At 52.4% G+C, this 68,339-nt stretch overlaps 3 protein-coding genes and 1 long non-coding RNA gene across 17 annotated transcripts in view; 3 read left to right on the forward strand and 1 right to left on the reverse strand.

Annotated features, from left to right (window-relative positions):
• The window catches only part of TOM1L2 (target of myb1 like 2 membrane trafficking protein), a 22,704-nt gene extending 13,013 nt beyond the window's left edge, over positions 1-9,691 (forward strand). For 2 of the 13 annotated variants that reach the window (XM_087912817.1, XM_087912819.1), the window contains exons 12-16: positions 328-403; positions 1,698-1,763; positions 4,650-4,709; positions 6,140-6,176; positions 7,111-9,691. In XM_087912817.1, the coding sequence (XP_087768943.1) occupies positions 328-403; positions 1,698-1,763; positions 4,650-4,709; positions 6,140-6,176; positions 7,111-7,262 (391 nt within the window). In that variant the 3' untranslated portion in view covers positions 7,263-9,691. Of the gene's footprint in view, positions 1-327; positions 404-1,697; positions 1,764-4,649; positions 4,710-5,956; positions 6,076-6,139; positions 6,177-7,110 lie in introns of all 13 variants that reach the window. The other 11 variants (XM_026704405.2, XM_087912822.1, XM_087912823.1 and 8 more) reach the window with 9 other exon arrangements.
• Positions 9,692-15,875: 6,184 nt separating this feature from the next.
• SREBF1 (sterol regulatory element binding transcription factor 1) lies at positions 15,876-34,617 on the forward strand. Of its 2 annotated transcripts, none has more exons than XR_015739570.1 (19): positions 15,876-16,242; positions 22,138-22,521; positions 23,109-23,260; positions 23,339-23,452; positions 23,913-24,128; positions 24,581-24,695; positions 25,250-25,440; positions 25,690-25,894; positions 26,808-26,992; positions 27,449-27,710; positions 28,017-28,183; positions 28,585-28,753; positions 28,960-29,068; positions 29,549-29,652; positions 30,681-30,813; positions 31,201-31,383; positions 32,302-32,487; positions 32,862-32,973; positions 33,156-34,617. XR_015739570.1 is itself a non-coding variant. In XM_087912835.1 (19 exons), the coding sequence occupies exons 1-19, from the start codon at positions 16,143-16,145 to the stop codon at positions 33,377-33,379; spliced, it is 3,276 nt and encodes a 1,091-aa protein (XP_087768961.1). In that variant the 5' UTR covers positions 15,877-16,142; the 3' UTR covers positions 33,380-34,617. The 2 variants fall into 2 exon arrangements, 1 of the variants encoding a protein (XP_087768961.1); XM_087912835.1 differs by having other exon boundaries at positions 15,877-16,242; positions 31,201-31,348.
• Positions 34,618-38,687: 4,070 nt separating this feature from the next.
• Positions 38,688-53,260, reverse strand: RAI1 (retinoic acid induced 1). The gene is made up of 4 exons (XM_026704401.2): positions 47,516-53,260; positions 44,442-44,535; positions 42,424-42,473; positions 38,688-39,736 (listed from the first exon to the last, which is right to left on the reverse strand). Exons 1-4 carry the CDS (start codon positions 53,258-53,260, stop codon positions 39,722-39,724), a joined length of 5,904 nt encoding a protein of 1,967 aa, XP_026560186.1. The 3' UTR covers positions 38,688-39,721.
• On the forward strand, positions 52,466-53,426 carry LOC148124665 (uncharacterized). Its single transcript, XR_015739571.1, has 2 exons — positions 52,466-52,860; positions 53,151-53,426. It is a non-coding gene; the product is annotated as an uncharacterized LOC148124665 (long non-coding RNA).
• Positions 53,427-68,339: the final 14,913 nt, after the last annotated feature.

Consider the following 68,339-nt stretch of genomic DNA (forward strand, 5'->3'; position numbering starts at 1 on the left):
ATTTGGAGGAGGGGGAAGATTTCGGTCTAATCAGCTCCCTCTGCCTTAATTGGATTGGCCTGGTGGGCTTCTGGGAGGCGTGAAATCCCCAGGTTTAGGAGGTAGCGGAGGGCGACTTTTTACGTGTGTATTTATTCAGCTCCCCATAATCCAGTCTGCCCCCACGGGCGGAAGAGTTAAGTGTGGTGGCATCCGGCTGCGCTGGTTGTTTTGCTTTCTTTTCTGCCAATAAAATCAGCCGGCTTTGGGTCTCTCTTTCATAGGTTTTCTTTTACTATCGTTGGTTTCTGGTTATCCCAGCAATTCAATTCTTTTCTTTTTGTCCAGCAGGACAAGGGAGGATCCACAAACGGCTAAAGGGGTGGCACCTGCCCCAGATACCCGGAAACCAAAATCAGGAGGGGTAAGTTTGTTCTGCTATATTACCAAAGGTAGGTGTGTGTGTGAGTGTGCGCCAGTGCGTGCCATTCTTAAGCTGAGGACACCAAAGGGCAGCGTGTTTGTTCTCTTGTGTGCAGTCGTCTGTTTTTGGGGAACTTGACTGGAAGTGTGGCAGAGCAAGCTGGGCTCGTCTCCTTGTTTGGTCGTTGGGGCCAGGGTGGCCTCAGCAGTCTAGAAATATTTGAGGACCGGATATTCAATGGGTTGGTGGGAGGACGGCCCAAAGACCCCCCCTTCTCTCTCAGCTTCATCTGTGCTTAAAAGGACCCCTGATTTCGTCTGGAGAGATGCGAGGTGCTACTTTGGGACAGGGGGAGCTTCCCTTTTTTAAATACTTTTTCAGCTGGTCACCCCGTTTCATATTCTGGCCTTTGTAGGATCCAAATATCCACACATCTCTAATTAATTTTATTTCATCAGAATAAAGGGGCCACCTTTGTGCTTCCCCCCCAACGCAGTTCAAAGCAGTGCCCGTGGCTCTTCCTCTGTCCCCATTTTTATCCTCGCTGTTAAAACAAGAAAGTTGCCTTTGCCAATCAACTTTACGGCCAGGATTTGAACCCAGATCACCTCAGTGACCTTTGCTCCCATTTAAGCCCTGGTTCAGACCTCTGAGTTTGGCTGGGGAGAACGGATTGCACAGGTCTGGAGGGCGCCAGGTTGGGGACAAACTGCTTAGTGTGTTGTCAGCTCAAAGGGCCTCCTGGAGCCGGGTCAAAGTACTTGAATGTGTCTCTCTTTCCCCCCTCCCCCCCCCAAAACACACCTTTGCCCGCAGGTGAAGACATCCTTATTTTGCTCTCTAGCTGACTTAAAGGTGTTGGCAACCCTTGTACACCACAGCAATCACTGTCCTTCCAATTCTCAGCCATGATACGCTTCTCCACGGCTAAAACGTTGTCGAAATCGGGCCCGGCTCCATAACTGCCTCCCTTAGCAGCCGACACCCTGGTCGCGGTTGTAGCCCTACCTGCAGCCTTGGCTGGCCAGGACCCCAAGCTTGCTGAAGTCCTTGCAAACACAGATGTGGAACTTTCCTGCCCGCTTAAACGCCCTCTTACCTCCGGAAGTGGGCATGGAGGGGCGTTTCTCCTACCCTCAGGCTGCCGATTCTAGGCAGGGCCGGCCACAGGTGGAACCAGGTGGGGGTGGGGGATGCCCAAAGCTGCTCTCCAGGGCCCCTGCAGCGGGACGAGGGACAGGACGGGGTTCTTGTCTTACCTGCGGTAATGAGGCTTTCTGTTCTCAACACACAGCGGAGAGGTAAAGGTGGGAGTGGCCCCCTGGAGCCCATAGACAGGTGGCTCATCTCCCAAGGAATGGTGAGCACCATCCCCCCTCCCCCCTCCGTGTCGCCCTCACTCCTCCCGGTGTCCCTTTCCACCAGCCTCACCCCTCTTGTTCACCTGTCACTCAACCTCTCCAAACAGTACCAGCGGGGTGGCAGTAAAAGGAGGGGGGGCAGAGCCTCATCTGGGGAGATGGAAGGTGGGGGCTGAATACAGGTAGTCCTTGACTTACAACAGTTGGCTTAGTGACCATTAAAATTCACAGCGGTCCTGGGAAAAGGGACTTGGGACCACTGTTCACAGTTAAGGACCTTTGCAGCGTCTCCATGGTTAGGTGATCGAAATTCAGGCGCCTGGCAATTGGTTCGTGCTTACGACCATTGCAGAGTCCCAGGGTTACGTCTGTTTCTCCCTTCTGCGACCTTCGACGTCAATGGGAAAGCCAGATTCACTTAACCACCAGGTTACTAACTTAGCCGCTGCAGTGATTCACTTAACCACCGAGGCAAGGAAGGTCGTAAAACGGAGCAAAACTCACTTAACAAATCTCTCACTTGACGACCAAAATGTTGGGCTCAATTGTGTCCGTGAGTCGAGGAATACCTGGAGGGGGGGTGGGGGGTGAGGAAACACAGAGGCATAATGTTCGTGCCCTGGGCTTGTTTTCCAGTACTTGGATGGGTCTCTCCACCGGTTCCTTGTTCTGTCGTCGTCTCTTTTTTCTTCTTCTTCTTCATACCTGCAGTATTGCCTTTTTTCCCCTCCCTGGTAAACACAAGTCTTTCCACGTTTGAGGTTTGCAAAAGGTTGAAGGAGGCAGCACCCAAGAGCCACCTAAGCTCAGGTGAAAGATGCTCGATGCCTTCAGGTGTTTTTGGACTTCAGCTCCCGTCCTCCTCTGGGCAGCCCAGGGCCGCCCTAGGTTCATGGGTCTCTCTGCTAAGCTTGGGGAGGAAGAGGAGGAGAAAAACAACGACATGTCCTGCAAGGGCAGAAAACTGAAAATAGCAGAGGTGTCTCTTCTCACCTGGGTGTTTTTCAAGCTGGGCCACTTGGAGGTGTGTGGACTTCAACTCCCGGAATTCCACGCCTCTTCGAGTGGCCCAGCCTGAGAAAAGTGGTTGCAAATGGTTTAGGGGACATTTAGGAGGGTTGGGCCTGCCTGTAAAGAGTCTCCCCCCGCCCCCGCTCTACCCCCAGGGAGAATGGAAGCAGCTCCTGACACCTTTACTTTTTAAATCCCCTGAGTGATTGAACGCCCCCCCTGCCAGAGCAGATCACCTTGCTCCTTCACTTTTTGGGAGGCCCTTAAGAGCCCCCCATTATATTTCTCCCCCTGATTTGAAAAATTCTGTTCACCCTCCTCCGGGGTTCTGAGCACCCACACTGCTAGCTTGTGTTTGTTCAGCCTGGCAAAAAGGTTACTGCCCCCTTTGCGGACCCTTGAATAACACCTGTACAGAACCGGAGAGGCCGGTGTTCCCCGGTGTTCTGTCCTTCACAAGCTCCTCATCCCTGTTTGTTCTTAACACGGACATACTTGACCTCCCCTATCCAACTAATCCCTAACCGTGGTTTCCAGCAGCAGAAGCCGTGAACCGTGTCACTTTATCATAAATAAAATGTAATAATAAAAGGGACCTGCCCAAGTGTGCAAGCAGGCAGGTGAGAAGGAAGGACACACGCCAAGAGTCCCTCGCCAAAGGCTGGGCATTGAAAGGAGCACGTTGGGTCAGAGTTACCGTGAAGCTCCCCCGCTTTTCCAGACAATATGTCTTTCTGCATGTCTCGGTCTTGATCGGTTGGGGCATCGCGTAGCCTAGACTCAGCAGCCCAACGGCCCTGAAGGAGCTTCCTTCCCTTTCGACCGTTGACCAGCGCGTGAAAGCCGGCCCGAGTCGCAGCTGCACCAGCTGTGACTCGGCACCATACCTGAATCGACAAGCCACGGTTATAGTGGTCGCTCCTGTTCCAGGCAGCCCAGGACCGGAGAAAGGGGAAGGTTTGGCAAATGGAAAATAAAAAAACCAGCAATTACAGTATCTGGAATGACAGGTCTGGGTCTAAAGTCGGAGTATAGTTTGATAGTTTGGATGAGCGTTTGGTTTTCTGAGCTTGGGGGAAATCTTATGAGGTGTGATTGCGGGGGGCAGAAGGCATGTGCTGTGTGTGTGTGTGTGTGTGTGTGTGTGTGTCTGTGTGTGCCCAGAAGCACCTTAAAACTTGTGTGGACCAGAATTTGGCCAGCAACCACTTCTTTGTGCCCATGAAAGAGGAACAGGGAGGGAAGAAAGGAATCTGGGAATTCAGAACCGTCCCACTAAATCCCAAATGATTTTCGGATGATCTCCGTGCAGCAGGTCCAAGATCGACCCTTATGCACTGGGCTTCCCCCAGCCTGTTTCTCTCACCCAGCCGCACACTTCGGCACCGTCCCCGAAGCCCTCGCCGGCACTTCCGCCCACCCCCGTTCCCCTCGCAGAGCATCCTTCCGGCTTTCCTGTCAATCAGCAGCTCCGTTGGATGCCTTCCCCTCCCCCCCACTCAACCGCCCCCTCCCATCTCACTCATCATAACCTTCCCTGTGTTGAGTTTTGCTAGCCACATTGCCTCGTTTTCCCACGGCTTTCTTTGTGCGTGTGCTTTTTTCCGTTCGGTTACGATCTCGTGCGATGACGACAATGCACTTTTTTGTTTTTTTAATTTTACGACAGCAATGCATCTTACACAGCCTATATTTGTTGTTTTGTTTTTGTTTTTTTCGTTCCTCCCTCTTCCCCCCTCTTTCGTTCCTCCCTCCCTTTCTCTCTCTCTCTCTCTCTCTCTCTCTCTCTCTTTTTTTCTCCCCTGTCTCATTCTGGGCCCGAATTTCTGGGTGTGTTTTGGTCTCGTTCCCCCCTCTTTGCTGCCCCTGCCTAGATTCCTGTCCCACAGTCCTCTGTCATGGAGGACATTGAGGAGTGGCTGAGTACCGACGTGGTAAGAGACTCTTTGGTTCTTCTGCTGTGGTCCTCGTTTACCTTTTCTCAAATTGGCCTCTGAGGAGCGCAGGGCACCGCCAGGGTAGCAGCCCTCCTTTGGCACACGCTTCTAAAGCACAGCAGGCGGCCCTCAACTTGCAACCGTTCACTGAGTGACCGTTCAAAGTTACGACGGCACTGAAGAAAGTCACTGGGGGCCATTTTTCACACCGCAGCCTCCCCTGGTCACGTGATCCAAATTCAGATGCTTGGCAGCTGGTTCGTGTTTATGACGGTCACAGTGTCCCGTGGTTAAGTGACCCCCTTTCGTGACCTCCTGACAAACCGATGGGGAAAGCCAGATTTGCTTACTTGGGTAGCATCTGGAAGAGACGTGTGCTGAAGGAGAGGGAAGTATTGGCCAACTCCCAGGAACTTGGGTGGTGTATATAAGCAGCATTTCTCAACCTTGGCAACTCTTTAAGAGAAGTGGACTTCAACTCCCAGAATTCCCCAGCCAGCAGGAAAGAAAGTCTTGGCACAGCTGGCTGAGGAATTCTGGGAGTCGAAGTCCACTTCTCTTAAAGAGTTGCCAAGATTAGAAAACACAGGTCTGTAGAAATAAGATTACAAACCACAGAGCAGAAAAATATCTCCCAGGAGGTCTTTCGGCTGAGGGTTGGAACGGGGAGATGTCCTGCCCGCTCCGAAGGACACGGCTGGCTGGATTGGGCCACCGCCTCCTGCGTGGGGTCCGTCCAGGCAGGCCGAGCCTTCGCTCTGGGTTTCGTAAGAAAAGAGCCCTCCCCCCAGGCCTGCCCTTTTGCCCTGAATGAGGGGGATGCCCAGAAGGGTCCATGGGGAGAGGGAGGCCCTTTACGGTGTCCCCTTACTCCAAGTAGGACAGGCAGGGCTTCTAACAGAAGCAGGGTAGGACAGTTGCAGCTCCGGGGGCTTTTCAGGATTCAGCGGTTTGGGGGCGTGATTTAAGAGTAGCCCCTCTTTCCCCTTCGGTTAAAGTTTCTAGGCTGCCTCCTCTCCTTCCAGGCATCTGGTCAGCCGAGCTTTTGGGACTGTGTCCAAACCAGGCAGCTTGGGGGAAGCTGAGCCCCGGATTGGGAAGGTCCGTTGGAGGATGGATCCTCTTTCATTGGCAAAGCCAAGCAGGGCCAACCCCTGTTTTTAACACCCACAAATCTGGGACCCCTGTCCAGCAACCAGATTTTTCTTGCTGTGTGTGTTGTTTGGTTTTTTTTTTAATCCCAGAGTTGGGGCAAATCGGGGCCCAGTTTTTGGTCCCAGCCTCAATTGGCTCCCCCCGCCCCTGCTGGCAAAGTCCTTACACTCTCTGCAGCTCTTCTTAAAGGAGGAAGGGTATAAAAATGGTAAGCTCTCTCTCTCTCTCTCTTTTCTTCCCCACTCCCCCCTTCCTTCTTCCTCCAATTCCAGGAGGGGGATGAGCTGGAAGAAGGCGTGACCAGCGAAGGTACGTAAGCAGCCCAGGGATCGAGGTGCTGCCTTAGTCACTGAAAAGGAGGAACTGCTGGACGATGGGAACCCCCCCCCCCGCCGCCAACATCCAAGAGAGGGGAGCGAATGAAGCCTAGCGGGGTGGAAGATGCATGGCCCTACGTGCCCCCCCCCGTCCCTAGTTCCGCAAAGGGGGTGTGCGGGGAATGTAGGCCAGGAAGAAAGATTTGTTGGAAGTGGTGCCGGGTTTCCCGTTTGAACAGGTGATAGCAGTAGCATTCAGGCTGATATGCCGCTTCACGGGGCTTTTACAGCCCTCTCTAAGCGGTTTACAGAGTCAGCCTCTTGCCCCCCAACAATCTGGCTCCTCATTTTACCCACCTGGGAAGGACGGAAGGCTGAGTCAACCTGGAGCCTGGTGGGATTGGAAGTGCTGGCAGCCGGCAGTCAGCAGACATGGTACTGCACTACTGCACTCTGACCACTGGGCCACCACGGCTTATGGATGGAAGACCTTACGGTCCCTTCCGACTCTTGTTATTCTGCTGCAGCCAGGCCCCTCAGCCATTTCTCCTCCGGACAATCCTGCTTCAGACTCCAAGGCCCAGCCAGGCACCCGTCAGGCCGTCCGCGGCTGAATTTTGACAGGGAAGAGTCAATCACAAAATAGCCTTGGTGCTTTTTTCAAGGGGCAACTGGACTTTCCGGTTTTTCCTGAAAGACGTTTCACTTCTCCTTGGAGAAGCTGCTTCTTCAGAGCTGAAGAAGCTTCTTGGATGAGGAGTGACCCGTTTTTAAGGGGGGGGGGAACCCGCGAGAAAGTCCACTTGCTTCTTGGAAAAAGCACCTTTGAGACAAACCCTGGCCTGGAGGACTGAGAATCCCCCTGGACATTTTGCATTGGGACCGTTTCTCGCTGAGGGGTTTTGTTTTGTTTTCAAACCTTGCAGAATTCGACCGGTTCCTGGAGGAGCGTGCCAAAGCAGCGGAAAGGATCCCCAACCTGCCCTCCCCTCCTCAGGAGGAGCCCGCGCTGCCCCCCGCGAACCTGCCTAGCAAAAGGAAGCCGGACCGGTCCGAGGACGCCCTCTTCGCTCTGTAACGGCCCTTCCCACCCCGCCCCGCCCCCGCCTCTCCCTGCACCGAAGGAGGCGGTGGCAGCCCAGGGCCAAGAGCCGTCTGGCTAGTGATGGGCCCCAGCGCAGGTTGCCCGTTTCTCTCCTCCTCTGGGGGCCTCATCCCCACGTCCTTAACCTTGGGAGGGTCCTGACAGCCATTCTACCACTCAGATAGGGCTGGTTCCTCACTTCACGCCCTCCCACGCCCCTGCCTCCCCGCCCCCCCACAATGGAGGATGCTGAGATCTCCCTCCTCCCCCCCTTTTTTTCTTTTTAAAGTAAGAGATCTGCATGACTACTTGCACAGACTCCGTCCCCACTCACTTTCCGGTCCTACCCCCCCCCCTCCCCTCCCCTTGCTTATTATGCACAATAGCCATGCATTCAATCCCGGCTCGGCTGTAGTTAGGACGACTCCAAAGCTCGGCCCCCTGCGGTCCCTTCCGCTCGGCCCCCTGCAAAAATCAGAGCCGACCTTCCGAAAGCATCACCGCCACTGCTGCCACCACCTCTCTCGGCTCTGCCTCGGGGGGTGTTTGCCATAGTGAAGCTCTTAATAGGAATGAGGTTGGTTTGTGCGAAGGCAGCATTGTTTAGCCAGGATACCGGTTCTGCAGGTTAGGAAGGAGCCCCCCCCCGCTCTCTCTCTCTCTGCGGGTCCCAGAGTGAACCGGCTGCATGTCTTCCCCCGGCCCCTTGACCCCCTCCCCTCTCTAAGTAGGTCAGAAATTCAGTCCCCCCCCCCCGCCGATTTACAAGAACGGTATTGATAAGGGAAAGTCAGCCACAGAAAGGGACGCGATTGCACTTTGCACTGGAAATGTTAACCCTGAGTGGCTGTTACGTCTGGAGGTATGAAACACTCTGTGTATGTGTGTGTGTGTGTGTGTGCGTGCGCGTAAAACCTTATTTGCATTTTAAAGCACTAAATGGACTATATTATTGCGGGGACTCAACTAACACTAACAAAAAAAAGGTGGGAAGGGGCGAGGGGGCAGCCCTGAGGGGACGAGGCGGGGGGGGGCTTCTGCCCTGACTCCAGCATTTCAGCACTGCCTGCCGGGGGCTTCCCCGTTTCCCCTCCCCCCGCCCTGCCCCGTCTCGCTTTCTTCTCCTATCTCTCTCTCGGTAAGTTCTGCAGCCTTTTCTTTCATGCTGCCGTATGTTAACCAGCGAAGAGACCCGGTTCCCTTTAGAAAAAATCACCCCACTTCAGGGAGAGATTGCAGCCTTTTCTCTCCCCCACCTCCCTCCGCGCCCCGGCTTTATTTTAAGAAAAGGGAAAAATCTTTCAGGAGGCCCCAATCCCACATGGCAGCGGCTATCGAAAAATCTTTCAAGAGGGTGCAAAGATAACTGGGTTGCTAGTGAAATGAAGCTGAATTGGGACGCTCTGGCTCGAAGCAAGGCGCATCCTGGCGTCCTTTCTCCCACCCAGGTTAGGCACCCGTCGGCTATGGCTCTGCCTTTACCCCAGGAGAGGACGTTACCCTTCCGTGCTCCCGGGCGGAAAATCTGGTGGGTTGCCACTGGGCAGGGCCACTGCCAGCCTGGGAAAGAGGCTGGATTTTCTTGCCCGTGACGCGACCTTTGTCCCGAGATTTCCCCACTGCCAGCCGTTGCTTGGCACAGAACCTCGACTCCTCGGTGATCCTGATAACCCACCAGGCTCTGCGGGAAAAGCGGCTGTGGGGCTCCAGCTGGATCCCCCCCTTTCCCTCCTTGGCCGGTCAATCTGTAGCCCTTAGAGAGGCTCCAGCCCCTTGGCCTGCCTCCCGGGCATCCCGGCTCCCTCCTTCCCAAACCTTTCGCCCTTGAACCAAGAACCGACCCCAAGAAAGCAGCTTCTCCGGTCTTGGCTCTCCCGTTGGTTTGCCCTTAGTCAGTCTTGTTTCTCCCCCACCGACTGCCTAACTGCTAACTGTCCAGCTGATCTCGTCCCCTTTGCCCCCCGAAACCCGTCTCATAGCCTCGCCACCTGTATATGCAAAGCTACAACTTCTTCTCCAGTTGCCCCGACTTTTAAAAAAAAAACGGATAATATTTATTGACAAACAATGCTCAACGTTTTGTTTTATTCGAGGGAGACCGTCGACGGGCGGAATTTATTGTCTGAAGGGAAATGTAAAAAGTAAACAACATAAGAAACTAAGATACTAGCGATAGTTTTAACAAGACTGAAACCCATTTAAAACTGTCCTGGCTTCTCTCTCTCTCTCTTCTACTCGTGACAATATACCTGAGAGAGAGAGAGAGAGAAAACACCTGGTTGGTTGTTTTTTGTTTTTGCGTAAGGCTGTATTAACCAATGTCACTTAACTCTCCTTTGGGATGTCTCTGTGTCTCTGTACATATTTATATATATATTGTTTCTGCATGTCAAAACCGTCCCAATAAACAAAAAATAGTGCAATCGTAGAGCGCAAATGCCACTGACTCTCCCACCCAGGGTTCCTTGGGCGCAGGCACCGGGAGGAAGCGCCCCCCCCTGACAGGATTCAATACAGGCAGTCCTCGACTTACAACAGTTCATTTACCAACTGTTCAAAGTTATGACGACGCTGAAGAAAAGCGACATATGGCCGTTTGCAGTTAGGACCTTTGCAGCCTCCCCCAGGGTCATGTGACCTAAATTCAGAGGCTTGGCAACGGGTTCATACCTACGACGGGCACAGCGTCTTGGGGTCACGTGGTCCAACCATCTGACAAGCAAAAGTTGGTGGGGGAATCCAGGTTCGCTTAACAACCGTGTCGCTAGCTTAACAACTGCGAAAGGGGATTCCTTTCACAATGGTGGCAAGAAAGGTCGTAAAATGAGGCAAAACACACTTTAACAAAGGCTTCCCTTAACAATAGAAGTTTTGGGCTCAATTGTGGTCGTAAGTCGAGGACTGCCTGTACTTTTCTCTTCCCGCTCTGCATTTTCAGAGTTTTTGCCCCAGTCTTTGCAGGCGAGGGAATCTTGTCGTCGTACTTTCCAGCTCCGTTTTCAACTCATCGCAGCTCTGGGCCGGGTACCACCCCTAGGGTCCACTTGCAGCTTTTGGGGGTGAAGCCAAGGGAAGGTGGGCCTTGTCTCCTCCTCGCCTTCTACCCTCCTGCCTGAAGAAGGAAGCAGGGCCCAGCCGGCCCTTCTGGCTCAGCTTCCCAGGAGACGCCTCGGGGCCTCTGCAAAGGAGAGGAGAACTCGGTTGCCCGTCGCGGGTGCCACCTGTGCTACCCAAATGGCGGAAGGCAACGCCCCACGTTTGGTTTTCTCTTCACACGGGGTGGTGGGGGTGGTTCCCCAACCTTGGCCGCTTTAAGACGAGTGGACTTCTCAGCCTGGGGAATTCTGGGAGTTGAAGTCCACCCATCTTAAAGGTTGAGAGACTGAGATCAGAGAGATGCCGTTGATTTTGCCTGTTGTTTGGAAGAGCGCAACGACAAGGGGCCCGAAGGGAGCAGGTGAAACCTGCCCGCAAAGCCCTCCGGAGGACAAAGCGGGAAAGAGTCAGCACCCTCCAGCACACAGTGCGTGCCTGGCATCCTTTGTGGGTCACACCTTTCTAGTAAAACGCAATGCCAGCTTCTGTTGAGCAGAGGAGCAGGCTGGATTCCCCGGCGGGTGCAGGAAAACGCTGGAAAAGAGCGTGACCGATTCTCAAAGCCCAGCAGATCTTTCTCGCCCTGCCAGAGGCAATAAAGGGACGCAGGCAGGGATAAACGGGGATGGGGTGTTATTACGATCACCACTCCTAGGTCGGGTTGCACTTTCGCCCCACCTCCCAGCACGTTTTTAGCCCAGCATGCAAAGCCGAGATGTCCTGGAGAGCTTTCCCTCCCATTCTTACAGCCCTGGGTTTCTGTGCTGCAGAAAGGTGCACCGGTTGAACTTCTGGGAAATGAGCGGGAGAATCAAGAGACAGGGCTGGCTCGAAGGAAAAGATCAGGAAGACCCTTCCCTTTAAAAAGCAAAAGAAAACCCTCCCCCCAAACCTCTCCGGTGTTGGTAGGGTTGAACTCTGCAAGGACTTTGGTAGCTTTTTAGTAGCGCATTTACAATTATTTCCCAGTGAAACAATTCCCATGCCATGGAAATGTGAAGGCTCCGTTGGACATCGGGCACCTCCCTTCTTGACCGCATCATGAATGAGACCATTCGACAGCATTTTGGTGTGGCACCAGTTGCAGAGAAGATGAGAGAAGGCCAGCTTCGCTGGTATGGACACCGTCCAGTGAGCAACACCTTCCACTGTGGCCAAAACTGCCTACCAATGGCTGGCGACCTCACTGGCGCCCCAAACCGAGATGGCAAGATACCATCAACAAAGATATGCAAGCTGAAGGCCTGAGCCCCGGAGACGCAGCTGACCGTGCAAAGTGGTGTTCCATGACCCGAAAAGCGGGCCCTGCATCTGCAGGAGTACACTAGGAAGAAGATGATTTCCAATTATGCCCAGTCAGTTCGGTTCTTTTGCAGTTCAGCCTCGCTGGAGCAGTGCAGGTCTCGGTGGGCGCAGGTCGGCTAACTCTGGGGTCTTGCAACCCCAGAGTTACCTTGCAAATCCAACCCCAGGATGACCCTTGCAAATCCTGCATTTGGGCAGATGCTCTGCTTGCAAACGTGGGTTCTTCACCCTCCCAGTCCAGCCAGTTATCTCTCCTGGCTGCTGCAGGGTTTGGGGAAAATGGGAGTCGTAGTCCGACTTATCCAACAGATACAAACTCAATGTAAACTGCTCCAAACTCGATTGCAGGAAGACTTCAGCCACAGAGTGTCAACACCTGGAATGCGCTACCTGACTCTGTAGTCACATCCTCTAACCCCCACTCCTTTAACCTCAAACTATCCATTATTGACCTCACCCCATTCCTGAGAGGTCTGTAAGGGGCCTGCATAAGTGCACCATCGTGCCTACCGTCCTTGTCCTATTGGCCCCATTAATTCCTACCTATTTCCTGTATTCTTACTCATGTTTATTCTTAGACCTATTACCTTGTAAGGCTCAGGACAGAGGAACCTTTTGCCCATGCTCAGAGGCTATGTTGCAAACTTTGCACAGGTGCTCCCGTCCCCTCACCACCTCGAGAAATGGGGGGGTCCCGAAACTTGAATCCGATTCTGTTCCTGCTAAGCGGATAACCCGCTTCCCAGTTTCCTCCCTGTGGGCCAAAAAAAATTAGAATGAAATACGCGCGGCCCGTTTAAATATTGGCCCCGCCCTCCAAGGATACGTCACCATCGGTGAGCAGGTCCCAGAGTTCTCCACGTGGAGGAGGGGGGGATCCCCGCCCCCCATGATGTAATCCTCGAGCCTGAGCCGTGACGCGAAATCACTCCACTGCGGAGCCGCGCGCTGATTGGCTGAGCCGGCTGGTACTACGAGGGTGTTTCCCCGCAGCTCAACCAAGCTTCCCCGCGGGGGCAGCTCTGTTTTGGTTCCCGCCGATTGGCTGCTTGGATCAGGGCCCCGCCCAGGCGCGGGTGGGCGAGAATTAACTCTTTCCTCTCTTGACAGGAGCTGTAGGTTTCCCGTCTGAGCCGAGCCAGGGAGGGAACAACCACCCTGCAAGGTGGTCCAATAAAGTTACCTGGGGGTTTTCCCTCCCAAATTGAGGACAAATTCATGGAGACGATTATGAAAGCCTAGCAATGGATGGTGAAATGGAACTATTATTGATTGGTGTGTTTATTATTTATTTATTAAATTTATTTGCCGCCCATCTCATCACAGGAAGTGCATAGCATTTAATTCCTGATATGCCGGACTCAACAGTTTCTTCGTTTATATCCGAAAACTGGGCACTTCTAGCACTGGATAGCTCTGGGCAATCTGCAAACCTAAGCCCCCAAATTGGAAAACCGCATCTTTGCTTAAATATGCCCATCAATCACGATCCGCTCTTAGCAGCAGCGCAGATAGACCTTCTCCAGGGTGATCGGTCCTAAACTAGATTCCAAAGTCATCAAGAAGCAATTACCGGCTGCTCCATTTGATTGATTGACTGATTACGTGCCAATAAGTTGTTTTCGATTCCTAGCTGAGAGAGAGAGAGAGAGAGATGTTCTCCAGGAACATCTGCCCCTAAACTGGTCCTTCAGGTCTCCAACAATGCCTCCATTGTAACTGAGATCTTTTACCTGGCTACTGGTTGACCTCTTCCTTCCACCTTTTCCACCACCCACTTCTCCAGAGAGAGACAAGACTTCCGTTGATGAATGACAACATGACCTTGAGTTATTGTTGATTCTTAGCAACAACACAAGAGTTTTTCCCAGGAGGATCTTCCCCCAACCGTAACCCTTCAGGTCTTCCAATAGTGGATCGTGCAACTATCCGCCTGACTGTGGATTGTCTTCTACTCTTTCCTTCCACCTTCCACCGTCAGAGCCTTCTCCAGAGAACTCTTCACTCCCTATGTCCAGAGTAGGATCATTTGTGGTCATTTTATTCCTCCAAGTGAGTTGATTAATTAGATGGCCCATGGGTTGTTTCCTCAGCTGCCCGTGACCTTCTCAAAAATCTTTTCCAAAATTCAGAGGCATGAATACACTTCCTACGTTGCTCCCTCAAAAGTCAACTTTAGATTCCATAAAGACAAGAACTTATACCTTTATTGTCACTTTAAATGTACACTAATCGGCGCACATTAAAGTGATGTTTTGTTGCATAAGCTCTCAAAGGGGCACCACCTCCAATATACACTACATAAACATGACTAAATAAACACATCAAAAAATAATGCATATACCCACACACACACATATACGACACAAACAACAGTCCAGTTCAGATGTATACATGTACCGGTACATGGTGAGAAAAACGAATCTTAGAGCTATCAAGGCAGTCAACACATCTGGTGGCAGTGAGTTCCACAGGTTTAATATTCAGTTTATTCTGTTTTTGCAAGAGAACCATTTTCCCAAACTTCCTTTGCTAGCAGTGTGTGATGCATTTTTGTAACTTTATTGAGCTGCCTTGAGATGAAATGTTCAAGCCTCCTTTGATTTTAGGGTGCCTTTCTTGGAATGACCCGAGGCAGAGCTGGTCTTGTTTACAGATTCCGTGGCTGCCTTCCCTTGAATCCTTGCATTGGGGTTCTGTGTCACCTGTCCCCACTTTTCTCTTCCTGCTCCCCATCATTTTTACTGCAATATTGTGGCTCTCCCTCTCAGTCTGATAGCCAAAACTTCCATTCATAGATGTTAACGAGTCCCTTCCTCACTTCCTAAACTGGTATAAAAGCTATAATCCGCTTTCTGGAAAATCTCTTCCGATCCGTTGAGGATATTTGCAGCAAAGAAATCACGTGAAGGAATCTATTACACAATTTCTTGTTAGCTCACCCCATTTCCCAAAGAATAGAAACTTATCAAAGAGAGAGCCAACCCAGAACCAAGGAGAAACTTTCTGTCGGTGAGAACAATTGACCCGTGGAACAGCTCGCCTCCAGAAGTTGTGGCTTCTCTATCACTCGAGGTTTTTCAGAAGAAACTGGGCGGTCTTTTATCCGGAATGCTATAGGGTTTCCTGCTTGGGCAGGGGGGTTCGACTAGAAGACCTCCAAGGACCCTTCCAACGGTGTTATTTTGCATTCTGGTGTTGCAATGTCTGTGGCATAACTTCATGTTTGTGGTAGTTCTTAACCCTAGAAGGGTGGAGGTTCGTTCTCTGAGCTTGTGGGTTGGTTTCTGAAGGTTTTGTTTCCAGGCCAATGGGCATCTTCAGCAACATTTAGGGGATGTCATTGTGGGTGTCCTTCTGCTTATGGGGGCTTTGAGTGGTCAGTAGGTTTTGTCAAGGTAACAAAATGATCGGGAACCAACCCACAAGCTCGGAAAACGGACCTCCACACCCTCATCCTACACCCGGGCTACAGATATTCTCCACTATCGCAAATCTTAACCCAATCTTGAACTGGTTCTCTGAACTAACCGGGACAAGAGGTTTGTTTGTTTGTTTTTTAAAAGGGTGGGGCTCCGGTTAGATTCCCTAAGTGTGCAGAATTGCACCAACTGGCTTCCCACACTCAGTTCCCAGGTAAAGAAGACAGTTGATGCCGTTTGCAGAAGTCATGTGCCAAGGCCCTCTTTCTCAATCGTGGCTGCTTGGAGAGGAGGGATTTCGGCTCCCAGAATGCCCCAGCCAGCATGCGCTGCCTGGGAGTTGAAGTCGCCCCCTCCCTTAACCGTGCCCAAGGTTGAGAAACCCGGTGCTGAAGGGGGGCATGCCCCCCTCCTCCTGCCCCCCCCCCGTTTTTTTTCTTGAGTCAGCCTATTCTCCATATTCCTCCCAGCCGTTCCCAGTTGTGCCTCTTCCAGGTGCGTGGCAGGAATCCAACAGGTGCAGTTCTTCCTGCACGGAAATCATCTCTTCTACTGCCAAATCTAACTGGGGCACAATCCCCCCAGCCCCACCTCCCATCACCCCCAGCCACCCAGCCGGGCCAGATTCGAAGCGCAAAAGATGCGCCGCCTTGCCCGCTTCGCAAAGACGCCTGAAGTCTGGGAAAGCCCCGCGGCTCACGTCCTCCCCCCGTCCCCCCCACAAATACCCCTCTGCCAATTGAAAGAAGCGGAGGGGCGGAGCCCCAGTCCAGGCTCCTCCCCTCCCCTGGTCACAGGTCTGAGCTACGGTTCACAACTGACCGCGTCTCCTGCCAGCCGCGGCAAAGAGCCTCGCGCAGCCAGCCGGGGGACCCCACGCCAGACCCCCGTGGGAAGTGGATGGGCTTGCCTGGGCGGCTTTCCCCCTGAGACCGAGGACGGGAGACAGCCCCGAAGGGCGACCCGGGCTCCTCCGACCGGCCCTCGCCTTCCCTCCCCCGACCTCTCCTTCAGCAGGGGGCGAGGGGCGCCGGGGACAGCTCCGGCCGCGATGGATCCCTTCGAAGAGCCCTCGCTGGACGGCTTGGATCTCTCGCTGAGTCTCCAGGAAACCGCCGAGATAGACACGGCCCTCCTGAGCGACATTGACGGTAGGGAGGAGGGGGGAAGAAGGGGCGCGTCGCCCTTTTCTGGGGACCCCGCCGGGGAAAGGCACCCCCTTCTCCGTCCCCGGGAGCGTCGGGCCAGGAGGTTCCTCCGACGGCTCTCCCGCTCCGGCCCCCGAAGCGAGGTCCCCTCCGGGCTGTTTGCAAAAGAGCGCCGGACGCAGCCGAGTGTGTGTCTGTGTGTGTGTGTGTGCGTGCGTGAGCGCCCAAAGTACCCACTCAGCCTTTACCCGGGCTGCTTGCCCGCCCCTGTCCTCCCGCCGGTCCGCGATGCCTTTCAGCGGGGGTGGGGGGCATTCCCAGGTGGCGGAGGAAAGCGGGGCTCCCCATCCGTCGCGCGTGGGAAAGGATGGGCGTGTTTGGCGAGGCAGCACCGGGCGAGAGAAGATGGGAAGCGGCTGCCCCGAAAAATCGGGGAAGAGGGTTTCAACCCCCGTCCCCTTGGGTGGGAGAGACGGTGGCACCCCCGGGAAAGACCCTGCTTGGCCACGGGCAGGCTGGGCACCGTGGGCAGCCTGAGCTTCGCGTGGAGCTGCAGAGGGAATGCCAAGACCCCATGCGCTTCTCCACAGGACCACCCAATCCCTTTGGGTCGCTGTGCCGAGGCGGTGGGGAAGAGAAGGTCCCACGGAACGCCAGACCAGCCGGTGGGATAGAACAGCCCGGAAAAAGCCCCCCCCCCCAGCTGCCCCCCCTCCCCATCCCCCGAAGCTTGGGCTGGGAGCCAGGGCTGGCTTCTCCCCCTCGAGGGCCTGCCCACTTCTTCCTCCTGGGTGTCTGTAGAAGGGCCTGACGTCACGGGTTGGGTTACTGTCGGTCATTGGCGCTGGGAGGAAAAAAGGTTTGGGGTCTTCGGGAAAGCGGGGAGCTGGGCAGGGGGCTTCCCAAGCCTGCACCGATTTGGAAGCGCTGCCAGGCAACCTGGCAAGCACCATTGTTGCATGGTGTTATAATTGGGCATTTACTCCTTGCTGCACGGTTTCTCAACCTTTGGCAATGCGCGTAACCTTTGGCACGCGTAAGCGTACCAACCTGCCTACCGTCCCTGTCCTAATGTTTCTTTTTATTCGCGTCCATTTCATGGATTCATAACCATCTTTATACTTATACCTGTTATCTAATACTTGCTTGACAAATAAAATAAAAAGTCAAATAAAAGGTGGGTGGACTTCAATTCCCAGATTTCCCCAGGCAGCAGCTTCAGGCTGCTTGGTTGAGAAACACTATTAACAGCTCCGCTTATCAAACCACCAAGAAGATGTCCTGCTTTACAAGAGCTAGCAGATAAATCTTTGCCCCAATGAGTTGACGGCCTAAAACCAGACAGGGAAAAAAAAAAAAAGGAATTCAGCTAAACATTGAGGGTAAGGAACCTGGGTTTGAGTCCACCCTCAACTGGAGAAACTGCCTGAGTGGCTTTGGGCCAGGTGCATTCGCCCACCACAGACTACCTGGTAGGATTGTTGTTCTGGAGAAGAAGAAAAAAAACAAGGAGCATGTGCGATATAAACCTCCTGGACGTGAGAGAGAGAGAGGAGGAGGGGAATACACCTAATTTAGAAAGGAGTTGACTCACGTGTGTTTGGGCTTCCTGGTAGCGTAGGTGTCTCCTTTGTCTTGGATCAGAATGTCCATGCCCATCATCCCTGTCCATCCACGTGAGTTGGGCAGGATGGGTTTGGAGAAGGGCTGGGATCGATCGGATTTGGGGAGACATTATAGAAGAAATTTTAGCGAGTTTTTCTCAGCTTCTCTTCAGTTTTCTTTTTCTATAGACCTCTAAAAGGTTGTGGAGCTCTTGCCTCACAATCAGGAGGCCGGGAAATTCGATCCTAGGGAGAGAAGCAGATATTCATCTCTCTGGGCACACTGAGGGTATGGCTACTGAACAAAACTCTGCACTGGCAACAGGAAGGGCATCCGGCCAGTAAACGTTCAGCTCCATTCAGTTGCCCAAGACTCCACCCCGCAAGGGATTATGGGGTCATTAAAAGAGGAGGATGCTACACCTCTAAAAAGGCTCAACACCCCTAAAGTCTTCCTTTGTACACTTTAATGGCCTTTAACTTTTACCCCCCAAGAATTCCTCTGTTGTTCCATTTTAATTTCAAACCTGAGCTAACTCTACATTTTTAAAGCTCAAATGACTAGAGTCCTAAAAAGGATCTAGTAAAGGGACAGATTTAAGGTGCCTTTTTTAAAAAAAAGCATCCGATTGGATTTTTGAAAATTCAGCAGTGACTGCTCTTAACGGGCTGCTGGGTCAGATTATGGGGAGCTGGCTTGTGGTTGAAATGTAGACTGTGCCCCACAGCAGGACCCGTCGCTGAAGACCAGCCAGCGAAGTATCCACCTTGTCCGAGTCTCACCACTTTCCTTTTGGTGGCAAAACTTTCTATTTCGGGGTGATTGTGTTGGCGGTGTCTGAGGTCGGATTTGCTCCTTTTTGGATTATTATTACACATCTTCCTCTACTTCCTGCCTCCCAAGACTTCAGGCAGTTTCCAAAACTTCTTTAAGTTATTCCAAGAAAAATCCCAATATCATATATATATATATATATATATAATGACGTGGAAAAATACCCGAACAAAGCTGAATACCATACATATAAATACCCGCAAAAACTTAACACACACACACACATATATATATATATACACACACATACACACACACACACATACATACATAAAAGCCACATTGTGAGACAGTTAATTATTTGTTTGCTTATTTCTCAGGTATAGGTCTCTTTGCAGTCATAAATAAATTATCTATAGCTCGAAAGAACAAAGCATAAAAATACCAAGAACAGATACGGAAATACATTAGAAACCCAACATTGTAATTCATGGCAGTGTGTCTCCCCCAAAGTCCTTCTGGAAAAGTTTTCAACCTTCTTCTGGGAGACAGGTAACCTCAGGTGTGTTTATCCACACCTTAAATCCATTTGGGTTTTAGGGGACACTTTTGACCCTCTCAACATCACTGGAGATGGTCCCAAATGTGGCACCTCCTTCCTGTCTTTTTCCAGGGATACCTGTCACTCCTCCCCAAAGCTGTGGCCCTCTAGGTGTGTTGAGACTCCCATCCTTCCCAAAATTAGATGGGTCACCTGATCAATTGTGGGAGATGAGTTGGTTGGAGGAGACGCAACTTGGTCTCCAGAATCCAGGAGGAATCTGGTCACCCTTTTCCTGACAAACCGATGCTCTTCAGAGCCACAGGTGCGCTTGTGAGCCCCAGCATGCTTTATTAGCTGCGTGGACTGGCCTTAAATGTGGCTTACAAACACTTGTGCCTTTGAAGATCATTGGTTAGTCAGAAAAAAGGCCGACCAGGTTGGTCTGAAGTTCTGGTAAGTTGAGGTCAGAATCTTCCAGGAGGTTTTGAGGATGTAAGAGGACGGGTGCTGAGTTGGCATGCAACAGTTTACTCCTGCTTTAGACTGTCTTGTGCTCCACACCATGGAGTGATAGCGGGCAATTTGTTAGTTTCCAGCTTTTTCACTGTCCACACCCCTCACCTAATAGTAGCATGACCTCCAGAGATCCCGTTTACCAACAACCACCCTGGAAGGCTTTGAATTCTGCGTCCCTCCAAGCAAAGCCAACTCAGAAGCCAATGGCTTTTGCAAACTTTTATGAAGGAGTTTTGCTGAAAGCATCCACCCCAGACCTTCGCGCAGGACTTTCCTCCCCATAACCCCCAGCCATTGATCAGACCGGCTGCAGAGCATGGAAAGCAGCGTCAAACAGGGCAGGAGGGAAATCACAAACAGGCCCCGGTCAGTTTCTGCCTGCTGGCGATGTTATTAAGAACACAAGGAAAGTTGTAGTTTGTTTTCCCCAACCATCACCCACTCAGTGCCAGATTGACAAGAGGCTCTTTCAGAGCCTCAGTTTCCTCGTACCACCTTTTCATGAGTTCAAAATCAAGGTAGCCTCCGGAACATTTCACCTGGGGTGTCAGCTAAGGTGCAAGGCATGTTTCAAACCCAGAAAAAAGGAACCCGAAAAGAAGCCAGGCTTCCTTCCTCCTTTGCAACCCTCCAGTCCCGAACGGGTTAATCGTGCAATGACCTGGAGTAACCCCCTGCTGCCGCCAGAGGCAGGGAAAGAGTTAACGCCGGATGCACGGCAGTAACCCGGGTGCCACACGCTCCAGCATTGCAGCAGCTCCTCTGGCCCAGCCCTGATTGGCCCAGCCCGATCACCTCATGCTAAATCTGTGATTCACCATGCAACCCTCATTCCAGCAGGCTAGTGGTGGTTGGGGTGGGGGGGTGGGGGGGGTGAGAGGAGGAGGAGGAGGAGGGCCCAGCGAGGAAAGGAAAAAAACCAGCCAAACAAACCCAGATCCTGGAGTTTCCCACAAAGGTGCACAACCAGAGTTTGCAAGCCTTTGTTTTTCCCCAGGACTAAGCAAGGTCCCGGCACCTGCCCTAAGGGACGTCCCTCCGGAAGGCGCCTGGTTTGCCTTCTTGCAATGGGACCTATTCTTTTTTTCCTTCTCCTTGCAAGTTCAGTTCCTTTGGGGGCTCTCAGGTGTGCACCTGCATCCCTGGTGGATCAGCAGGTGTTGGCAGGTGGGGGGAAAAGACCCTCAACCGGCCCTTTCCGGTAATGGTCAGAACGTTCCTGCCGGGTGGAGGAATTGGGGTGCAAAGGGCCACTCGGGGTTGCAGTAGCGATGACTTTGGTACCCGCAACCCTAGCCCAGAGCAACCCGTGTTTTTTTTCTGCCCGCAGGATTCCAAACCGCCATAATTTGAAATGGTAATTGGTCAATTTTTGTTTGTTTGTTTGCTGGAGAGGAAAGAAGACACACTATTTTCTTTTAGCTAGCTTTTATGAATAACGGGGCAAAGGTTTCTCGGTCAGACCCAACAGATGTTTCAAGCGCCAAGAATTTAGAACACAATTGAATGCTCCTTTTAGAAGGACTATAACATGCAGGGAAGCCTGCCCCTCCCTTTCCCGGGCCAGAAAATGAGACAAGAACAGCTGAATTCATTGAATTTAAAGTCAGACTGTCGGAGGCAGCCAAAATAGGAAGTCTGTTTACCCAAAGCGGAGCAGGGCAGCCTTTGCAGGCCCGAGTTGTGATTCTCGGGAGATGGGAGTGACCGGAAGCTGTTAATACCAGGACTTTGGATCCTGGAATTAGAACTCAGGCTTAGTAGCACCAAGATTAGGGTTCCCGACTGGTTTCCATGAAGATGCACAGAGAGTAAGTGGTTCAACCTTCCCAATGGATCTTTGTGGAGTCATCTGAACTGGTCCTCGCCTTTCCCCACCTCCCTGGCTGAAAATAAGGATGTAGGGGACAGTCCTGGCTTGGAGAAGCCACAGCCTAGAAGGACCCATGTTCATTCTCCACGAGGTCCTACCTTTGCAAGCCTCCGTCTTCTGACCCAGATCCTCCTCACTCCTGAATACCTGAGTCGAGCCCTTTTCTGTTTTCCTTCTGGTTGATGAATGAAGGCATTTTACACTCCTTCTGGGTGCCAGTCTAGTTATTTATATTTCGCATTTCTTAACTGCCCATCTCCTGCAGAGAGTTGTGATCCCCATGCAGCTTCTAGGAATTCGATCAGGATTAGAAGGTGGGAATTCCACAAACCCTGGCTCAAATGCATTCATAGTATCAGGCAGTGCTGTTTTTTCCTTTTTTACACACGCTCTCGCTTCTCTTCTGGGAGTTGAAGTCCACAACTGTTAAAGTGGCTAAGTTTGGAGACCCCCGCTCTAAATCCCACACGTTCTTCAGCCCTGCAAGCCTTCCCAAGTCCGCGGCTTCTTTAGCCCTTTGAAATAGTCTTCGGCTGTAATCCTCCAGGGGCCAATCACGATTCTCATTCTTCTCTGGGCTTTGTAGATATGCTCCAATTGATCACCACCGAAGACAACGACTTCTCTGATCTGGTGGACACATCTTTCGGTTCCCAGCTTCCTCCCGATCTGAACCCCCATGGACCCAGTATCTTCAGCAGTTATGGGGGGGCAAAAGCCCCCTCTCCCACTAGCTTGTTCCACCTTCCAACCACATCTCCACCCAGCTTCCAGACCCTGCCCACCGCTTGCCTGAACATGCCTCCATCTCCAGTGGATGTCAAAGAAGAATCCTTGGGCCCAACGCTAAGCCCACCTCAAAGCCAGCTGCCCGCCGGCATGATACCTTCTCCAAATATTGTTCCAGCTGCCCAGATGCCTTTCTCCACCCAGCCCTTGATGGATTTCCAGACCCAAAATAGTATTTCTGGTAAGGAGGGGAAGAGAGCTTGATTTTGTAATATGAGCCTTGTTTGAGCTTCCCAATGGACCTTCTTGGAGTCTTCTGGACTGGTCCTTCCTTTCATCCCTGAGCAAGCAGAGTGAAACTTTGCACTGCCTATGAACACAACAGCACAGTGGTTCCCAAAGACAGGAGGACCACAAGGTTTGGCTGAAAAAAAAAAAAAAGGATGCCCCAGGAGGGATGAGTTGCTGGAGGTGGGTCTGAAAAATCACACCATCCCACTCAAGGTTTTCAGACCATGTCAGGTTGTCCATCTTTCAGGAAAGACTTAGACTCACAGGGGCTTGTGGACGGTGCTTCCAAGGTCTCAGGGTTGGACAGATTGGCCCTGAGAGCTTTGCCTCGATATCTGGAGAGCCTCCAGAAGTGTTGGATCACACCGCCCATCATTCCATTTGCTTGTTGTGTGTCATCGGGGTTCTTGAAGGCACCTCCAAGGCCAGCTCTACCTGTGTGTGCCAGGCTTCTGTGGGTGGGTGGGCGGGCTTGGCCCAGGGGTCTGTCCAGCTGCTGTAGAAGGCATCTCCAATCTTTGGGGGTTTCTTTCCCAGCTCCCCAGCCAGGAGGGACACCCCAGCAGCCCCCACCGGCCTCCACCAAGCCCCAGCAGATGCAGCCTTCTCTGAAACCAACGCCATTCCAGAACATCGCTCCCCAACAGCTTCTGGCTGCCAGCAGCCCCCAGGTGGTCCAGCAAGTGCCGGTGAGTGGGACTCAGGAGATAGGACCACCCTCTTCCCTGGTCCGGGCTTGGTCCTGACTTCACGCCATCTTCCCACAGGTCCTTCTGCAGCCCCACTTCATCAAGGCCGACTCCCTCCTTCTGACCACCGTCTCCGGAGCCAAAACGCCCAACACCAGCTCCGTGGTCACCTCCACAGCCTTGCAGATGCCAGTAAGGTCCTATTTCTCCCAGTCTTGGTTCCCCTGGCTCTTTCGACCCATTTCTACTTAAAAAAAAAAAAATCCTCAAACTTTGGGTTGGGAATTCTCTCTCCCCTCCGCATATCCCAGATGACTTCACCTGATTCCTTGGTAGCCGCTTATTTTGGGGTCCCACAATAGAAGGTGGTGATATTGAGAGGGTGCTGAGGTGGGATGGGGGGGAAAAAAGCAGAATTTTGTCCAGCTGCTCCCATAAAACTTCGCTTCCTCCACTGATAAGAATGAGCCACGATGCATGAAAGCTGATGAATGAAATGGGTTGATGCATACATTATGCTAATAACATGTGGAATGTCCTTCGTCCTTAGCTTTCTCCTCAGCTGGCAGAGACCACATCATTCTTAGTTCAGTCTCTCCTCGTGGGGAAGCCTTCGAGTTCTCTGCAGATCCCCTCTTCCCCTCTCTTGCAGACCCTGGTGAGCGGGGGCACCATCCTGGCGACAGTGCCACTGATGGTGGACACTGACAAGCTGCCCATCAACCGCCTGACCGCTGGGAAGCCTGTGGTCACCCAGAACAAGGGCGAGAAGCGCACCGCTCACAATGCTATTGAGAAACGCTACCGTTCCTCCATCAATGACAAGATATCTGAGCTGAAGGTCCTGGTCGTGGGCACAGAAGCCAAGGTAGCCGCACCTGTTTCCATTGGGTGGGTGTCCTGGGGGAGCAAGAGCACGGAGTCCTTCCTTGGAGAACTCTCTCCTACCTTAGCTGTCAGGGAGTTTTCACCTGCAGAAAGGTAGATGTCTCTTTCTTTGATGTGGGAGGAAAGTCACGGTATATGCTTGGGTGTTTCTGGTTTGGGAAGCCCGTTTTGGCCTCGATTGTGTTTTTGGCCCCCCTGTTGGCTTCTTATCTTGGTTTGTTCTTCATCGTTAATGTAGGAACCGTAGAAAGTACCCGAATCCTTCTCCTGAGGACCGTGATGGGGACTTGAGTTGAGGGGACCCAAGTAGGAGGCGGGGGGTTAGGCCAGGGATATCCCAAACAGCTTGGGGCGAATTCAGTTCACGTAGCAAGAAGATGCTTTGGGCTGGACTCCCATAATCCCGGCCTGTCCCTTTCTCTCCGTTGGCAGCTGAACAAGTCGGCCATCCTACGCAAAGCCATCGACTATATCCGCTACCTGAAGCAGACCAACCAGAAGCTGAAGGGGGAGAACATGGCCCTTAAAATGGCAGCGCAGAAGAACAGTGAGTTTCATGCACGCGCACCGTCCTCCCCCTTTCCCCCTTGTAGGTTTGAGACCCCGGAGATCAGGAGGGAGGGGGGGTCAAGACCAGGCCGGCAGATTAATCGACAAGTTGCTTGGGCTCAAGGTCCCCTTCGGAGACCCAGGTGGAGAGCAGAGATCTTGTGTGGATTTTTACCATCTTCCAAGAAGCCAAGGTCAACATTGTCTAGTGATCAGCAGAAACAGCTGGATCCTGTTGGGAAAAAAAACCCTGATGTTCCTGCCTAAATTCATCTCCTCTCAGACACTTTTTCCTGTCAACTCCCTCCTCGTGGCAGTAAGGACGGATGTTGGCCTGATTTCTGCTGAGAATGAATATAGTTCCTTTAATTTTTGGAATGACCGTTAGCTGAACCCACAGGGTGGTTCTATTAGATGATTGCTGGCCTTGTAGATAATCCAACCGCTTCGGCCTTCCTCAAGAAAACCCAGTTAGTCCCAGAATGTTTAGATATTCCACGATGTGAGAAGCTCATCTTGGTTCTACCATCGCTCCGCGCTCTCCTTCTACAGAATCGCTGAAAGATTTGGTGGCCGTATGTGGCGGAAACATGGAGGATCCGGCAGAGGGAATGAAGATGATGGAAGCTTTGACGCCCCCACCCTCAGATGCCGGTTCCCCTTCGCACAGCAGCCCGCTCTCCTTCGGAGGCGTCAGTGGAACCGATTCGGAGCCAGACAGCCCTTCGTGCGAGGAGGCCAAGGTGAGCAAAGACTCCGGGAGAACCTGGGGCATTGGGTTGGCTTGAAGACCACGGCGAACATCTGCTGATCTGAGTGATCAACAGCCCCGAAAGAGATTCAAGGGGGGGAGGGGTGCTTTATTTTTTTCCTCCAAACGACCCAAGACTGACTAGAGTTTGACCAGGATTTTCACCCAAGTGGTCGTTGGACCTGCCCTCTTTTCAACCCAGAAAGAGGCTCTGGTTCTCCAACTTACCTGTTCTTTGTAGGTGAAACCCGAATATCAGGGCCCTCCATCGGGCAGCCTGGGAATGCTGGACAGGTCCCGCATGGCTCTCTGCACGTTCGTCTTCCTCTGTCTCTCCTTCAATCCGCTTTCTTCCCTGCTTGGCGGAGTCAGCCTCAGAGGTTCTTCCGAGGCTTTGGGCCATGATGGTTCCAGGCGCAGCATCCTGGCCACGGAGGAGTCAGAAAGTGAGTGAAAGGCACCACCTGGGCCAAGCCTGTATGATGGGGACCATTGAGAAGGCTTCATTTTTATGTCCGTCCGTCCGTCCGTCCATCCATCCATCATCTATTATCTGTCTGCCTATCTATCTATCTATCTATCTATCTATCTATCTATCTATCTATCTATCTATCTCTCTATCCATCCATCCATCCATTATCTATCTATCTATCTATCTATCTATCTATCTATCTATCTATCTATCTATCTATCTATCCATCCATCCATCCATCCATCTATCTATCTATCTATCTATCTATCTATCTATCTATCTATCTATCTATCTATCTATCCATCCATTATCTATCTATCCATCCATCCATCCATCCATCCATCATCTATCATCAACATCTATTTCAACATTTCTCAATCTTGACAATTTTAAGGTGGGTGGACTTCAACTCCCAGAATCCCCCAGCCCACACAGGGAGTTGCAGTTGAAGCCCACCCACCTTAAAAGTTGCCCAGGTGGAGAAACACCGATCTCGCTGTCATCTATGTAATCATAACGAATAAAGGCCACCTATATGCCATCCATCTCGCATAGAGTCGATTCTAGGCTGCTCACAACCAACGAAAGCAACAATAAATATTATTTTTAAACTGACATTGATTTAAAAATGGACAAAAGTGAAAAGGAAAGGCACAAAAAAGCACAGGGGGAGAGTGGGTGTGTGTGTGGGTCTTATCTACCTGTATACCAAAGAAAATTGCCTGCAACGTGTAAGGTATGAGGATAAAAAAATGCCAATGGATTCCCGTTGCTTTTCTTAACCTTCCCTGCCTTGGAGGGGCCGTAGCCCGCTCGGCCTTCTCCGGGTGGGAGAGCGGCCCCCTCATTCACTCCCTCCCTCCCTCGGCTCGGCCTTTTGTGTCCAGACGCTGCTCTTCCCTGGTTCCAGTGGCTTCTCCCCACCATGGTCTTCTGGATGATCAACCTGCTGATCGTTGGCGCCGCCTTCGTCCGGCTTTTCATTTATGGCGAGCCCGTCACCCGGCCCCACTCGGAGTCTTCGGTCATCTTCTGGAGACACCGCAAGCAGGCGGACCTGGACTTGGCTCGGGTACGTGACTCCGGCGGAAGGAAACGCAGCGCTGGGTTCAAAATCCAGCAGGGTCGACGCTTTGAATCAAGATAAAGAAATGAACTCAGAGAGTGGAAATAAAGGGACGGGGAGGTTGACCTGCAGAGGTTGAGGAAGGTCTTGAGATATCTGCCGTTACTTAACCCCGTCCTTAACTAAGTGGGTGGGGGGAGGCCTCTTCACCCTACAGGGCAGCCCTCAACTTGCAACCAGAGTTGGGAGAAAGAAAGGCAGGTGTCAGTCACACCCAACTGTACAACACCAAGCCCTGTCTTCTATCAGCTGTAGTGGCTAATGGGATCTGTAGTCCAAGAGACTGGAAGAGAAATGACTAGGAAGAAGCCTCAGAGCCGCCTCCTCCTCGTCCTTGGAGGGTCTGTGTGGAGTCTGGTTCCTGCTCTGAGTTCTTTTACGAAGCCTCCTCTCTTGCTGTAGGGGGATTTTGCACAAGCATCCCAGAACCTGTGGACGGCCCTCAAAGCGCTTAGACGGCCCCTCCCCACCTCCAATCTGGACCTCACCTGCAGCCTCTTGTGGAACTTGATCCGGCACATCCTCCAACGTCTCTGGGTAGGGCGTTGGCTGGCTGGCCGGGCTGGTGGCTTCTTCCGAGATCAGGAGCTGAAGGCTGATGTGCGCAAGAGCGCCTGTGACGCGGCCCTGGTCTACCACCGGCTGCATCAGCTTCACATGACAGGTAAGGCCGAGGACAGGAGGTGCTGGCTTTCTCCACTGACCACACCTTGGTGTCCTCTGAGTGTTCCTTTCTTCTTCTTCTTCTTCTTCTTCTTCTTCTTCTTCTTCTTCTTCTTCTTCTTCTTCTTCTTCTTCTTCTTCTTCTTCTTCTTCTTCTTCTTCTTCTTCTCCTTCTCCTTCTCCTTCTCCTTCTCCTTCTCCTTCTCCTTCTCCTTCTTCTTCTTCTTCTTCTTCTTCTCCTTCTCCTTCTCCTTCTTCTTCTTCTTCCTTCTCCTTCCTCTCCTTCCTCTTCTTCTTTTTCCCCCAGGGAAGCACGTGGCAGGCCACCTGTCCGCTATCAACATGGCGCTGAGCGCAGTCAACCTAGCCGAGTGTGCTGGCGATGCCATCTCAGTGGCCACGCTGGCTGAAGTCTACGTGGCTGCTGCCCTGCGGGTGAAGACCAGCCTCCACCACTGTTGCCACTTCCTAGCGGTCAGTGAATCTGGGTGCTCCCATCACTGGAGGTTTTGAAGAAGAGATTGGGCAGCCGTTTTATAGGGCAGAGGTGTCCAACCTTGGAAGAGGCGTGCACTTCAAAGCCCAAAACTCCCCAGCCAGCCAACATTCACTAGTGTGAAAACCGGTTGTAAGCCACCTTTTCCGGCACCATTGTAACTTCCCAAAATGAATGATTGTAAGTTATAAGTTGAGGGTTGGCTGTTGGGTGTGAGCCCCGGAATTCCCACCCCCCCAATTCCTCCCATCTCTTACACTCCCGAGCCAACCCTTCCGTGCTGTAGGAGAGCCTTGCAAATAGCCACACACCCCACCCCCCACAGACTGACCAGGAGGTTGACCCGCCAGGCTGACGCTGCCTTTCTTGCCCGCTACAGCGATTCTTCCTCAGCAGCGCCCGGCAAGTGCTGCTATCCCACCATGGGACGGTCCCTCCTGCGCTCCAGTGGCTCTGCCACCCCGTGGGACACCGGTTCTTCGTGGACGGTGACTGGGCGGTGAAAAGCTCTCCGCGGGAAAGCATCTACAGCTCCACCAGCCACCCAGGTAGAGCGGGGTACAAGGAGCGGGGAGATGTGGGGGGCTGATCTGGCCCTGCAGGTTTGATAGGAAGCCAAAAGAGGCAGGCTAGGGACGCGGTGGCTCGGTGGCTAAGATGCTGAGCGTGTTGATCAGAAAGGTCGGCAGTTTGGCGGTTGCTAAGTGTATCAGGAGATACCTGAGCTGTCTGACAGGTCTGTTTCTCTCACCAGCAAACCCCCTGGCTCAGGTGACACAACTCTTCCGAGAACATCTGCTGGAGAAAGCTCTTTCTTGCGTCTCCAGGCTGGACAACCCAGCCCCTGCCAGCCACAGCGAGGGGTAAGGATCATACTTCTCCCAATCCTTGGACTCCAGTTGAAGAATCCTTCCCAAGAGAAGGTTGGCCTTCCTGTCCTTCAACGGGGCTCTCTTAGACATTTTCTCCAATCCAGCAATGATGGGGAGAGATTTCAAGATTGAGCTGGTATCTATAATGGTATATATGCCTTTAGTTCAGCTCAGTGGGCTAGAAGAGCAAGGACCACTTCACCCATCCTTCCAGCTCTTTCCATATCTCACCCAACCTTCTGGTGGTTTTGCAGAAGGACTTGCTGACCTAAAGGAACGAGACTCGCGGCAAGGAACCCGTATTCCCTTTTCCACTGAGGAAAGAGTCATTTCCAGAGTGGTTGACCAGGGAAGAAGCGTTCAAAGGAATATTATTGGCAGAAGAAGCCATTTTCCTCCTGGTCCTTAGATTTCTCAGCGTTTCTGAGCTGGTAGCTGAACTCACCTGACTTTTGTCTTGTCTCACTAAAGGGAATTTTCAGATGCTCTGGAGTACCTGCATTTCCTCAACAGCTGTGCGGATACTGTCCCCAACCCGACGCCTTCCATCAGTACCAACATGGACTTGGCCACAGGTGAGCCTTCCCACACCTGGGACCTCTCTGACCAGAAGTGGGGTTTGGAAAGCAATCCAGAGGTGGACTTTGGAGAACTGAAGGAAATGGAATTGGCAAGAGGAAGACTTTGGCATCGTGAGCGTGGAGGAGTTTGCAGCCAGGGATGACTGAGTGATGGTGGACAGCTCAAATGGTCAAAACTAAGGAGCAGAGTTGGCCGGTCAAGGGAGACTTCCATGTCCAAATGTGGCATACCTTGGGAATCTGTGGCTGAGAAGAACAGGGGTTCCTCTGCCAGGAGGCCCCTACAGATACAGGAAACAGCCCCCAAGGAGACTTACACCATAGTGGATTCACCCAACGGTTTGAACATAACCACAATGTACAGAGAAATATTTGCTGGGTGTATAGTTGCTAAATCTGGTGCGGCACATGGCCTAGTGGTGAAGACGCTCTCCTCCCACTTGGAAAGTTGAGCATTCAATCCTAGGTAGTGACAGATGTTTCCCTATCAGGGCACAAAGAGAATATATCTGCTGAAAACTTGGCAAAGGTGTCAGGAAGGGCATCCGGTCAGTAAACTCTCAGCTCCATTCAGTCGCCCTGACTCCACCCCAAATAAAAAGGGATTACAGGGTCGTAAAAAGAAAAAAAATGTTAGAAAACTGGACCACAGGATGTTGGTTTAGAGAAGGACTTTGAACCCAGCCCCAAGTTAGCAGTGTTTGCCAGGGTTTCAGTCGATTTTCCCCACTCAACTTGGAAATGCCATGGGTGGAGCGCTGGATCTTTTCTTTGCAGAGCAAGGGTACCAGGTCCATTTGGACTGACCCAACAAAAGGCCTTTCCGGGTCTTCCTGGGTGCCTGGGAAGGAGGAGGATCTTAGGAAGTCAGTGGCTCAGCAACCGCAAGACAAGGAGAGGATTGGGCTGCTCTTGAGCTGAGGTCAAAGGCAGATGGAGAACCTCACTGGGGGCAAGGAATTGTCCCTCTTGTCTTGGTCTTTTCAGAACCCTGATGCCCCCTTCCCCTCTCTCATCTGTAGGTACTGACCCTGTTTCCCACTGGTGGGCATCTGTGGTTGCCATGGCAATCCATGGACTGCAAGCGGACGAGGAGGCCATGGAACGCCTCTACCCTCTGGTGGAATTCATGCCCCGAGTTCTCCAGGGGTCTGAGTAAGTGCACACTGTTAAAACACCCCCGGGGGCAAGTGGGCAAGGAACAGAGAACTGGGGACCGCGGTACTCATGTACTAATAGAAGAAAGCCAAACGCTTCTTCTTGCTTTCCAGTCGGATCTACATGACTGGGCTTAATTTCTCAGACTTTGCAGAATTATTCTGTGTGGGGTGACAAAAAGGGGAAGAGAGCATTTGACCTTCCTTCTTCTGGCTTCTCTAAAGTAGCACATTTTAGATTTCTGAGCCATCTTCAGAACCTGGATGTGAGAAGCGCACCTCGCAGCTTGGGGGGATTTCCAGACCATTGTATTGTGGCTCCCGGGACAGATGTTTTCACACCTGGATGGGTTTCAAATTCATGTCTTCTTTTGCCCTGCTGCAGGAACCCTCTTCCACGTGCGGCCCTGCACACCTTCAAGGCAGCCCGGGTGCTGGGCAAAGAGGACAGCAGCCTGGGGCAGTGCGACAAAGCTGGCGAATATTTGCGAGACAGCTTGGGTGGGAACGCAACTCCCAGCGCTATCGACAGAGTACGTTGCAAGAAGTTCCAGCGTCAGTGGAACCGGTGGGCTCTCAAGTTCCAGAGGGTCTCTTGAATTGCCAAACTGGAGGGAGGAACTCTGAATGTGGCTGTTGGACTAAACCAGGGATGGGCTTCAACAAGGTGACTTGTGGGCCGATCCATAACCTTTCTCTTGGTCCATCGTCACTGTGAGTGAAGTACCAGAAAGCGGTGAATGGTTCTCATCCATCTGTTCACCAACCTCTGGCTCATCTCTGGCAAGAGCTCCATTGTCCCGGTGAATGACAGTTAGGTTTCTCAGCCGCAAATCCCAACTCTGCAGACACAGGACCTCTTACTTAGGAACGGACCTGCCTGCTATCAACATTCAGACGCAACTTAGGGCTGAGTCCTCCTCTCATTACTCCAGACCAGAAAGAAAGCATTTGTCTCATTAAAGATTTGTTGGCGGCAATATTCAGCCAGCAGTGCCTCAACGGGGAGCAGCGCTCAGGGGCTTAGATTCTGTTCCTGGGCTCCCACTGGGCGATACTCTTGGTGGGAGTGGGAGATCTTGGTTGATACACGAGAACGGCAGGTTCCCGCCTCTCCGATATCTCCCTTGCTTTCTGAGGCTGAAGGAGCTTGGAACGAGGGGAGCCCGTGGCTGGAGGAAGTGGGGGATAAAAGACAGGGGCATACAGGGTGGAGAGCCCCACCTCAGTCAGGAGATGGCGATGTGGAAGACACTGTGGCTGTGTCGGTGGTGCATTGTAGTTGCATTGCATGTGCAGGTGAAGGTGTGCAATGCCCCTCCAGTGCAGCCCTGGGGCAGCACCCATGCAGCGGAAGAGCCTGCTAAAAGATGACAGAAGCGGAAGATGGGTGCACAGAGAGAGACCCAGGTGACTTGGGGGAAGCCACCTCTTTGTGCTCTTCCACAACTTTCCTTTGTGTGTGTGTGTGTGTGTCTCCCTGCAGGCAGTGCAGTTCCTTTTGTGTGACCTGCTCCTGATCACTCGCACCAGGTTCTGGCAACAACAGATGCAGGGGGCTCCCCCGCACAGAGCCCGCTACCAGGCGTCCGCCCTCGAGCTACGGGGCTTTCAGCAGGACCTCAGTACTCTCCGGCGCTTGGCGCAAGCGGACCAGCCTGCCATGCACAGGGTGAATGGCGGCACCCCGGGTGTCCTTCCCTTAAAGGAGGGGAAGCCAACTTGGCCGCTGAACCCCTGAAAAGTCCTCCAGGAGGATGCGGAAGGCGGTAGAAGCTTTATGGAGCTGTGATAAAATATGGGTCAGATTTCTGGGTTGGCAAGAGGGGGGAGGGCAAAGCCACAGGGAAGGGCCCACCTGAAGGGGCTTTCCTTGAGGGTTGCTCCATTGTTGGCCGCCTTCGACCCCAAATTATGGACCAGGTTCAACACTTGGCTTGAGTTGGCTTCTGAGGTTAGGACTGTCCCAGTGGTGGAGGGAAAAGATTTCTGGGAGAGGCGGAAATGCTGTCCCATGAGAGTTAACGTCTCCACCTCTTCCTCCAGGTCTTCCTCCATGAGGCAACTGCCCGACTGATGACCCGAGCCAGCCCCACACGGACCCACCAGTTGCTTGACCGAAGTCTCCGCAGGAGAGGACCATCTACCACCAAAGGAGGTGAGCACCTGGAAACTTCGGGAGGTCTTCTGAGGGGGGGTTCGGTGGGGTCTTGAAAATGCAGCTGATCTTCAAGCCGTTGAACCAATACTTGTGCGTGCCAGAGATGCACAGAGGGAGTCTAAACTCATGTCCTGGGGTGGCCACAAGCTTCCCGTGATGTCCTCTTTCTTCCCTCCCAGCTGGTGAACAAGAGAGCCGCCCCACTGCCCGGGAACAAGCAGAAGCCTTGCAGCTGGCCTGTTCCTACCTCCCCCCTGTGTTGCTTTTGGGACCGGGCCAAAGGGGGGGCATGCTGGCCGAGGCCGCCCGCTCCCTGGAGAAGCTGGGCGACAAGTGGACTTTCCATGAATGCCAGCAGATGATTGTCCGGCTCAGCAGTGGCTCCACCGTCACTTCCAGCTAGAGATTTGGAAGATTCCTAGGAAGGAGGGTGGAGGCCTGGGGTGGCCCCACCAGTTTGGTTTGTGGCAGTGCCGGTGAAAGCGCCGAGGAGGCCTGGCAGAGCAGGGCAGTGGCGACTCTCTTTCACTCTCTCTGCTGAGGCAGCTCTGGTTCCTCAAAAGGATGCTCAGCTCTTTTCTTCTTCTGCGTCTAAAGAGACCTAGACATATGCAAGAGGGGACAACCCGGTGTGGCAGAACTGGGTGGATCTGGCTGACTTCCCGCTCCTCCCAGGAGAAGGGTGTGCACACAACTCTTGCGAGTCTCTTGGGTTTTAGACTCCCCACGATCAGGGTGCGTTTGGCAGGCAGGGTTATCTTTTGGAGACCATCCAGCCCTCCGTTTCTCACATCCCCTGTCCAGCAGATGATGGCTTTGCCCTTACCTCTTTCACGGCCAGCTCTCTTCCTCCCCAGCTACCCCAGCCGCGGCTTGACTTCCTCCCCCACGTCCATCCATATCTTCTGAGAGCCCAGCCCGGTGCGGGCAGCGGGATTTCCATCTTGGCGTTTGCTCATTTCTCCCCATCCCTTGAGGGCACGGGAGTTAATTCACGGTAACTTCTGGTGGTCTCGTGTGGTGACCTTGGATGAGCTTCAGTCATGGTGGACCTACAACCCTTTGTGGCTGAGTAACGTTCTCATCTCTTCACGTATTAATTGTTGCTGTTGGAAAGCAGTTGGCTGAAAAGAGGACAACATTTCCCCTTCCCTTAAGGCGGACTCCGGGGGGAGTGGAAGTCCACTTTTTGTGTTTAAAAAAAAAAATGGCAAAGGACACGCCATGAAAAAGCTTAATAGGATTGTTAGAAAACGTTTCTAGAAGGAAAACGGAAGTCAGACACGGTGAGAGATCTCTCTCGTTCCACCCTTTGGAAAGCCACCTGTCAAAAGCTGCAGCCCCCTTTCTTACTCTAACCTAACCTCCTTCCCCCTTCCATCCCGTACTGCAGTCTGGGGAACCCGACATAGCGGTTGATGGGAACGCCATCCAGAAGGTTAGGATCAGAGTTGGTGGAGCAGCTGGAGGGTTTCCACTGCTGCCCATCGCTTGTGGGGGATGAAGTACTCGCATCGGCGTCCCCCCCCCGCCAACATGCACTCCTGCTCAGCCACGATTCTTTCTTCCAAAAGTTATTTTCATAGTATCAGGGGAGGGTTTTTTGTACAGATGATAAAATAAAACAGCTACTTATTTATATCTCCTTGTCTGGACATTAATTGGAGCAGAAGACAGACAGGATGGTGGGAATCACCTTGGTTGGACTCTAGGCTGATGAATTCTCACCAGCTCTACAAAAGTTGTCCTCCCCTGGATGTGTTGATTGGCAAGGTCTTTAAGGGTTGTGAAGACCATGGGGGGCCACCTCTGGTTTGGCTCATCAGACTTGTAGCCTCCCAGATGTCCAGTCCTGCTTGAGTTGGGCCAATTCTTCTCTTGTCTACTCTAAAATGTACCTACCGAGAAATCCTCTGTGCTCTGGGTTACAGCTATACACATATGGGGCAGTGAAGGTATGGGAGGGAGCGACCTGCTTTCTTCCTACCCTAGTTGAAAGCTTTCTGGGGGCATTTTCCACAGAACCATGACATTTGGGCTTGATTCAGTCCAGGAGGACTCAAGTCTACCGTGATCCCGAATGACGAAGCAACTCTCATATCTGAATTGGGCCAGTGGGGCAGATTCTTTTGGACATTTCAAAGAATTGGTTTCAACATCCAAAGGGGCTTGATGAAAAAAATGGATCGGATAGCACACAGTGGGGCAGGTCTCCAGAGCTCATGGTTTTAATGTGAAGAAGGCAATCTCATTTAATCATATGATCTGAGTGTGGCATGTTCTGTGAAGACAGCAATTGTATTTTGTTAGCGTGAAAACATCTTGAGAGAGCCAAGAGGTGTTATTGGCCAGCAGATATATGTTGAACTGACCTCACACTGGAAAAACACCTCACTCTATTTCAACAGTATAAGGTTGGCCTCACAAGAGTCCATCAAGATGGTGAAGTAGACTTTTCTGTTGAGCAATGAATGCCTTCAGACCGACTACACGGGTCACACGTGGGACTAAGGTGGTTGCATCCTTCAAGCCACAAGATGCTGGTGGAAACGGGTTGCAAACCCTGCCACCTTCTGTGGTGCTTTCTAAAATAAGTCTACATTTATCCACACACAGGACAAACGCACTGCACTGCAGAAACAGTGTCCACAAATGTTGACAGGGTTTGCACAACACGTTCTTTGGCAAGGAGAGGAGGGGTGGAACACTTTGTGGCTCCGGTTGATGTGAAAACCCAATCATTATCTTAGCAAATTATATGGTCCAGGCCATCCCAAGCCCAACTCTATTGGAAACGTCCACCAGTATTGTCCTCAATTGACGTTGAGCGGGCTTCGACCCTACTTCTACCGGCAAAGAATTCTTGAGGAATCTTGCCGTGTGCAGCTTCTGGAAAGGTGTGGTGATCTATTTCCTCTGCTTGGATCTGATCTCCCCACCCCACCCCAAGGAGATGGCTGAAAAATAGGTGATTAGGGAACTCGCCATATGTCCAAAACAATTGCTGAATCTTTATTGGTGTTCTGAATGCAATGACCTGATTTTTTTCTTTGTTTTTTTTTTAACTCTTAAGGAAAATAAACTTCTTTTAGAAACAGCTTGTTACACACAATCTTCAGTGTGAAGCAATATACTAAATAAGAACACTAGTTTTAACATTTACATCTTTCATATATATTATATATATGTATATGTATACATATATATACACTATAGAATGAGGCAATATATATAATACACACATGTTTGCCATTTTACAGTCATTATGTACAAGATTCCATTCAAAGAGAGCCGGAATTGTGGGGATGAGGACGGGGTGGGTGGGGCGGTGGGGGGGGGGTGTCTCTTCCGCCTGCCGTCTGAAGGTGTGCTTCTGAAACGGGCATTCCTCTGCCAGCAAACCTGGAGGGGCACGCCGCGAGGGCGGCGTAGCGGAGACAGTGAGCGACGCGCACAGAATACCGTGTACAGAAAGGTTTACAAGCAGAGGGCAGTGCGAACTGTTGCTCTTTCACAGCGACAACCAAGAAAACCAAGCGGATGAAGGAGGACAGGGAGATTTGGCCCCATCGGACTTGATGCTGCAGAGGTGGGATGGCAGTGGGGGGAGGGGGCTCCCCCTCTTACTGGGTTGTACAACACTGTCATGAGAGCTGGGGAGGATATATACAGGTTATGCAACTCAGGTGTCCTTTGCTTGCTACCTTCCCAGGTTAATCATCAGAGCGAGTCTGATGTAGAGCTGCTCCTTCAAAGTCTTCTAGAAGCCCCCAGGAGCGAGTCCCTTCCCACCCTGACCCAACGTAGAGTTTGGCCTTGCCCAAGATTGATTTATCCATCCAATGTCTACACTGCCCACCTCACCTGAAGGACTAGGGGTGCCTTAAAAAGGACAAAAGGTTGGCTTAATAGCCAACCAGTCAAAACCTTTATAAAGTTGCTCATTTCAGGAACTCTTCAAGACAATTTTCCCTACCTTGGAGGGGATCTTGATGGTCTTTGGATGGTAATGGTTGGATGGTTCTGGATGCTGCCCCCAAGGCTCATAGTAACCAAGGGCACTGTCGGATTGAGGTAATCCCTGTGAAGTCCAGAAGGGCATCAATTAGAGTTGTTTGTTGTCCTGTGTAAGTTCTCCTCCTCCCGTTGGCCTTCAACATCAGCCCCAAAGACAAGCTCTGCCCTACTTAGCAATAATGGGGACAATAATGTCTACAGAAGCTATGCTTCTGTTTTGCTTGGGGTTCTGGCTGGGTTTGCATAATGCCCACAGCTAAATAAGTTGCTTCAAACTGCACAAGTGCCAACAACGGACATGGGTGCATGATGGCTTCTGGTGTTGTTGGAACCCCAAAGAGAGAGCCCTCATAACCGAAACTGGAGTTTCAATACCGGTTTCCACTCCTCCAAACAGAATTCCCTTTAGGTTCACACTGCACAGTAAGCTACATAATGTGGCTTGACGTGTGCTCCGTGACAGGAGTCAAGAAGGAAACGGATGAGTGTGGGTCAAGAGTGCTTCATCTTTTGTGTCATCACAACTTCAACCAAACCCAGGAAGAGATGTCTAGGGTGGTTTGCCCAGGCTACTTAGGGATTCTGGGAGCTGTAGTCATATCAAATTAGGAGAGATCCATTGTAGGAAAGCTTTGATGGGATCCAACAACTCACGAAGGCAGTGAGGGGAGCAGATGGCTGAGGACAAGAACATTCACGGCCTACTAAGGTTCCGGATAACCATAGGCATGTCAGAAGTCAGGAAGCCAGGATTAAACAAACATCACAATTGTTGTATAAGCCCATTGTACCCATTGGGCAGGGGTTGGGTTTTTTTGCCTGAAACCGAAAGTAAATGCCTGTTCCCAACCAGAAATATCATCAATTGTGGTCATGTGACCATAGGAAACTGTAAACAGATAAATGCAGGCCAACTACCAAGTGGCCCAAATATAACCAGGTAACTGGGAAAGGGATGGACATCCGAACTTCAAAACCAAGTCATAAGCAGCTCTGAGGACATTCATTGTAACTTTGAAGGGTCACTATGCAACTGGTTGTAATCTGTAATGCACAAAAACAGGTGAGCTCGCTTCAGCGGCCATCAAGATGCACGGAGCAGCCCAGCTCCTTAGTAAATCCTGCAAATCTCAGAGCACCCAGCGGCTTTTCCTCAAAACATCGCGTGCCAAGCGGCCAAGTGGGAGCGTAATAACCTCCGATTCCGTCCTCCATTTTGACTTGAGGGTGGGCAGTGAAATAATCAGAGATGATTACTCTCGGCCGAGTTTCAATGGAGCGCTTTCTGCTGTTTGTCTCTTCTCAACACAAGGACAGTGTTTCTCAACCTCAGGAACTTCAGGACGTGAGGAGTTCAATTCCCAGAATCCCCTTGCATTTCTCAACGTAGGGAATTTCGATATATGGCGACTTCCAACTTCCAGAATTCAGCGTTTCTCAAGCTTGGGGACTTCCAGGCAGGTGGACTTTAACTTCCAGAATCCTGGGAGTTGAAGCCCACCCGTCTTTTGCAGTTCCCAAGCTTCAGGGTGCTGGTCTAGGGGGGTCCCTGCCTTTCCTGGTTTGAGTGTGGGGCGCAGGGTGGGGTGTGAACCGGACATGGAGGGGGCGAGAGAAAGAAGGCAAATGACATGTTAGGCTGTAGGAGTCGGAGGGAATAAGGACAAAACAAAAACAAAAATGCGAAAACGAACTCAAGTGATGCAACCTTGTTTGCTGCCCCCCAAAAGGTTCGGGGTGCTTCTTTGTACACGTGGATCACATCTATATACAGAAAACACACATACACACGCACACACGCACACGCACACACACCATGAGGTTCGCTGAAGGCAAAAAGTTGATCAGATCAGAAAACAGAGAAGAAAGTGGACCTGGAGGCCTCCTGCAGCCCAGCCTTTGGGCCCAAGAGAAAGAGGAGGGAGCCGGGGACGTCCGAACGCTTCGCTCCTGGCGTCCGAGACCCGAGTCCGTTCTCTTGGCCGGAGACCAAGAGACCCGAGCAAATGTTCTTGGGACGTGCTGACCACCCCCTTGCCTGCCGGTCACCTCCGGCCATCCGATGTCCCTTCCAAAGTGCTCAAGACTCTCCTCCAGACGAGCCGGGTGTGGACAGGTGGGGTCAGTGGCCGAGCCGAGGGAGATGCCAGCTGGATCAGTCTTGGGTGCAGCTCCTGGGTTAGGAAGGGGAGGGAGGAGGAAGAGGAGGAGGAGGAGGAGTTTGTCTTCTCCCCTGAATCGGTTCACGAAACCCCTCCCAAGAGGAATGGAGTAACCGGGGGGGGGAGGATGGGGATTTCTGTGGTGGTTCCTGCACCAATCTGGAATGGAAGAAGTCCGGAGCGGAAGAAGGGGGGCACTGCACCGGCCCGGCCTGCTTCCTGACGGGCGGGAAAGGAAGGTTCCCAGGAGCTGGACATCAGGGGCGTTGGGGGGTCTTGTGCCCGTTGGGGTCAGCTTGCAAGGAAGTTGCCGAGGCCTGAGCGAAGAGGGAGGCGAGGCTGGCCAGGTCCATTCACAGTAGAAGTACTATTGCAAAGGGGAGGGACGGGGGTGGGGGGAGGACAGGGCCCGGGGGGGGGGGCACTGGGCTCCTCCTTGGACCCTTCCGTCCAGAGTTCCTCTTGGTTGCAGCTACTCCAAAGGGGTGTGCCGAAGCAGAGCCCCCTCCTCGCTGGGTCGGGACTCCAGCAGAAGCAGCTGGCACTTCCCTTCTTGGGGGGGTCCATTATAGCAGCTGCGTCTGCAGGAAAAGGGGACCAAAAAGAAGGAAAAGGAAGAGTGAAAACAGGCACCCCGAAAGTTTATTTGGACTATTTTTGCCTTGGCTGTTTCTCTGCAGCCCTGTCGGGACACCAAAGCCTCCCCCCACCCCGAGAAGAAGCTGGGGGTCAACAGCCTCCCCCACCATAAGATTTGGCCACTTCCAGCTGACCCTGGAGGGCATCTGTGCTCCACCCAGCCTGGCTTTGGGAGGGGGGAGCTGCCTTTAGAAGAGCCCCCCATTTCCCTCATCGGGATAAATTCACGTTGGCTGTGAACTCCTCCCCCTGAATCCTCGCAATTCTTGCTGGTGCTTTATGGCCTCTTTCCCTCCTCTGTCTTTCTTTCTTTCTTCCTTCCTTCCTTCCTTCCTTCCTTCCTTCCTTCCTTCCTTCCTTCCTTCCTTCCTTCCTTCCTTTCTTTCTCTTTCTTTTCTCTTTCTTTCTTTCTTTCTTTCTTTCTTTCTTTCTTTCTTTCTCTCTCTCTCTCTCTCTCTCTCCCTCCCTCCCTCCCTCCCTCCCTCCTTCCTTCCTTCCTTCCTTCCTTCCTTCCTTCCTTCCTTCCTTCCTTCCTTCCTTCCTTCCTTCCTTCCTTCCGTTTCAAAAGAAGGGAGGCTGGCGGCTGATGCGACACAAGAGGGCAGCAGCGAAATCTGTCTGAGTCAAGGGAGGCTTTCCCCAGGGTATCTCCTGGTCCTCCCCTCCTCCCTTTGGGCCTCAGATAATTGGAGACCCTTGGGGGTCTACCCCATGCCCCCCCGCTTCTCCTCCCTTGGGACACACAAAGGACTTCTCACGCGCCGCCTGGATTTGCAGCCTGTGAGACGCCAAGGTGCCAGCTAGAAAGAGAAACCAGAGCAGGGGAAAGTTTCTTCTTTTCCTCTTTTCTGGGGCAGAAAAATAAAAATAGACACCCAGGCCAGGAAGGCGATGTTATCTGACGTCTGAAAGGCCCGGAACGGACAAGAATATCCTGCCAGGTCTGGAAGTTTCCTCTGAGAATCGTCTGCTCTCCCCTCTAAACACACGAGGGCTGCCTCTTTTCAAGCGCAGGCTTCAAAATCAGACCTTTTTTGGGGGGTAGGGGGGGTGTCAAAGGCCCTTGGAGACAAAGCTATGAGGGGACTCCAGGGAGAAGGATTGGGGACACCCCACACCCCGCAATTCTCTCTTCCCCGGCCGCTCGAGAAGAGCAAGACAATTCTGTGAACTGGTTTCCTGCAGGAGAGATTGGGAGCCCGGTCGAAGGGACGTGGCGGCATTTGGGGCAAGAGGGGCAACAGTTCTCCAACAGACCCCCAAAGTGCCTCTTCCGGTTCTAATCCTCTGAGAGGCACAATTAGAAACCTGAAGGTCCCGTGGATTTACAGCGCACAACCGTCCACGAGAGCAAAGCACGAGGCAGGGAGGCTGTTTTGGAAGGAGCGCTCCTCAGCTTCGCCTCCACCTTCCTGTCCACGAACATCCTCCCTTGCCTCCTGCACAGACGGCCTCTGACTTACATCCGCCCGTTGAGTGACCGTTGGAAGTCGCAACAGCACTGGAAGGAGGGGCCGGCAGAGGAGTCCTTGGCCGTGATCTAGATGGGGATGCTCTAGAACAGGGCTCCCCAAACTTGGCCACTTTAAGACTGGTGGACTGGAAAAAAACGACAACAACAAAAAAAGACTGGTGGACTTCAACTCCCAGAATTCTCTGGATGTGTCCAGGCCGCATCTTTGAGCATAGCTGGCTGGAGAATTCTGCGAGTCGAAGTCCACCTGTCTTAACCTGGCCAAGATTGGAGACCCTCTAGAACATAAGCCATGGTTTAATGGCGGGTCAGAATTGGCTGGGTTCATCCATCAGAATAAGCCGGGTGATTCCGTCTTCACCGTCTCTATGTTGGGTGGAAGCAAACTTCTCTCTAAGGCCCCAGGGACCCCCCAAGACCAATGGCTCAGCCTTGGATGTGGGGCGGGCCCCATCTTTGAGCATAGCTGGCTGGAGAATTCTGGGAGTCGAAGTCCACCCGTCTTAACGTGGCCAAGTTTGGAGGCCTCTGGTCCAGAATAATCTTTCGGAAGAAATTAATCTACTTTTCTCTCTTGCTGCTGTTGCTCTCCGGGGGTCTCCAGATTCCTGCAGCCCCCAGATCCCCCCGCCTCTCCCTCCCCCTGCCAGGAAAAGGCTAGCAGGAAATACTCAGTGAACTGATTCAATTACATGCCAAGGTCTGGACAGTGAATCTTCAACAAGACCAGACGAGGCCTTTCCAGGACTGTCTCCGGAGCCTTTAATTGGGGGTGGGGGGTGGGGGAGAGAGAAAAGAGAAGGGGCGGGCAGAAGGAATGCCCCTCCCCTCCTGCCTTTCTTGAGCCCACCTTTCTCAGGACCTGGGAAGCGAGAGGAGGGGAGGGGGCTCCAGGAAGAGACAGGGGATGTGGCTGAGAAGCACAGTCATTGGGGGAGGCTGAGCAGAGAAACATGGGGTGGGGGGGGTGGGGGGGCTTATCTACATTTCCTTAATGAATAATAACTAAACCTGGGAAGGTTCAGCTGCACCCCTTGTCGCATCACCATATATTTGCAGACCTTCTGACGGCAGAAGGCGGAGGGAAGAAACGAGCGGAGAAGGGGCTGGGAGAGGAGGGGGTCCGGATCCCCTCCTCGGCTCCTGAGCACCTACCTTGTGTTTAGGGCAGTTGAGCAAGAAGGTCTCCTCAGCTAACAAACAACCTGGTGGAGAGAGAGAGAGAGAGCAGGGAAATGTCAACGGAAGAGGTCCCGGGTTGCCCACGAAGGAGAACGTGGGGGGAATATTTGGGGCTCAGGGCTGAAGTGAGGCGTCCTGGCTGCTCTCGGAGCTTGGTGGCTTTCTTGCGGGCGTTTCATGACCCAACTAGTGAGGGCTAGGAGGGAGCGGGGACCAACCTCTAGCACTGAGGATGATACCCAGTTGGGTCGTGAAAGGTCGGTGAGAAAAAAAACGGGCTCAGAAAGCAGCCAGGAGGCTCCAGAGGCCCTGAGATCCGGCCGTTCCTTTTTCTTTCCTTCATTCAGGAAATCCCCTTTGCCTTTCCTTCCTCTTTCTACCGGAATCTCAGCCAGATTCCTCTCTTTTATCTCCCCAGTTCTCTTGGCCACCTTCCTAAAGAGGAAATGGGCAGCTAACTCTTTGCTTGTTCCAACTGCAGGCGAGAGAGAGAGAGAGAGAGAGAGAGAGAGAGAGAGAGAGAGAGAGAGAGAGAGAGAGAGAGAGAGAGAGAGAGAGGGAGGGAGGGAAGGAGGGAGAGGAGGAGATGGAGGGAGAGAGAGAGAGAGGGAGGGAGGGAGGGAGATGGAGGGAGAGAGAGAGAGAAGGAGGGAGAGAGAGGGGGAGGGAGAGAGAGAGAGAGAGAGAGGGAGGGAGGGAGAGGGAGGGAGATGGAGGGAGAGAGAGAGAGAGAAGGAGGGAGGGGGAGAGGGAGGGAGAGAGAGAGAGGGAGTCATCTACCATTTCAACCCACCGTCTATTGAATAATTCCCCCTTTTTTGGGCTGCCTTGGAAAGGACAGTTCCACACCTGCCCCCTTCGGAGACCCGCATCCCTGAGACTCCAGGCTGGGCCCTTTCGCTGCAGGAATACTGCAGTTGTGCAACTAAATACTTGCAAGCAAGCAAGCAAAAGAGAGAAAAAAAGGGCTCTTTTGCTCCAAGGGAAGCTCCTTCCAAAGGCTCGGCGGCGGCATTGCTCCCGCCTTTTCAAACGGCAACAGGGATGTTCTTCGCAGCAGCCACCAGAAGAGGAAGGAGGCGGACCCGCGGCTTGTCTTTTTCCAGTTTCCTCCTTCTTTGCCCTGTGATGATGCGCGGTGCCTCTCCCTCCCTCCCTCCCTCCCCCCCCTCCCTTTCCGGATTTCAAATAACGGGCTTCAAAATGAGGTGTGTTTCTCACATCCTGTAGCGGAATGGAGAGATAACCTTGACGGAAGGTCTGCAGGAGCCGTCAAGGGAAAATAAGCAGCTCGGTCCCAGGAGGGAGGGAAGGAAGCAGGAGAAAGAAACTCCAAATCCTTCCAGCTTGATTCTCTTTGGAGTAAAGGGGGGGGGGGGTCAAAGGCCAAACCTGGCAGCCTTTCGAGATGCTGCTGTGACACCCCGTAACATGGGAAGAGCATTTCTGGAAGCCTCCTTTCCTCACCGGGTCTACCTCGAAGGCAAGGCTGGCCAGGAGGAAAAACCACGCTGCTAGCTGCCCTCGTTGACTACGGAGATACTCAACCATCCAGCCCATAATTGTCCCAGAGGTGCTTTTCCAAAAGGCAACTGGACTTCCTTGGTTTTTTTCCCCCCCCTTGGAAATGTTTCCCTCCTCATCCAAGGAGCTTCTTCAGTTCTGAGCTGAAAAACCGAGGAAGAACCGAGGAAGCTTCTTGGATGCGGAGCAAAAGGTTTTTAAGGGGGGGGGGGGAAACCCAGGAAAGCCCAGTTGCTTTTTGGAAAAGACCCTTTGGGAGAAGCGCCTTAGCACTGATCAAAACTCACTTGGCTTTTTAGGTGCACACGTGGCAGACATTAAAAAGAACAGGTGGGACTTTGGTGGCCCTGAGACGGCCACCATCTTGATTTTTTCGGGCTCTGCACCCCGAGGACACCCCCTGCCTGAAGAGCAGAGAGCTCCCCAATGATTTGCAATTCTTCGCCTCCCACCTGTGAGACGCTTACCTTCGTCGAGGGCACATGTGTAGTGAAATGTCTGGGTGCACCCCTTGTGACAGCAGCCGATGGTCGCCCCGACTCGTTGACAGCCGGAACACCTCTGCAGTCGGCAGGGAGGGGAAGAAAAGAGAAAGTCCATGAGCCCCAGACGGTGGCACGGAGCTGGACTCTACCCAAAGCAGCTTTCCGACAAGAACCTCCACTCCATCCAGAGTGAGTTTGGGCCAAGGTCACCTCCTGGAGGCTCAACGTCCTTGACGTTTACCTGAACTAATTGGAATTTGTGACGGTTGTCCTTCCCTTGTGCCAGAAAACATAACTTATTGCATCCTCTTATTGCATAATTGAACCCTCATTTTCATATTACTGGAGTCCGTCGCGCTGCTCAAACCATCTAGCGAAGTTGGCTGGAATTGACAGATTTGCAAAGGAATTCTAGCAGATCCCACTTTAGTAAAACTTAGCCCTAACAGGAGTCACTCTTGGGCATGCACAGCTCATTCGTGACACATCTGACGAAATTTACACGTCTGAGAAAGTTTCCTGACTTGGGAACTCACTGAATGTAGGGTCTCTGTTTCGCACCAGTGTTATTTATAAAGGTAAAGAAACACCAGAATTACGTGTAAGCAATGTCGTTTTTCTGGCAGTTCCTTGTACAGCCAAGGGATGAACCAGCTGTTTTAAGCCTTGCTGGGGAATATGTCCTATGGTGGGAGTGAGAGTGAACTTCCAAAGAGACTTTTTATGGCATAAAATTTTGATGCATGCAAGGAAGCAAATGAAAACCTCCCCAGTTTGACACCTGTCCATATTCTGCCTGAAGCCCCCTCACTTCTGGCTCACGTTCCGCAATTCAACTGCACGCACTAATAGTAACTTTTTTCCAACCCACAACCACAACGTGATCTTCTGTACTGCAGACACTTAAAAATAGCGACATTAGGACTTTGGAAAGGGGGTGTCTTGGTTATCAGTACTGGGGGAGTTTGGGATCACCCATGGTTGCAGCTAGCCATGGTTTCAGGCAGGTACTCAACATGGACCTTTGAAGGTGCTCAGATCCTGGACTGAGTTGCTTCCTAAAACTACTCCCGCTTCGCCAGGGTCAGAAAAAAGGGTGGCTACCTTATGGAGGAAGATCTGCCAAGGGCGGCCTTGACCAATTGGCAGATCTTCCTCCACAAGTCTGCCTCAGAGGCCCTGATGAGGTGAGCCCTCTGCCGGGTGGCCCACAAAAACGACCTGAGATTTAGGTCCCTGAATTTGGCCGCTAACACCCACGTGTGTCCCAGCACTGATGGCCTTCAGCAAAATTTCAGGCTTTGTCTCTTTCTTCCTCTTTTGCAGAATGGTGGGGCTTTTTTCCAAGCCCCCCCTTGGCTAAACGAGACGCCAATTTCCTGACCATCTACGTGGAGCAGATGCTGTCCAGTCTCTTAACACGCGTCTTTCCTAATTTCATGAGGACAACACGGCTTGCAGAGACCGCTTCTCAACGATGAGACTCCGCTTTTTTGAAGGATACTTTGGAAACAGGCGAAAGGACGGTGGGTTAGAAAGAAATGTGTCCCAGATGAAGAAGGGGCCGCAAAACCTTTACTTTGGGGAGATGCCCTCTACAAAAAAAAATAAAAAAATAAAAGATGCTACTGTCTGAAAAAACCAGCCAAGCGAAGTCCTGAGAGAGAAGAAGATCTACCGCCTTGTACAGCAGCTGAGAGGGCCCGAAGCAAGCAAGAGAGACCAACACATTATCTACTTCCTTTAGAAGGTCCTGGGTTATTTCCCAAGAGACACACACCCCTGGTGCACAGTGCCCTCTCTGGTTTCTTATATTTCTCAGCCATGCCTTGCACTACCCTGACAGCGTGAGCTCCTCAAATCCCTATTTAGTGGGATCCGCTGGAAAAAAAATGTGGATATTTGGACAGAAAACTCACAAGGGGCAGATCATTCTCGTTGTTACACTTTGGGGGATCCACAGAAAGTTGCACAGCTACCACCAACTCTTGCCTAAAGGAACCTCCATGAGCAGGCATAACATACCCCAGCATGATCCATGACAAAGACCCACAGCCTTCCTGCTCCACTGGTGGGCATGCAAGAGGCACCAAGCGGAAATGGCATTCTAGCCACCATCTGAACCCTTCCAGGAAGCCCCCAGCAACTTGAGAGAGGCAGAGATTGTTCTCCTGAAGGGTCCCATCCTCCCTCCACCCAGGGAGTCACTTTGACAGGAGTTTCTTCCCGAGCTTCCTGGTATGATTATACCCCCTTTAAGGACAGAAGAAGACCTAGTTATATCCAAGTCTTGGGTTGGAGCGGTGTTCGTGGTGTTCTCTGAGCTTGGCTGTTTTCTTGCAGATGTTTCATTACCCAAACCAGGTAACATCATCAGCGTTAGTCAGTGTCGTTTTACCTAGTTTGAGTAATGAAATATCTGCAAGAAAACAACGAAGCTCAGAGAGCAACAAGGACCTTACGGTCCTCCTTCTCCTCTTCCTCTTCTTCCTCCTCCTCCTCCCCACTGCAAACCCCACTCCTTTCTAGCATTGATGGTGTTACCTCGTTGGGTCAAGAAACATCTGCAAGAAAACAAGCTCAGGGCGCACCAGGGAGCCCCCATGAACACCCTGAGCTACAAATATTCTTCTTAATTAGTCTTCGGACCTTAAGTTGGTCTGAAGTTTGCAAACCCAGGACTTGGATACAGCCGTGTTCTTCTTACGTTCTTATAGGGGGTACCTGCTTTCCCAAGCAAGAAGACAAACCTGATAGACCATCGATGGAACAATTACGTGGAGAAATCCTAAACTTTCTAGAGTTGATCCAACGAGAAGCAACCAGGTGGGATCATTAGGATCTGACAGACTTGGCTGGATTCCTTGGCTATTCCCCAAAGGCTGCTGCAGGTACAGATCTGAGTAGCTCCCAATTTTGGCTACCCCACTGCCTTCCTCCCCTCCCACCACAGCCTCTTGCCGTGCAGCTTCCTCGTCTCTGACCAGCACTAGGTGAGCCTGTCATGGTTTCTGTCCCCAGGGACACCCCAATTGCACTCAGGGCATTCCTCTTACCACGTCCGCGGCCATCTTTATTGCCTCCTGCAGTCCATAGAGTTTCCCTGCCACCAGGTACACCCCAGCTGTCCATACAGCACAGGCTTCGTGAACCCAGTGCTCCTGCGTCTCTCCGGCAGGGTCCGGCAGGGGCGATTCAGCCTTGCCGCATTCGTGCCTCCGAAGCTTCTCAAGCGCTGCTACTGACACCCCAGCCGTAGCCTCCTCTCCCTCTGTCCTCTCATCGCAACAGTAACAGCTTTGCAGCTTCCTAAACAGCCCCCTTGAACTCGAACGCAGAGCGCTTTGTCTCGCTGAGTCAGCACCACTGTCCAACCTTGGCGTCTTTCCACCCAGCGTACCAGTTGCGCAATTATTATCTGTTGCTTTGAGCAGCCTTTCTGCCAACGAGGAGGAGGAGGAGGGAGGAGGCCCTTCCCCCAGGGCTTCCACTTTGACCTTCTCTTTCAGTCTCGATTTCTTCTTCGGCAGGCAGTCCTCGGGGTAGTATGGCCCACAGAGGTCCCCCTGGTCTTTGTAGTTGGCCGGCTGGCGGCACAAACAGCAGACCAAGCAGGCAGCATTGAGGGCCTTGGAGACCACCGGCCCGAGGTGCATCATGGATGACAGAGGTAGGATGGCTGGAGGCCGCAGACAAGCGGTCCCCAAAAGCCCAGCTTGGGCAGACAAAGAAGAAAACGAAGAAGTGTGATGCTGCTGCTGCTGCTGATTGTGGAGTTTCGCCTCTTCGGCTGGGCAGTTGATGACCGTGCAGGTGGTGAGGAATTCATCCCACTTCTCCATCCGAATGTACGGCGAGAAGGGTGGTGCCCGGCTGTCTGCCCTCAGCCGCTTACAGGAGACGTACTTGAGCCGGATCTCGGGCTCCGTGGGGCTCAGCAGAGGCGCCTGCTGTTGGTGCCGTTGCCGGGTCTTGTTTTTGCACCGCGAGGGTACGCTTTGGACCTTCCGGCGCTTGTGATGCTTCCTTTGTCTCTTGGTGTAGCCGTTGTAGTTGGCATGGTGGGCTCGCTGCTTCTGGGCCCGGGTTTGCGCCTGGGAGGACTTCCCTTCCACACTCTCGGTGCTTCCCAAGCCTTTGTCTTCTCCTCTGGGCTTCTTCCCTTCCCTTTGTCCTTCATCGCCTTTCCCAGCTGCCGTCGCCACCGCCACCACCCCGGGTTTCTCTTGGGCAGCAAGGAACAAAGCTGGGCTCAGGTGAGGGCACTTCTCCAAGCTATTTTTGGCCACGTGGAAGGAGGCAGCTTTCCCCTTTCTGTTCCTCTTCTTGGGCAGCAGGCAGACGGTGCTCGCAGCCATGCTGTCGCCGCTGAGCTGCAACATCTCGGGAGATGAATAGGCCTCACCCTGGAAGCAGTTGGAGGACAGTTTCTTACTGTTCATTAGTTTTCCTCTGAAGGATCTGTTGTTCGGGTTTCTGCATAATTGCTTGGCTGCTGCAGCGGCGGGCACCTTTTGTGACAAAGCCTGGTTTAATGGCTGAGCTTCCCCCACGGCTGGGGTTCCGCTCGTATTCTTTGAGGCCTGTTCCCGCTCTGGAAGGGAAGGGCTGAGAGGATTACTGTTGGCGGCAGCAGCTGCCGTGGCTGCGGAAACGGGGATGGCGGTGGCCACCGTTCTGCAGGCAAACTTTTTCAGGTTGGGAGAGGTGATCTTCTGCACAATCGCTTCCAGCTTCAATCCCCTTCCTTTCCTCGGGGGCAGCACTTTGGTCTTCATAGCGCCCTGGAAGGAAGCCCGGGAGGTGATTTTGATGCAGACCCCTGGGTTTTCTTTTGCCTGGGGGGACTTGAGCATCACTTCGCAGGAGTTCTTGGGGGACAGTTTCACGTTGGCTCGCCTGGAGGACGGCATCCTCTTAAAAAGGCCCGAAGACACATCTGGCTTCTCTTCCTTCCCGCTGCTGCTGCTGCTGCTGCTGCTGCTGTGATTGTTGCTTCGTAGGATCAGGTTCCGTTTCTTCGCGGGAATCGGGGGCAGGAAAACAGACTTTCTTTTCAGGGCATGGAGTGGCCTCTCGACTATCTTGCCGACCAATTCTGGCCTGGTTTTCATTTGTTTGCCTAGCTTGCTCTCCTTCTCAGAGCTGATCTTGAAGGACCCCGGCAGGTGGTGGTTGGGGAACACCTTCCTGGGCAGTTTGGCAGTTTTGAAGTCCACTTCCACCATGTTTTTCTCTCTCCTTCTCTTGGTGTAGAAGACCTCCTGAGTCCGGGTCCTAGAACGGAGAATCATAGATTGTTGATCTTTCATCTCGGTTTCTACAGGGTCGGCTTCTTTGGCCTTGGGAACAGCAGAATCTTCATTCTGGGTCAAAGTGGAGATCAGGGGAGGAGACAGGTTGCAGGGCTTTGGTGACGTCTTCCCATTGGCCTTCCGAGCTTTGAAGGCCACTCTCTCTTTCAAAACACACATTGACTTCTTGCCCGCCAACTTCTCGTGAGGAGTTGAAGCTTTGGCACCTTCCAGAGGGTCTGGCATTCGCGGCTCGATCATTGCAGTAAAGGAACGGGTACACATCCTGGCTGGCAAACCTTCAGTGGGGAACCTGGGAGTCTGGCCATGGGTGTTCTTACTGGGCATTTCAATCAAGTTGTTGGGAGCTGGGCATGTATTGGCCACCAGGCCAGCTGCTTGAATGCCCGAACATGGATTTGACATGGACTGAATAGATTCTTCTCCACCCGACAGCCGACACTGCAGCTTCTTGCTCCGAAGACTTTTACCTCTGGAGGTTGGTTCTGATGTTATGGTCAGCTTATCTGGTAGGACTTGTTTCTTCAACAGAAAGGTAGTTGGTGTCTCTGTCTTCTCTTGAGGGACACTGTCACCAGCTGCTGACTCTTCCTTGGACTTCAAGTGATGCAGAGAAGTTTCAAACCAGCTTTTCACTTTCGTGTCTGTGCCAACTGCTGGTCCTAAAAGGAGAACGGATGGATCAGACAAATGAGAAGGAGGAGCGGTGTTCTCCTTCTCCACGGTGTGGGTTGCTTCTTCTGCTGATCCTGGAGTATCTTGGAGAGAAAGAACTGGAGCGTTCTCTGCAGGCTTAGGGGTGAAGGCATCGTAAGTCAAAGTCTTTTGCTCGGAGCCAGCTAATTCACACAAGGAGGAATACTCCTCGGGTTCCAAATCAGATTCTTTTAGGTCTGGAGAAGACATCATGGGGAGTTCACTGAAGTCTTCTCCTGAACAGGAGTTCCTGGCCGTGTCCTCCAGCCATCGTTCACTCTCTGTCCTTGTGGCCTCATCATAATTTAAGGCCTCCCCTTTGCTGGCCTGCTGCTGTTGGCTGAAGCCCGTGATTCCCTCGCCTTCATTGGGCCCCTCAGGGCCACAGAGACTCAAGCAGGAGGCATTTTTTTTCTCCTCAGAAGGCTCACTCAGTTTGCCAGAGAATAAACTCTTGGGAAGATCTGAAGATTGGAGGCTTGACCCAAGCTCTTTCCAGGTGTCGCTGAGGTTCTCGTCTGGCCACTCAAAGTTCTCCATGGCATTTTCAGAACTCACTGAATTGGCAGTGGCATTGGAATAGCAGCTGAAGCTTCCGGGGGTCTCAGAACTGGAGGTGGCCACTGAGATGTTTGGCTTGGCGTTGTAGCCCACAGAGCTGGTGGTTTTTAGGGAATTCTTCGTCTCGGTTGTTGTGAAGGAAACCTGGGAGCTGTCATAAACCTCCTCAGTGAAATTCTTCCCATTATTGCGCCCCAGTCCTTTGTCTATTTTCAAGGGTTCGGCAAGAGCGTTGGAGTCCCCCTGGTTGGACCAGGGGCTTTTGACCACAGAATCAAGGCAAGTCCTGTGGTTCTCCAAGTGGAAAGGAGATTTGTCTGGGTCTTTGTTTGGAGCAGGAGAATTGGCCCAGCCTTTGTCTGCTTTCTCGTTGATAGCATCCTGCAGACCGATAATTTCAGATGCCAGCTCCTCTTGAGAAAGGGCACTGAGGAGCAACCGGGGGCAGTCTCTTTCGCCAGCCACAAACTTGGTAAAGCTCTCCAACGGCAGGCTGGTGTGAATGCTTTGGAAGGAATCGTCGGATTTGGTCGACATGTCATCCGGAGACGTCACCGAGCAGGTGGACACAGATTCGGGCTTGGGTTTGGAATTGCTGTTGACCCGAGCTGGACTACGGCTCTGGCTGCAGTACAAGAAGCCCCTCTCCAGCTGGTCTTCGGAGCCACTTAGGTAATCAGTGTCTTGGGTTTCAGCATGGACCGACTGGGGGGCACTGAGGGGGTCCGAGTGTGGAGTCCCCGCTTGCTCTGCAGAGTAATTGTTGCCCTCAGGGCTGCAGTGCTGTCCCTTGAGCTGCTCTGGGGTCCTTGGCGAATTTTTGATCCCCTTCTTCTGTGGCATCCCCGTGGACTTGGAAAGGAGAAGCTGCTGGACAGTGTTGGAGATGTTTTCCACTTGAGAGGTAAGGGCCGTGAGGCTTTGGAGACTCAGATCTGACAAGAGGTTCTCGGGGATCTTCTCCTTCGACAAGTTCTTGCAGTTGGCAGGTGGCTGGGCATCGGAGCTGGTCCCATCGGTTGGCGATGGGTTCAGCAAAGGCATGAAGTGGCTATGGTCAGCCAGGCTGGCTGGGAATGTCCCAGGGGTCAGCGACTGCTGGCTATATTGGAAGTTCTCTAAGTTAGGCATCAACGGAGAAGGCGTTGAACTATAGGACGGGGACCTCCCAACGGAACGAGCCGGAGAGTGACTCGAGCTGGGGCTAAACGTTTGGTAATACTGGTCGGGTGTCCTCACCGGAGCGTCAGCTTGGCAGTAACTCTGTCCTGGCTGGTTATAATGTTGGTATTTTGCTAGGTTTTGATAGTGCAGCGCCTCCTGAGCATGGTGTCTACCTTGCAGAGAGGGTGGAGGGGGAGGGGGTGGAGGAGGAGGCGGCTGTTGCGGCTGCTGCTCGTAGCTGATCCGGTTGGGCTGGTAGCTGTGTAAACCCTGGACCCGTTGTGCAGCAGGCAAGCTAGTGGCACTGCCCAGACCCCTTTCATGCGTGGGTGGGGCAGGGGAAGGGTTGCAACTCTTGTAGGAATGAGCCGTCTGGCCCCCGCTCTGGACTGAGGTGTACGTGGAGGAAGCCGGGAAGGACTGGGAATGCTGCGGGAAGTGGGCCCCCTGCGAGAAGGAGAGCGAGGAGGACACCTCGCTTTGCATCTTCTGCCTGGGGAGCTTGGGGTACGTCAGGGGGGAGGGCTGGGGTCCCGGCTGCTGCTGGAGGTGCAAGGAGTGACTTCGGAAGGGCAGCTGGGGAGTCTGTTCGTGGTACTGCCTGCTACTGGACGGGGTCGCCGTCTTCTTCATCAGGTTGTCCTCGTACTTGGCCACCCCGCCAGGTAAGGCCTGCGGAGGCTGCTGCTGCTGCTGCTGCGGGGACCCCCACCCCTGCAGGCCGTCCTCTCCGGCGTAGCGGGAAGGGTAGGGGCTATTCTCTTGGATGGGGTAATTGGGGAAAGAAGCCGGCCTGCTGGGCAGCTGCTGGCTGCGTAACGGCTTATTGCTTCCCCGATGGTACTTCTCCACGGCGCTGTTTTCACCAAAGGCTTGGTACGGCAACGGGGGCAGCGGAGGAGGTGGCTGCTGGGGGCTGTAATACTCTTTTGTCACCAGCCTCTGACGTTCGCAGGCTGGGCTTTGATGCCTGTAATTCTCCAGGCGTGATGAATCTTGCGAAGAAGTCGGCTGGTAGTTCTGCTGGTTGCCATGGAAACCACACCTTTCACGAAAGGACTGCATGGCTGGGCCTTGTTATCTGCGGAGAGAAAAAGCAGAAACTGGAGGATTAAAGTCAACGCATTTTCCCCCTCCTCTCTCTCTCTCTCTGCCCCGCCCAACTTTTCACCTTGAATTGTGGCTTTGTCATTGGTTCTGCTTTGCAAACAAATAAACAAATGCCGGAGTTGAAGGCAGATCTCTATGTGTGGGTGGGTGGGTATGTTTCTCCTCCACTCCGGCTTTGCATTCTCCCCCAAATAGAGTCAACAATGCAGTTGTGTGCTGGTTACAATCCGTCTCTCTATACTGACACAGACTCACGCTTAGCCTGCTCTTGGGGGAACCAGGGAGGGATTTTAGCCAAGGCAGAAGAGGGTATCAGGGCTGTGGGTGCCCAGCACGCTAACCACAGAATAAGCCCGGCCCTATTTCTCTCCAGCCCTCAAGCAGGACGTATAGCTTGGCCCCAACCCTGAACAGCTGCCATTTTGTCTTTATGGATACCAGAATTCACAGCCTATGGAACGGCAATTCCTAAGGCCTGAATCAATCCCGGCTGAAGGAGCCACTCGTGGGAATCCGGCGATGGGGGCAGCGTGGCTAAACTTTCAGGAGGCTTAGCTCCTCCTCGATTCCCAGTAAAAGGCCTCCCAGTCCAACAAAGTCAGGGGGGGTTACCAAAATGTGGAATGTATCCCTTTGCGCAAGCAAAGGCGTGATTGCTTTGGGATATTCTCACGAGCTTAAAACAAAACCACACAGGCTGAATTGGAAACTCCTTTGAGCCGCAGCAAACAACTAGCATGTCAGCCTTCAAGCTGTGGGTACAAGGCAGGTTTGCAAATGAGAGGCATCGCATGAAGCTTATGCTCCATTTAAAACGCTGTCATCTCTTCGGTTATCTCGGCAGCTCACCCACTTCGCTGCAGGTGTGGCTGTCCTTAGAGGAAGCAGGAGCTGAACCGGGTGGGTGCTGCGTCGTCCTTTTCGTCCCCAGTTCAGCAAATGCCCCAACGTCGCCTAATTTTCCCTCCCGTCCCTGTGCTTCAGCCTGAGGAGGAAATGTCTGATCCTGCCCACCGGAAAAAAAATACAAGGAGGTGCAGCTGGTCATTTCCTGCTCTCTCCAGCAAACCTTCACCCTGGCAATTGTGCCGCCTGGACGTCTGGCGTTTTGCCCTTCACCTTTGCCTCTGTAAAAAGCACTTAGCCTGCGCAGCAAAAACAACAAAGGATCTTGAGGCTGTTTGAAGGGTCCCCAACACAGCACCGAGCGCAGATGCAGCCATTCCGGAATACCTGGCTAGTGTCTGTCTTTGTTGTTTGAACAGAGAGATCTTTCATCTGTGCTGAGATTCCTAGCCTCTGCAACTGGTTGGGTATTTCCAAACCCCGTCTCTCCTTGCCCCAACCAGCTATTCTATTCCCAACTGGTACACTTTGTAACTGGTGCAGTACCTCTGGAATCTGCCTGCTCCTTATGAGAGCAGTGATATATTTAAGAAATGCTGGGTTTCACAGTTCTGGTTGCACCAGAAACTCCATGGAGCACCCGCTGTTGTATTTTTAGGCACGACGGACGATGATGCGCAGAGAGGGGGAATTCTGCAACTCCAAAGGAGGCTTACCCCGGAGTTCCACAAAAGTCTTATGTAAGTTAAGTCTCCGTTTCCCTACCAGGATATGCCCTGAACTCCTGGCCAGTCTGAAGAAGGCTGAGTTACTCTGAGGAACATTATTCAACATTTGGTGTCCAGTTTTCCCATTAGCTTAATTCTGCTTTTCCCTGTGACCCTTTCGGTATGTTCAGCATCATTTCTACGGGTGGTTCCATGTACACCTTTAAACAGGGGTGGGACTCTTCCAGTTCTCACCTATTCGCTAGAACCGGTTGTTAACATTCTAGGCAGTTCAGAGAACCGGTTGTTAGAAGAAATGACAGGGCTAATCCTGTAAGGAAGGCAGGAAGGAAACATTCTGGTGTTGCTGACAGAAACTGCCTCTCCATTAACCCTTATTAATTCTTGGCAGGACTAGACTTCCTGTCTCTGGAACTTCTCTGCTGTTATTTTCCCCTCCTTTGCCTGTAGTTTGCTTGTGTGGAGTGACCATTCAAAGTTACAATGGCACTGGAAAAAGTGACTTATGACCATTTTTCACACTTACGACTGTTGCAGCATCCCCACAGTCACAAGAAGCCAGGCGAGGTGATGCGTGCCTCGATGTGAGTGATGTTGAGTTGGCCATGCCCAGCCAGTCACATTACCACTTAGCCACACCCACCAACTAAGCCACACCCACAGAACCGGTTGTTAAAAAAATTGAATCCCACCCCTGCCATTAAGCTAGTGCTCTCTTCCCTTCCTTCTCTCCTTCTTTCCCTCCCTCCCTATTCTTTCCTTCCTCCTCTCCTTCCTTCCTTCTTCTTTCCTTCCCTCCCTCCCTCCCTTCTTTCCATTAAAATTCCCCCCACTAGATCCATGAGGATGCAGGCGGTCTTTAAGGGGCATCTGATGGTGGAGAGACCACCTCAGAAGATCTTGCTAAGGCCTGATGAGAGGCACATCCTCCTCGTGTCTTTTTTTTTCTTGAACCGGGTTTTCCTGTAGTCCAGAGGACACGCCATCTGTACGCGCACACACACAGGCACACCACAGCTGACAGCACAACCCAAGCAGCTGCTCCCTTGCTGTGCACAGGGATATCAGTGATGTCTGTCCACTGCAAAAGACAGAGGCACCTGCAGGACCGCTGCGCTGCGTGCTCAACCGAGCAAATAGACACAAGCAAATGCTTTCATGGGCTTTGTATGCACAGAAATCATTAACTAGCAATGCTCTAAAGCTGAGCTGCTTGAAAATGGGTGAACTTCAACTCCCAGAATTCCCCAGCCAGCACAGCTGGCTGGGGAATTCTGGGAATTGAAGTTCACTATCTCCAAGTGGCCAAGGCTGAAAAACATTGCCCTAAAGACACGTGCGTAGAAATCTGGAACATGGGTACCACTGATCTGGTCACACCAATATGATTTGGACCTCGTCCTAGTCTCTTATCCTCAAGAGTCACCCCTTATCTCTTTCTTTAGAAAAGAACCCCGTTGGCTGGTTGGCAAAGAGGGGCACAACGTGGCTGTCCACGCAGGTGCCCAACGCGCCCTTCCTTGCACAAGGAAGCCATTTCCCCCAAAGAGCCCAGCAGATAAGACGTTAAAATAGGACTTCAGCTCTGGAAACTTGGCCCACGAATCGCTGCAGATGTTCCTTCTTTTCTCCCCTTCTTCTGCAATTCTGTCAATCAGGTCCGGAGCAGGAAGGAGGAAAGAAAAGAATAGAAAAAAAATTAAGGAACAAAGAGGAGGAAATCGAAGGCAGAGGCTGCTGAGAGGCAGGTCTGTTCTGCTGTTCCCGGAATAAGCACAGATGAAAACAACGCAGCGGTGTTTGGATTGACAGATTTGACTCTCTTCTGTTTTGTTATTGAAGACCCAGGCTGGGTTGAGATGTACTTTGCCATTTCTCCGAGGCTGGTTCTTCCCCGCCCCCACCTCCTGCAATTCCCCCCCTGCCCCCCCTTGCTATTCTCAGGGCCCTGAGAATGTATTTCTGATTTCCCTGGGTAGGATTCTGACCCTAGTCTCCTCTTATAGAGAGAATGCAGAGTGTTAATTCCGGGGGTCCCCATGCTGAACGCAGAACGATTTAGGCTGAAATGGAATAGGGTCCAGTTTGCTCTCTTCTCTTGGGGCTGAATGGAAACACGCTTCTGGAATCACACCAAGTCCTTGATACGTCTTTCTGGGATGCCAGCCAAGGGTCCAAGGACCCCGGACCAAAGCAGGTAATTTCTAACATCCCTACCTACTACGGGGTTCCTACCACATCCTTGGTGGTTGAAACTCACCCATTTTCTGGGCTTGCTCAATCCGCAGACTCCTAAATGAACTCCCAAACTTTACACACACACACACAGAGTCAGAGCTATAGCCATGTTCAATAAGTTGTGTCTACACTATGTTCAGGGAATGTGGCCCCCTCCATCTGAGCTTGCTTGCTCATTCATATCAAAAGTATTGGGAGTGTTTTCAGCGACTGCAAAATCCAACCGTGAAATTAGATTCTCTTTAACTTGGGCACCAAAGACGGCAAGGTAGCGCCAAGGGCAGACAAAGGAGCTGTAGAGATCAAAGCCTCGGGAGATCAGTGGCCAGTCTGTACGAAGGACGGCCTCCTTCACTTGGCTGAGAAGTCAGAAGGTCTTACAGGAGGGTAGAAGGAACTCTCTGCCACCTTAAGAGTCCCTCGGGCATCGAGGAGATCCAATCAGTCCATCCTGAAGGAAACCAGCCCTGACCGTCCTTTGGAAGGACAGATCGTGAGGCTGAAGCTCAGCTACGCTGGCTACCAAGTCACAGAAGGGAGGAACTGATGGAGGGCGGAAGGAGAAAGGGACCGCAGAGGAGGAGAGGGTGAGAGAGAGAGAGAGACGCTGACGTCATGAACATGAATTTGGACAAAGTCAGGGAGACAGTGGGAAGCAGGGAGGCAGGGGCTGGTGTGCCGTGATCCACGGGCTTGCAAAGCCTTGACCGCTACACGGAAAAAGGCACGGGGTCCTCAGCGCCAGAGCTGGGAAGAGAAGGACCGTGTGATGTCTGGAGGGGCTGAGATGCAGAGCAGACATTCCATCTTCCTATGATTTGTCCAGAGATAAACCGCAGCCCCCCTGGTGGCGCCGGCCTTGGTCGCCTGCTGTTGCCATAGAGATGGCCTCTGGACAAGCATGTGAGTGCCCCCTCCTCTCTCTCTCTCTCTCTCTCTCTCTCTCCCCATCTGGACAAAGCCCTTCCAACTTCCACTAACTTCTTTCCAGCTTTGTCCACCAGGGTGAGGCGCCTGTAGAAGGAAAAACAAAGCAGAGTTGTCTTTGGAAGGTTCCCGTGCGTTTTCATTCAGTCTTTCATGAGGTGGAGCAAATTGGGAAGCTCTCCTCTCTTCGTCTCTCCTCCGCCTCCTGTGATTCCTTCCTCCTTTTTCCTTCTCTGAAGTCCACCTTGGCTTCTCAACCTCCTTTGGCAGCGAAATCCGGAGCACGTCGTCTCTTTGCGCATCAAGCACCAGCGTCACGTGACGAGTCATTTGGAGGACCGATTAGACTTCACGGTGGTACCTTGGCAGGGGGGTGAGTTTCGAGTCCAATGCACTGCAAGGACCCAGGAAATAGGCAACCGCATGTGGCTGGGGTTAAAGGTATTGTGGGAATACACTGCAGTCGTTTCCCACTCCTGGAAAAGGCCGCTGCCCTCACTTCCACGCAAGAGAGAACAAGGCTCCATAGGAGTGAAAGGCATAGCTGGCTAAGGAATCAGCCCCCCACCAGACTGACTGCCAGACCCCACCACCCACTTCCTCTTCTGCACCTCCATTTCATGTGCAAAAATGAAAGCATGCGATTAGGTTCTCAATGCTTTAGTACCCCAAAGTGTTTGGCTACCAAGTTGGCCAATGCCTCAGGAGTTAGTGCTGGATGAACAATTTGGGGGGTGCACGAGACGGGGTGGCAGCGGCATAGGAAGAAATCAAAGGGGAAATCCAGACATACTGCGAGGAAGGAGGTTCGCTTTATTCCCAAGAACAAAGAGATTTGTTCTCTTTGGAAGCTCCCAAGGAATGGGGTACAGAGACTTAGTTTTATTGGGGGGGGGACACCTGTCCTTGGTGTGAGCTCAGGGGTTGCGGTTTGCGTACGTGTCGGTTGTAACGCGTGTCTTTCCCGTGCAGATGTGCCCCGTTTGGGATGCTCTGATCCTGAGGGACATGTGACATCTGGAGAGGAAAATCGCCCTCAAGTACGTAGATTCCACCTCTGGCAACTTCTCCCTTTATCCTGGGGGGTTTCCTGCTCTTCGATGCTAGTCTAAGTGTTAGGATTGTATGTTTATTCTGAGGCGGGTTGGCGGTTGAAGATTCAGAGGGCTTTTAAGGAGGGGGAGGTGGGCCTTTTAACTCCCCCTCCCCCCTTTGTACAGTTGCAATCCTTCCAAACTCCAATCCAGGGAACGTTTGAGCATTCTGCTGTTTTCGGCGGGCTCCGTCTTCCATTGACTCGGATCTTCCCTGCTCATAATTAGCCAGACATTTTCTAGCCTATCTCGTTCAGAGTGGAAATGAGTCTCTCTCCTCTTGGAGGCAGCCTGAAGATGGACAGGCTGGATCAATAGCTGGCGGGGGGAGAGGGGGAACAAAGGGGAGGAGGTGGGGGGGAGGAGGGGGCTGCCTGGGCTGGGGATGGCTGCAAATCCACCCAACCGCACAAGTGGCTAGGAAGCCTTCTCAGCTCGGCTGGAGAACTCCTTCAAAACAGCGACAGCTTCGGGAAGACGGAAGCATTTCTGAGAAGCTGACACTCCTGAGGTAGATCCCAGTAATTGGCAGAATGCCCTTTAGGATTCAAAGCCATGTTTTCTGTTCGGAAAAGCAGCCAAATCCAAATGCTGCAGCTGTTTTGTTGCTTGGAAGGAGAAGAAGAAGAAGAAAAAGAAGAGGGGGTGGGAAAAAACGCAAAGAGAATGTAAAGGCAGCTAAGTCTTCTGCAGCTCCTGTCTTGCTCGTTTAGGGATGGAAGCTCAGAAGCAGAAGGGTTTTAAAAAAAACACAGCCCTTTAACAAAATGCAGGAAATGTATGGGTAAAAAAAACCCCAAACAATTCCTGAGACAAGACACAAAAAAGAAAGGGGGGAAGACTCCCAGCCCTGCATGTTAGCCACCGATGGCGAGAGTCCCTCTCAAAGGAAATGAATATGGATGGGATGTTGGGACAAAAATGCAATTGTTCTTACAAGGTGTCGAGAAGCACAGCTGCGGGGATTGCGCGATTCCGAGGCTTCCTTGCCTCGGAGCAGATCTCCAGACTTCAGATCGAGACGCCATCGGTGTCCATTGCCGAACAGGCCGAGGTATCTCACTTCTCAACAAAGGGGTTTGCGTTCATCCAGGATGAGGTTAAATCCAGAGGCCTTGGATTCAAAACACTCCCCCCTCCACGTCGAGCTGGCCCCTGGGAGTAAAACGCGTTTGCTCTACGCAGGAGTCAAAATCCCCCTCCGTTTTGAGAAAGGGGCCGGGGGGGGGACACATCTGGCCGGTGACCGGAGAAGAGCCACAAACATTTCATCAACCGAATTAGGTGGAATTAGGCACAGCGGAGGAAATGCAAACAATTTCAAATGCAAATGAGCCTTGTTTTTCTCCCAGCTGCTGTTGCTAGCTGGAAAGCACAATCCTGCACGATTTTCCAGCCTGGGTCCTTTTCCAAGTTCATTGTGGTTTCTCCAGAATACCCACCCTGGATTTCTCGGTCCAGAGATCAGGGCAACCTACTCTCCTCACGGCAGGTCGTTCTTGAATTACAACTGTTAGTTTAGCAATCCTTTGAAGTTACAATGGCCCTGAGGAGCAGTCCTTGCACTTACGACTCCGGCGGCCAAAATTGGGGGTTCTGGGCCACCCCACTGGCATGAATTGACGAGAGTGGCACCATCCCTGGCACCCTTGCTCCAGATCTGCAACCGACAACCAACATGGACAAGGGGTTTGCTTAGCAACCGCAGGGATTCTCTCAACAATCACAGCGCTAACGCTCATAAGCTCACTTAACAACCACCCCGCTTAGCGGAGGAATTTGTGGCTGCAATTGTGGTCGCAAGTCAAGGATAACCCGTACTTTCTGCAATCTGTTTTTTGCTCTCTTTTGCGCTGGGGTCTTGGCGCTGCTTCTTTGCCGGGGGTGGGGGAGTTTGAATCCCAGGCCCAAAATCTCCTGCAGCTTGGCTCCTGGTGAGCCAGACTGTAATCTCTCTGCCTACCTTCGTTTTTTTTCTCCCCTTCCCCAACTACTCCACTCCATTCAGCCTCAATGCTTCTGTGGTGGAAAGCCTTTGCTTGCTCTTTTGCCGAGAGCCGATGGACGGAGCCAAGGCGCAAGGTTTGCTCCACCAATGCCGTGTGCATGCAAGACACACAAGGAGAGAGAGAGAGAGAGAGAGAGAGAGAAGGTTCCCTGCCTTATGCAAATTGGCAATCTTGCTGTCCTTTTTCCAGCTGCTTCCTGCTCTTGCAGACGGAATTTTAACGGGGTCTTGTAAACTAAAGATAATCTGTTCAACTGTTGCCAAGAATCTGCCTGCTATCGGGCTGTTACCATAGTCCACCCTTCTCTCTCTCTCTCTCTCTCTCTCTCCCACTTTGGAGGGCTAGGACTCTCTCCCAGAGCGATGCGACACTCTCGCAACCCACAGGAACTCCGCTATGCCAACTGCAAGCCTTCGCCGCGGCATCCCTTCCTTGCCAAGCCTCCCGGCTCTGCCCCCTCCCTGTAACCCCAATCAGGCGGTTGCTGCCTCCCCAAGTACCTCGGCCTGTTTGCACAAAGGCTCACACAGCTGGGGATTATGGAGGTGGAGGTAGGAGGCAGTCGTGCGAGGGAAGGACATGGGTCAAAGAAGAAGGAGAGACCAGCCGTGGGTCAAGCTGGAGGCAAGACGGGGCAAAGAGTCAATGGCCACCCCCAGACGCCCTTCCTCTCGTTTACACGAACTCACATCTCTTCCCTTCTTCTCTTCTTGATGTGTCTTTTCTCTGTTGTGGGCACATGGGCACTTAATCCTCTTTAAGGCACGCATTTCACCCCCTGCCCTTTTCTTCCATTGATCCATCTCTCCATCCATCCATCCATCCATCTACCTCTCCTTCTCGGCCCTGCCCCTCCGCCCTGTGGGGTCATCTGGGAAGGGGGAAATCTAAGCCTCTGCAGTCACCCCCTAAATTCCATACTTGGAAGGCCTTCGGGGGGTAGGGGGACACACCTACATACACCTGTGTGCGTGTTTTAAAGATAGGTAGACCACACTGAGCTTGGTAGGACCAACTGGAGATCCATCTTACTGGCCTAGGAGAAAATTTGGAATCCCCCCCTGCCCCCAGGCTGTTAGGAGAAGGAAGAAGCGGCTGGGACAACCACAGCTTCTATCTGCCACCGCCGGAACACCGAACCATCAGGGATGGCGGGAGCTGTTCTCAGAGGGCTGTCGTATTTCCAGATCGGCTCTGGCAAATGTGCTAACTCGCTGAACCGCGAGACAAATCTGAACAGATCCAAATGCCTTTTGTTTTCTCACTTCAGGACGTGCAGCTCAGCTCTGAAAAAATAAACCCCCTTGACGTGCAGATGTGAGCTCACCCCTGGTAGGAGGATGGGAAGAAAAGGAGGAGTGAGACCTCCCTGCTTCTAATGCCCCAGACGGATTTCACACTCACACCCAAGCTTCAATTCAATTCCAAGCCGTGCTTGGACTGGGAGGGAAGGAAAGGAGGGGGGAACGATGGAAAAACCAAGGCGGGGGTTGTTCACCAGTCTTCATTTCCTGCTTGGAGGCCCCCTCTCCACCCCACCCCACCCCCGAATGTGGGTCTGTCAGCATGTCAGCCTTGACGATGCCTAATTGTGAGCTAGTGGGCTCTCTAGCAACGCACTCTGGCCACTTGCCACACCACAAATGGCTTCGTATAATTTTATTATTAAGAGGAGGCACGGCATGGCAGGGGATGTGGAGGGGCGCAGAATGGTGAGGATCGGTGGGAAGGAAGCAAGGGGAGGAAGCCAGCAAGAGGAAGCTGAATAATAATAATGATAATTAGAAGAGAAGAGGAAGAATTGGAGAAGATAACAAGAACGCAAAGACCTGCAAATAGAAATAGAACGACTGTGGAAAAAGCATGCAAAGGCAGCACTAATAGCAACAGGGCACAACCCCAAAACCATTGGAGCACGGCTCGAACGTCGTTGGCATTGACAAATTCACCATCGGTCAATTGCAAAAGGCAGCTTGACTGGGAACGGCTTACATCCTGTGACGAGACCTTTAACTCCATCAGACATCCAGATCTGCCTATCCCGGGTCCTTGGCAAGGACTCAAAAATGGGCAAAAATGCCAAATCCAGTTTGAACATCTGGCGGCAACAAAACATAATAATTAGAAAACCAGCTTCCAGACCAGCCTAGCGCTACCAAAAATTCCACCCCACGTGAAGCAGAAAAGTCAGCCTGAATATATTTTATTCCTCCAAAGGACACAAAGTGACTTGGGGAAATTTTTCCTTCCCTTTGCCATTAAGGGCGAAAAGCTCGCCATCCCTGGTCACGGAAACCAAGCCGCCCCCTTGAAAGGTAAAGCACCTCCCCGTTACGAAACGGCGATGGCAACAGTGGGGAAATCATGGAAGGGGTCTTGGCGGCTTGGGGAGAGGGGCAGCGGGAGGGAGCCACGAAAACCAAGGATTGCTCAGCCTCCGGCCACTTTCCAGCAACCGGATTTTCATCCCCAGCTATCAACCCAACTGGCTTCAATTCACAAGTGGTCCTTGTTGCAAGGGAGCAAAACAACGGAAAACAATGATTTTTGTCCACACACACACACACACACACCCTTTGGTAAAAGGAAATCGGACCACCCGTCCCCTCGTGCCAGGCAGCATTTGCAAACCTTGGCAGTTTCCCTGAAGAGGACAATCAAAGACTGCAATAAAACGGGGAGATCTTATCTCCCCCCAGAGCCAAACGAGGAGGAAGATGATTAAAAACACGGCAGAACTTGGAGGAATCTGACGTGGGAAAGTGGCGTGGAGTCCCGGCTCTGCATAAACACACCAATCCTGAGCAATGCAGAACACTGCAGCGGCTTGTGGGGGGAGCATTTGGAGGCGATGTGCAAAAAATGTCATTTCCAGACAATAAACTTAGCGCACAAGGAAAAAAAGGGGACCGACCGGCTCTCTCTGGAGCAAGATCACAGTCGTCAAAACGGTACCTCCTGTGTAGCCTATCAGGGTGGCTACGCAAGGCGCGATCCCAAAGAGATGGGAAAGAGCCAGGCGGGTCAAAAAAGTCAAGATGGCAGGCTCAACGGTATGATTGATGGGCGGCTGCCATCTCGAAGTCCCTGAAAGGAGCCGAGAATAAATCTCTGCAGGGTTCTTCACCTCCCCTTTCGGTCTGGTCAGCCGAATCCTGCTGATGTCTGAAACGCACCATTTTAAAGGCTCTGCAGCTGCTAGCATTTGTATCCCGCTGCTGACACCAATCTAAGTTCAGGTCATTGCAAAGTAGCCCCCAGAGACAGACCTCGGCCTGATGTGCCCCTGGAGTAGACCCCAGGGATTGGCCTGAGGTGCTACATTTGGGTGACCCCAAAGTAAGACCTCAAGGGTAGAAGTTGGCCTGATGTGCAGCTTTGAACTCCACCGTTCGACAGGAGAACTGAAGCAGCCGCAGAGTTTCCGCACCTTTCCACTGGCGCAGAGGTTGGGGATTGACTCATTCTGAGTTGGAAACGGTTCCGAAGCCCATCAGCCAAACCACCAGGACCCCCATGGAGTAATCCTGGCTGCTCCATCCTCGTCCTTGCTCTTGCAAGGGGACATTGCAGGCTAAACGTTATCAGGGAGGGGAGCGGAGACCCCGAGGCCGATCGTGGGCAGAGAGAAGTGGCAGCGGTGAGCACACACCGGCTTTCCGGAGCCTGTTTTACAAATGGTGCCATCTGTCTCTGTCCCCTGGCATCCAGATGGGCGATGCAGCCAAGAGACCCTCCTCTTCCTGCCGACCCTCCCTGTGCAGCAATGCAAGTGGCCTAAATCCCCTCTAGTGTGCCCCCCTCTCCCCCTACCACCACCCGTTTTCCAATCGCTCCCTCCAGTGAGGAGGAGGACGGGAGAGGCAGGCGAAGGGCTGCACGGGAATTCTCTCCTTCCCCTGCCTGCCTGCCTGCTAGCCTTCCCCTGCCACCTTCCTTTCCCCAGCGCCAGGCAGGAGCTGGCAGGGCTGCCGTTTTCTCCCCAGCCCGCCTCATCCATCTTCCCCACGCTCCCTTGGAAACCAGCAGACTGCGGCAGCTGCTTCTCGCACACTTCACTTGACCAGAGATGATGATAAATGGCGCTGGAGCCCGGCCAAAAGGGTGCTTGGGAAAGGGGGGGGGCAGGGGATCCCTCTTCCGCCCGGGCTGAAGGCCTCCCACCAGACTCTTGCTCAAGGGAGACCCTCCCCCCTGCCCACCCCTAGTATCCACACACAGAGGGGGGAGGGGGAGGGAATGCAATGTAAGGAGACCCACGTGGGAATTCGGGAAGGATTCCCTGACCAGCCACAACAGACAAGGGCCGTGATTGGCGGCAGCCCCAGACTGTCCCCTGATCAAGACCCTGGCCAGAACCCTCTCTTGGATCTCCAGGTGCCCCCTTCCTCCACCTCCTCCTGCTGCCACTTTGGTGGGTGCCTCTTCCTCCTCCTCCTCAGGGCCCCCAGAATGCCTCTAGCCATGGTTTAAGGATCAATTCCACCTCCCTCCCTCCCACTTGGCGGCTGGGCTGTGGGAACAGCTGTCTGGGAAGGCCGAGGGGGAAACTGAGGCCAGGTGGGGCTTTTCAGAGGCTTTCTTTAGCAGGAAGGGTACCACCCAAGAGGCCTGGTGTCTCTCTTTCGGCTCGCCAGAATCTCTTTTTCTTGCCTGGTGGTGGTGGTGGGGGAAAGCAGCGGGGTGGGTTCGGCACCCTCTCCACAGCACTCCTGGATCCCCTTGGTGCCTCCTTTCTCTCTTTCTCCCCACCCCGTCCCCTCACCTTCTTTTCATTCAGGGTCAAAGAGGGGACAGAGGTCAGCCCTTTCCCTCTCCCCCCCGAGTTGTAATTATCATAGCTCCCAGGAGGGGATTAAAAGGGTGGAGAAGACATTAGTGAAAGTCCAGCTGGCCCTGCACTCTCCTTCTTTCCATATGTGGGTCTCTGTGTGTGTGTGTGTGTGTGTGTGTGTGTGTGAGTGTGTGTGTGAGCCACTTGGAGAAACACCATTTGCTCAGTGTCACACAGGACCTCCTCTCAGTGTGGGGTGCAGAGGCTCAAAGAGAGGAACCTGCATGGATGATACAGCCTTGCACATGAAGGGCCTCCTTCGCTGTCTTTTTGGGTAGGAGGGGGCTTTGTCAGGGGTGGGTGTCCGCCAAGTGCAGCCGGGCAGGACCTAAACTCGAAGTCCAGAAAAGGACCCTCCGGCCTGAGAAGCGGCCCCTGGTTCCACGTCAAAGGTCTCAGGCGAGGCAGGCTGAAAACAGGACAAGGAGAAGCCAGGCAGCCCAAACAGGCATCTGATGAAGGCTGCCGGCCATACAACTCTCCTAGCTCTGTGGCCAAACCAGTGGAGTGCAGCAGCCTCTTGCAGCTACTTCTTCCATCAGTCCCAGATGTACAAAACACATCTGGAGGACAGCAGGTTTGGCAGAGTGCATAACTACGCCCCCTTCCTGGCTTTCCCAAGCAGTAGAATTTTTGTGGAGACCTTGGTGCGTGGTGGTTTTCTTGCAGACGTTTCATGACCCAACTAGGTAACCTCTTCCAGTGCTAGAAGGGAGTGGGGTTTGTGGAACGGAGAAGGAGGAAGAGGAGGGGGAGGAGGAAGAGAAGAAGAGGAAGAAGAGGAGGAAGGAGGAGGAGGAGGAGGGGAAGAAGAAGAAAAGGAGGAAGAGGAAGAAGAAGGAAGATGACTGTGGGGTCCTTGATGCTCTCCAAGTGAAGTTTTCTTGCAGACGTTTCATGACCCAACTAGGGAATGTCACCAGAGCAAGAAGGCCCGGGAACATTCCTTATGTAACCCCCAGCCTCACAAAATGACAATAACATGTCGTAAAACCAACACCCCTTTCTCTCAACACCGGAACAAAATATTCAAGACTCAGACCCGTGTTAAGAAGGGCGAAGGAATGAGGTGGGACGGAGGTTTCCTGGCAAATACATCCAACCAGCCTTCAAGGTTGACTGAACCTCTTTGTCTACCTTTCCTCCATCTTCCTCCCTTCAAGTGGACGAAGGGGAGAGAGAGAAAAAGAGCCATATGTGTTTGTCTTTCCAAGTTGTTGTTGTTGTTATGATGATGATGATTTAATCTTTAGTGAGATTCACAGCCTTTGGGGCTGGTTGGTAGCTCAATAGCTCGAGTCCTAACCAAGGACCTAGGAACTGTTCAGGTTTCATGACCCAACTAGGGTCTTAACTTAACTTATTATCATTAACTTATTAACTTATTAACTTATTAACTTATTAACTTATAACTTATTATTATTATTATATTGTTGTTATTCTTATTGTTGTTGTTATTGTTATATTATTATTGCCATATTATTATTATTATTATTATTATTATTATTATTATTATTATTATTATTATTATTATTATTATTATTATTATTATTATTATTATTTATTGTTGTTGTTATTGTTGTTATTATTATTATTATGCCATAGCTTCCTAATAAAAAAAGGCAGAGAAGCTGGCTTGCTTTGTTGGCTAAACCTGGAGGTCCAAAACCGAAGGCCTTCCTGGCCTTTCATCCTTTCTAACAGAGGGAAGCCGAGCTGCTCGCTCAACACAAAAGGCAGCTTGTCTTTCTCTCTCCAGCCTGGAATGCAGGGCTGTCCCTCATTAGGAGCGGGAAGATCTCCTCTGGAAGACCCCACCCCCTGGCCCCTCTCCCACCCCCCTGCCCTTCGCCCTCTCTTATCCCTTCCAGCTTTCACCCAGACAAGGCGTGTTTCCTGCCCGGAGCTGACCTTCCTGTTTGGAGTCGCTCCTACGCATTCCGCCACGGCTGCAGCCTCTCTTGCTAAGCAGCTTCCTACCACCCCAAACTCCGTGTGGAGACGTTCCTCCTGCTCCTCCTCGCCAGATGAGGGAAGCAGGACTGAATAACAGAGCTGGGAGGGTCCTTGGAGGCCTTCTAGTCCAACCCTCTGGCTAAGTAGGAGACCTAATCCCGTTCCGATCAAACGGGTCTCCGATCTCTTCTTAGAAACCTCCGTTGATGGAGCTCCCAAAACCTCTGAAGGCAACTCGTTCCACGAATCGTTCTGCTAGAAAGTTTCTCCTTAGTTCTAGGTTGGTCCTCTCCTTGATGAGTTTCCATCCGTTGTGTCTTGTCTTTGGGGGCTTTGAAATACCCTCCGCTGGGGTTAGGTTCCCACGGACAAGCCACCAAGGGTGGCTGTTTTTGGGGAGGT

The sequence above is a fragment of the Pseudonaja textilis genome, chromosome 14, assembly GCF_049901715.1.
Source record: "Pseudonaja textilis isolate UNSWEBS1 chromosome 14, rPseTex1.2, whole genome shotgun sequence".
NCBI lineage: Eukaryota > Metazoa > Chordata > Lepidosauria > Squamata > Elapidae > Pseudonaja > Pseudonaja textilis.

What these genes read in the sequence shown, in the direction of transcription:
- SREBF1 (XM_087912835.1), top strand. Translation starts at nt 16,143, where the DNA reads ATGGATCCCTTCGAAGAGCCCTCGCTGGACGGCTTGGATCTCTCGCTG. An exon ending in CTTCGTGCGAGGAGGCCAAG is followed by an intron (nt 25,441 to 25,689) that starts GTGAGCAAAGAC and finishes TGTTCTTTGTAG; the next exon opens with GTGAAACCCGAATATCAGGG. An exon ending in CGAGTTCTCCAGGGGTCTGA is followed by an intron (nt 30,814 to 31,200) that starts GTAAGTGCACAC and finishes GCCCTGCTGCAG; the next exon opens with GAACCCTCTTCCACGTGCGG.
- RAI1 (XM_026704401.2), bottom strand. Translation starts at nt 53,260, where the DNA reads ATGCAGTCCTTTCGTGAAAGGTGTGGTTTCCATGGCAACCAGCAGAAC. An exon ending in TAAAGATGGCCGCGGACGTG is followed by an intron (nt 44,536 to 47,515) that starts GTAAGAGGAATG and finishes TGCCGACTGCAG; the next exon opens with AGGTGTTCCGGCTGTCAACG. An exon ending in CACATGTGCCCTCGACGAAG is followed by an intron (nt 42,474 to 44,441) that starts GTAAGCGTCTCA and finishes TCTCTCCACCAG; the next exon opens with GTTGTTTGTTAGCTGAGGAG.